This window comes from Lytechinus variegatus, chromosome 16, assembly GCF_018143015.1.
Source record: "Lytechinus variegatus isolate NC3 chromosome 16, Lvar_3.0, whole genome shotgun sequence".
Lineage (NCBI taxonomy): Eukaryota > Metazoa > Echinodermata > Echinoidea > Temnopleuroida > Toxopneustidae > Lytechinus > Lytechinus variegatus.
This window is the reverse complement of record NC_054755.1, coordinates 30522126-30594214: the sequence shown is the minus strand read 5'-3', so window position 1 is coordinate 30594214 and position 72089 is coordinate 30522126. Positions and strand designations below refer to the sequence as shown.

Genomic DNA, 72089 nt, shown 5'->3' with positions numbered 1-72089 from the left:
GCTTTTGTATGTAAAATAACGCGGGGAGTGCAACGCGAAAAAGGAATCGTCAGTCCTAGTCGGAATAATCAGTAAAGATAAAAACTGACCTAGGTCCTCTGAACCCACTGGCCAAGGGCTTTATTGTGACTTTTAGTTCAGTCCTCAAACTATGCAATGTAAACATTATCTTTTCCAAAAATATTTGTCATTTTTGTGAAACCGATCCTAGTATTAAAGTGAAATGTGACTGATTTAATTTGTATTTACCGAGTGTGTGAAATGACACGAAAGTCAGAGTAATTTGCATGCATTTTCATGCGGTATACATTTAAAACGATGATTTGCAATATCAAATTTATTTACAATACTCACATCATTATGACAATGGTTTCGACTGGTACTTCCAAAATAAATATTTCAACATCATGTGCAGACTGAACATTTGCCTGACACGTCGGGTCAGTCAATTGTAGAGCAATATACCGGATGATCTTCCTTTTCTTTTCGCGGGGTATCTTCACCAGAATCAATTACGGTGAGACGTGTCGATGGAAATGAAAACTAAATCGAATTGGATACCAACTTTTGTGTATTCGATAGGAAGAGGATTCAGCTGACAATATCCGGTTTCCTACGGCATCAAACAACGTATAGTTCAATATCATGTCCTTAAAAAAGGTTAAACCATACGAGTTTTACATTTCGGTTTGTTGTTGGAAAAAGTACCCGGTCACACTATAACGTCGATACTTGAGTGACCACATTATACTTGTTTTAACATTTGGGTTATCTATTGAATTGAATTAATTCATTTTCGATTGAAACTACATAAAATCAAGATAATGATAACAAAGTAACGAGGAAAGCAATGTCATTCAATAAAATATATAAATCTTATGAATGATAAAGCAGATGTCCATGAAAGCAGAATGTTTGTTATATTAGGGTCACTTGAGGAAGGTAGTTTAATTATTTTTCCTTTGGATTTTAACCACCGTTATGTTTCCTTTATTTTTTTTGTAGTGACACCGTGGGATAATAGCCATAGTCAACCCCCATCGAGTTTTGATGATTCAGTAACTGATTCATGCACTAGTTTATGCATCGATAAGTTATAAAATAGGATGGTGTCTGACCGGATCATTAACGGATGAGAACTGCATTGTTTTTCATCTTGTGCTTTTAACATGTTTAAGGCCTGGTCACACCGCCCGAGCGTTGTTGGAACGGTCGTGGAGCGGTAGGGAGAGAGGGTTGAATTTTGCTCACAAAATTGGGGAAAAATCGAAAAAACAAACAAAAAACAATCGAAATTGAAAATGGTGAACGGTAGCGAGTGGTGATGATTTTTATCTCTCCGCTCCACGACCGCTCCAACAACGCTCGGGCGGTGTGACCAGGCCTTTACACTTACCTTTACCAACAAGGTTGTAAAAGACCCGGAAAGCGTGCCATTTCCGTGCCAAACAGTAAATGGCATTTTGTGAACTCAATGTCCCATTTACTTTGTTTCGTATGTTGTAGGGTCCCGTCTCACAAACAGTTACGATTGATCCGATCAATCACAACTATGGACGGCCAGCACCGTCAACATGTCGTATGCATGTTTGTTCCAAATATTTTCTAACTATGATGCATTCATTGTTTTCGTTGAAAATTCATTGTGCTTCTTTTTGTTTACAAAGAACATTGTGCAAATTTCCTGTAGAAATTTTTTTGACGCTGATGGATTTCCATATAGAGTTACGATTGATTGATTGAATCAATGGTAACTCTTTGTAAAAACGAGGCCTTGGACGTGTCCAATATGCACTTCTCTTTAAGCTACATCCCTTATTGCAGCATGACCCCGGAATGATCTTTTTATAGTGGGGGTGCTGAGGTGAATTTGACAAGCAAAAAAAAACGGGTTTCACTAAGAAATTAAGGTACTTTCGGTCCCTAGAGATTTGATAAGCAAATAATAATAACAAATACATATAAAAAAGTTTATAATCTGAAAGGAAGGTTGTTTTGATCTAGATAAATTTGACAAGCCAAAAAAAAAGGCTTTCCTACAAAATGTTAATTTTCATTACATTTCTGCCATTGATCTTACCTACCAGATTTCCAGGGGGTGCTCCTTCTGGAAAATAACACACTCAACACCCCAAGGAAACTTTCGGGGGTAGTCCAGTACCCCCACTTCACAGGGCCATGTGTTGCAGGGTATTTTAAAACTATTTTGGAGGGGTTCTATGTCAGGTTCTGTGTCAAATTTGAGTATCTGAACTCCAATTTACACCTTTTTACACCGGCTTTGTTTATAGCTGCATGCAGCGCAGGTAAGCGTTTTAAGGAATAGTTCCTTGCCAGATACTCATATACCGTAACCATATCTGTGCCATGGCTGGATTTGAACACTGAAACGTCTGATTTGTAGACCGCAGAATATCCTTTAGACCACGACACATTCTACAAAATAGCAGTGCCGTATTGAGTCATCAGTTTTGAGGGGGCTAGATATGGCACATCCCGTAAAATTTGTTTTTTATTACAAAAATCCTATTTTGTGATAGATTTTGACATACATTCAGAAAAGAATATCATAATTCACCCTTTTCTTTATCCTTTTCTTTCCTTCTCCTTTTCTTGGTCGTGATTTTTTTTAGGAGGGGGGGGGGGGTCCCCAAGCCCCCCCAACCTGTACGCCACTGACAGTCATTCTCAACCGTTAATTGTAAATGCACTTTTGATCGAATCAAGATGTCACATTGAGCTATATTTTGCTTTATAATTATTCCAATGTTCTACTGCAGATGCGTTTACCTTTCGGACCACTCACTATAAAAGTTCAGTCACTTGAAAACAATAATAATATTGAGGTCCGCATTGGATCGATCTATCTCCTGTCTTTGAAAATCCCTGGCTCCGTCCTACAAAGAGTTACGATTGATCCGAACAATCACAGCTATGGAAAGCGAACAACCTCAACATCTAAAATGCAAATTTGTTCAAAATATTTTCTAGATAATAATGTTTATTCATACATTCATCATTCTCTTGAAGATTCAGTGTGATTTTCCTTATTTACTGATTGTGCGAATTTCCTGTAGAAAAAAATTATGGTATGGATGGATTTCCATACAGCTGAGTTTGATTGGATCAATCATAACTCTTTTGTGAGACGGGGCCCTGTTCTGTTCCATATGCACAAGCCTATGTATATTATTGTGGCAAATGGCAAACGGCGGTGATTTTTTTTGGTTGATTGCTATTAAAGAAAGCATGAACGCTTGGAAGCAAGCAACCAGAGGACCGACGCTCAGTGGGCGAGAATGACGAAGCTCGAAGTGCGCCAAAATGAAATTCCACGTTATTTTGCTCAGGGGATTGTTGGCGGAGAATCGACTGGACATAATTTCAAGCCCATTTGACGTCACCTAGATACTAATATTTGATTGGCTACTTAAACTAAACTATACACTAAACGATTATGGACTATATAAGATTTGTGTCAAGTGTTACTTTAAGATTGACCTGACAGAATTGGTTTATGCATGCATGTATGATATTGTTGGCGGAGAATCGACTGGACATAATTTCAAGCCCATTTGACGTCACCTAGATACTTATATTTGATTGGCTACTTAAACTAAACTATACACTAAACGATTATGGACTATATAAGATTTGTGTCAAGTGTTACTTTAAAATTGACCTGACAGAATTGGTTTATGCTCCTCACGCTGCTTCCAAGCGACGCACAGTGGGCGAGAATGACGGAGCTCGAAGTGCGCCAAAATTAAATTCCGCGTTATATTCATACTAAGAAATTTTGCTCAGGGATATTTGTGGGCGTAGAATCGACTGGACATAATTTCAAGCCCATCGGCGGAACTAGGATTTTCCAAAGGGGGGGGGGTGTTGCACCCACAAATGTAATAACGCCCACAAATGTAATAACGCCCACAAATGTAATAACACTTTACCCACAAATGTAATAACGCCCACAAATGTAATAACACTTTACCCACAAATGTAATGATTTCACCCACAAATGTAATAATGCACTTTACCCACAAATGTAATAATTTTTGATCGCCCACAAATGTAATAATGATTTTACCCACAAATGTAATAAATTTGAAGGGATTTTTGGCAAATCCGATCTGAACTAAAATCGTATAGTAATGCGTTCATATAGCACACAAGTGCAAAATCTCTTTTCCTGACCCGGGGAGCATTTCATGAAAGGACTTGTCGGACGTTTTATCCGACAAGTCCTGTTTTATCCGACAGTTACTATAGTAACAGTGCTTATCAACCAATCAGAATCCAGGAAAGTTGTCAGATCTGACAACTTGTCGGACGAAAATATTGATGAAACGCCCCCCCGTTAATCAACAAATTATAATATAAATCCAAAGTCTTTATTCCAGACCCGTTGTTTCAAAAATTATAATATAAATCCAAAGTCTTTATTCCAGACCCGGTTGTTTCAAAAATAATAATATAAGCCAAAAGTCTTTATTCCAGACCCGGTTGTTTAAAAAATTATGATATAAGTACAAAGTCTTTATGCCAGACCCGGTTGTTTAAAAAATAATCATATGAGCGTAAAGTCTTTATTCCAGACCCGATTGTTTTCAAAAATGATAATATAAGTCCAAAGTCTTTTCTCCAGACCCTGTTGTTTCAAAAATTATAATATAAATCCAAAGTCTTTATTCCAGACCCGAATGTTTAAAAAATAATAATATAAGTCCAAAGTCTTTATTCCAGACCCGGTTGTTTCAAAAATAATATGAGCCAAAAGTCTTTATTCCAGACCCGGTTGTTTCAAAAATTATCATATGAGCCTAAAGTCTTTATTCCAGACCCGATTGTTTCAAAAATGATAATATAAGTCCAAAGTCTTTTCTCCAGACCCTGTTGTTTCAAAAATTATAATATAAATCCAAAGTCTTTATTCCAGACCCGATTGTTTCAAAAATGATAATATAAGTCCAAAGTCTTTTCTCCAGACCCGGTTGTTTAAAAAATTATAATATAAATCCAAAGTCTTTTTCCAGACCTTGTTGTTTCAAAAATTATAATATAAGTACAAAGTCTTTATTCCAGACCCGGTTGTTTAAAAAATAATCATATGAGCCTAAAGTCTTTATTCCAGACCCGATCGTTTCAAAAATGATAATGTAAGTCCAAAGTCTTTTCACCAGACCCGGTTGTTTCAAAAATTATAATATAAATCCAAAGTCTTTTTCCAGACCCTGTTGTTTAAAAAATTATAACATAAATCCAAAGTCTTTATTCCAGACCTGATTGTTTCAACAATGATAATATAAGTCCAAAGTCTTTATTCCAGACCCGATTGTTTCAAATATTATGAAGTCCAAACTAAGATACGATAATGATATTCCGGTGGAATAAAAATGAGAATCGAGCCTAGTCTTCTCTCCAGACCCAGTTAATTAAAACTGGTGGAATCAAAGTCTTTGTTGTTGTTTTGAATTATACTGAACGTATTGTGAATATACGCGCTATGAGTAAATTGAGAATCAAGCATAGTCTTTTCTCCAGACTCGGTTATTTAAAACTAAAACCCTAGTAATGCCTTCATATAGCACAAAAGTCCAGTCTTTTTCCAGACGCAGTAGTTTCAAAAATTACAATGTAAGTCCAAAGTCTTTTTTCCAGACCTAGTTATTTCAAAAATTATAATATAAGTCCAAACTAAGATACCATAATGATATTCCAGTGGAAAAAAAGAAAATCGAGCTTAGCCTTTTCTCCAAACCCTGTTATTCAAAAATTGTAAATAACAATACAACAACAACAAAAACCGTATAAAGACCCCATAATCTTATTAATGCTTGATAACATGGACATATAGCGTAGTCTTTCAGCCAGACCCAGTTATTTGTTTTTCAAAATAAGGCTAAGAGTAAAAATATAAATAACTCCAAATCTAATACCAAGCAATCCTTGAACCTAAGAACATGTTTTTAAAAAGAGGTTTAGAATGTTGTCTTTATTCCAGACCTAATCATTACAAAAATTACGGGAAAAAAATCTTCTAACAAAAGACCCTATCATATTCTCTTGGAATAACATGAGTTGTAAAACGTACTCTTTCCTCCAGACCAGGTTATCTAAGAAATGAATTAAAAAAGAAAATCAAATCTAAAACCAATTTTTAAAATTTACACCCAGTAAAAAATATGTCTGTACCCCACACCCAGATTCTTTTGTATAATAATACTAAGACCCCTACAAAACATTGTAATTATGCATTTGCAAAGAAAACGTCCATTTTCCAGACTTGGTTATTATTTAAAAATAAAATTGTCTAAAACAAATACCCAATAATCTAACTACTGTGGAATAACATGGAGATCGATTGTAGACTTTCCTCCAGACACAATTATTTCAAGAATAAAAAAAAACAATAAAACCCAACCCCCAACAACGAATCTAAGAACCAACAATCCTCCAAATTAAGACCAAGTACAAAAGCACATGTTTAGAGCGTTGTCTCTATTCCAGACCCAGTCATTTACAAATTAATTCAAACAATCTTATAAACATAAGACTTTGTCATATTCTTATTCCTGTTGAATAACATTATTATTATGCTTAGACCTTCGTCTAGACCTAGCTATTTATAAGATAAACAAATATTGAAAAAAAATCAAAGCTGAGACCAATCTTTAGAATTAAACCCAGTTAAAATGCTTGGGTTTAGAGAGTTGTCTTTACCCCACATCCAGTTCTCTTAAAATACAAATTAAGCAAAAGATTAATCTAAAAACTTAGACACCAGCATCTCCCAAATTATAAAACCCTGTGATAAGGCATACCGTAAGTTGGTATACAACTTGTTTTTGTTTGATGGAAGTGAAATAAATGAAATTGAATTGAATTGAATACCACAAAAACGTCAAGCTAATAAAAAGTGTAAATATTCAGATCTGAATGGTACGCGCCTTAAAAACCCAAAATAACAACAACGTTATTCTACATCAATGATATTGTGGCGTCTTTGTTAATATAGTTTGTCTGTTTTTATCGTTTCTAATAATTTCCTATTTTGAAATAACTGCATGGGTCTAGAGCAAAGACTACACCATATTTAAAGACTGGGCGTTGTGCGCCTGTAATTTAAGCTATGTGGGGAAGTAACAAATTGATGCAGAGGTTCGAGGTTCGAGCCTTGGTCACGTCTTTCGGATGGTGAAGGTAAAGGTCGGTTCCAGACGTAAATAATCATATCTGATTGAGACACGTCTGACAAAACTCAAATACACACACACACCCTACTATAACTCGCACAAGATGTTAAGTGATACTTGGATACTCTTATTTCCACGTTTTATGAACTAGACCAATACACTTACAGAGATAGGATGGTAATTCAACAAATACCCCCAATGTGGCCAAAATTCATTGACCTCACATGACCTTTGACCTTGATCATGTGACCTGAAACTTGCACAGGATATTCAGTGATACTTTATTACTCTTATGTCCAAGTTTCAAAAGTCAGATAAATAAACTTGCAAAGTTATGATGGTAATTCAACAGATAAAGACTTTGGATTTATATTAAAAATTTTTAAACAACCGGGTCTGGAATAAAGACTTTGGACTTATATTATTATTTTCTAAACAACCGGGTCTGCAATAAAGACTTTTGATTTATATTATAATTTTTGAAAAAAGACTTTGGATTTATATTATAATTTTTGAAACAGCCGGGTCTGGAATAAAGACTTTGGGCTCATATTATTATTTTTGAAACAACTGGGTCTGGAATAAAGACTTTGGGCTCATATTATTATTTTCGAAACAACCGGGTCTGGAATAAAGACTTTTGATTTATATTATAATTTTTGAAAAAAGACTTTGGATTTATATTATAATTTTTGAAACAGCCGGGTCTGGAATAAAGACTTTGGGCTCATATTATTATTTTTGAAACAACTGGGTCTGGAATAAAGACTTTGGGCTCATATTATTATTTTCGAAACAACCGGGTCTGGAATAAAGACTTTGGATTTATATTATAATTTTTGAAACAACAGGGTCTGGAAAAAGACTTTGGATTTATATTATAATTTTTTAAACAACCGGGTCTGGAATAAAGACTTTGGGCTCATATTATTATTTTCGAAACATCCGGGTCTGGAATAAAGACTTTGGATTTATATTATAATTTTTGAAACAACCGGGTCTGGAATAAAGACTTTGGGCTCATATTATAATTTTGAAACAACCGGGTCTGGAATAAAGACTTTGGATTTATATTATAATTTTTGAAACAACCGGGTCTGGAATAAAGACTTTGGGCTCATATTATCATTTTGAAACAACCGGGTCTGGAATAAAGACTTTGGATTTATATTATAATTTTTGAAAAAACCGGGTTTGGAATAAAGACTTTGGACTTATATTATAATTTGTTAATTAACCGGGTCAGGAAATGAGACTTTGCACGTTTGTGCTAAATGAACGTATTACTATACGATTTTAGCTTAGAACGGATTTGCCAAAAATCCCTTCAAATTTATTACATTTGTGGGTAAAGTCATTATTACATTTGTGGGCGATCAAAAATTATTACATTTGTGGGTAAAGTGCATTATTACATTTGTGGGTGAAATTATTACATTTGTGGGTAAAGTGTTATTACATTTGTGGGCGTTATTACATTTGTGGGCGTTATTACATTTGTGGGTGTAACAGGGGGGGGTGCAAATTCGTCCGCCAAAAAATATTGACAAGCAAAAAAAAGGACTTCAACCACAAATAAAGGGTTTCGTACCAGAAAAAAATTGGACAAGCCCCCCCCCCCAAGAAAAAAAAGGTACGCTAATATTCAAGCCCATTTGACGTCACCTAGATACTAGCCTTTGATTGGCTACCTAAATTAAACTACATTAAACGATTATGGACTATGTAAGATTTGTGTTAAGTGTTACTTTAATTGACCTGACAGAACATCGGTTTTGCTCCTCACATGTTTAAAAAGTGTGTGTGAAATCCTGAAAATAATTATGACATCAAGAGGATCATTAAATGAAAAAAAATCTATAAATATTAAGCGGATTTTATCAAACTGTTGTAGACTGGGGTCGAAACCGCAGATAGTATTTCACACCAAGAATGTATCACTCAGGAGAGTTTTATGACTTAACTGATTCTCCCGGGGGGGCCACTTACATTGACGAGTGGATACCATGCGCGACCAAAAAAACACGTAAAAAGGATGTCTTTTTCACGATAGGGCACGTTACGTACGTAACGTGATAAGGGTGTCAAAAACACAAAAATAATGAAAAAAGGGTATCTATTTCGCTAGGAAAATTACGTGTTTAGGGTCGAATTTGCGGGGATGATAAAACAAAATTAAAATATTTTATTAAGGATGTCCTTTTTGCCCCAACACTTCGTGTTTAGAGTCCGATTTGCGCGAGGTGGAGAAGCTGGGGTCGTACTAAACCAAATATGGTAAAGCCGACGACCGAAGGACCCGTAACAATAAAACATTATTGTACTTATTTAGGGGTTCATTTCAGGGAATGTTTGCCAAGAGTATCGTTTTGTTTCCAATACTTGTTAAGGGTAGGGTTTCACACGCCAGTACTTGTTAAGGGGTGCATTTTCAGAATATGGAAATTACGTGTTTAGGGTGCTTTTCGAGACCCTATGGTCGCGCATGGTATCCACTCGTGAATGGAAGTGGCCCCCCCGGGCTGATTCTACAAGTGATTTATCTTTGGAAGAGGGGTGTTCGATCAGCGTATGGGCAATCAACCCTACATTGTATACATTATGCACAGAACTTCGTGTAATTTTCCTGTTTGCCGTCAAGTGAAAAAATGAATGGCTATGTACGCCCCCACACGGTGCGTTATAGTGACTGCGCAGTATAAAATGGCCGTGTTTTTCGGGTGATGTGTCAAGTAGAATCGGCTCAACATAAAAAAAAAGTTGCACAGAGTTGCAGCTAAATCTAGTATCAACTTAGAACTTAGACATTAGAAAAGATGGTGTGTGATACAATTTAGACGGAAATCCACGGAAATCTAAACTTTTCTCTGCAAATGTAGAATAAGTGGATAATCAGCCTATTATTTTATACCACATGTAGGCATTGGCGGCGGAAGCAAAAAATCTTAGGGGGGGGGGGGACACAGGAAACAAAATTAACAAGCAAAAAAAAACAGGTTATATAACAGGTTATAAACCAAAATTTAGGGGGGGGGGTCGTCCCCCGCCTCAAATTTAGGGGGGACACGTGTCCCCCCCCCCCGCTGCTTCTGCCGCCTATGCATGTAAGGTGTCTTTAATCTGCTTTTAACCCTTTCACACGAAAGAGAAGTATATCAGGATTATGTAGAAGCAATTTCAGATCCATACAGTCATGAAAAACCTTCAGTATAAACCTGTTTTCCAACTTGGCCATTACATGCGCGGAAATTCTCAAAATTTCACATTTTAATTAGGAAATTAACAACCTTGATGCTCGTTTCAAAATTAGAAAAAAAGGTATTCTTCAACGTGTTGTCTTTCAACTGAGCATGAAAAAAATTAAAAATCTGAAATTGCCCAAAGTTACTTTTGACGCACTTTGGTTTCGCACACAATGCGACGGCTTAAGGTCCCCTCCGAGGGACCTGGTAATGAGGATTAATGCCTTACCCAAAAGGCTATAGCGCACCAAGTGGGAATCGAACCCCGGTCACCGGGAACCGAAACCCCCCTCTCTACTGACTGAGCCACAGTGCCTCTTTATAGTGTTTTACCTGACAGAAAATCAACCAATAAAAATGAATCCAGTCGCACTTTCAACCAAAATTTTGAGGGGGTCAAACATGATGTATGGAGCTCATTTGGTTTTAAAAAAAAGTCGCGAGGGGGAAACAAAAAATGACAATTTTGATATATTGATAACAAATTTCATGATAGATTTTGGCAAAATTAGTTTTATTTCAACCTTCTTTTTTTCCTTACTTTCCCTTTTCATCCTTTTCCTTGGTGTTGAAATTTTTCGGGGGGGGGGGGAGGCAAAGCCCCCATACCACCCACTCACTTACTACCGTGAATGACTCAGTCATTGAAATAAATTTGTTTTCTGCAAGAATCGAGTATTAAAGGGGTACTTCTGGCTCAAAATGATATGATTTGAACAAAAAGGGAAACTTCAGTAAGTACAAATTTGATCAAAATTGGACAAGGAATAACAAATTAATGACATTTCGGTGAGACAGTTCTATGCATGTTTTTTCATGAATATTCAACGAGCAAATTGATGATGTCATATCCCTACTTGTTCTTATGTATTTTATTATTATGAAATTATTCTTGTTCATTTTTTCCTCTAAGAGCTAAAAAATGAACTAACCACTGATTTAATGCATCATCTTTTAATTTTGTTAAAACCTATATTGAATATTAATGAAAAAACATGCATAGAATCAGCTGGATAGTGCTACCCGTAGTGCAGGTTCGAGGCAATCCTTCGCTTGGAGAGCGAAACCTTTATTATCGCTTGAGGGCAAAGACATTAATCATAGTCATTAATCACCACAATCATATAATATGTACTTTATTATAGCACTGTGTGCTAATCATTACGAGTGACAATGGAGTGGAAAAACCCGGCGATCAGTACAAAATAGGTCTTTAAACATATGTTTATTTGTATGCAAACATGAATATAATATATATATATGTAATGCAAACATGAATATAATATGTATATATATACATGAAGACAATATTATTGTCTCCACGGGACCGAGGCATACAAGTACCCATCGTCAAGCGCGGTCGTTGGCCGGTAGCCAAGGGGGATCTTATTTTATGATGAACTAATTTGTTTACTCAAAGCATACCATGTCAACCTGTGGTATGCCCTGCTTCTTTCAGAAGTTAGGATGAAACTATTGTCTTATACCTCTTTTGTTGCCGTTTTTCTTTTGATATAGATAACCGACTTTGGACATTGGATTTGTTTTCCCTTTTTGCTCGCCATTTAGGCTCATTGCTTGTAAAATTATACTGATAAATCCACCCCCTCCTTCCCCTAGTCTGTGAAAACCATTCACTTAGGGAAAGTGGTCTGAAGATGCAGCCTGAAGCAACTGGCAGTGACTTGTTTGCATAGAAGATCGCTCTCGTTTTGAAAATCGAAGTTGGAAAAATCGAATTGAAAGTCTGGGTTTCGATTTCGACACTATAGGGCACACATGAGTATTACAGACCCCAATTCACTCACGTGTTATATCATAGCTCATCAAAAAATCATTAAAAATCAATCCCTCGATAGATTTTGCTTTAATTCACTGACATTAGTCACAATTAACAGTACATTAAGACTTGATATGTTAATCAGGTACTTGACCAGCTCAATCAAAAGTTAAATGGCCTGAAATAAGACTAACCATAATTTCGGCCAGTTCATCGCCAGAAAAACCAGAACTGCATTGTGGGTGATAATGATTAAAATGAAATACAAAAATGCAGTCTAGCCTTCCCAAACGCCTTGATTATAAAAGATTATGAACATAGCATTATGTCGATCGTTTTTCTTTTGATATACAAACATTTGATCTATTTTTAATGAATTATTTTAATCAATAAAGTCATGTGATCTTTACTTACGCCTGTCCGGCATGCTTTGCGCGCGGTTGAATTACTCTCATGTGCCAGTGTCCTTGAGCAAGACATCATTTTGATTCAACACTCCCATTTTCTCCTTTGAAAGAAATGAAAATGCTATATGCGATATTGGTAACGATATGTGTCGACTTGTAAAAACATATGCTAGCCTTCAAAATCACATAAAAAAAAACATATGCTAGCCTTGTGTAAAGACCCATCTATCAGAGTTTCAATGTGATTTTCCTCATTTCTTTCTCTTTCAATTCCTTCCTAGGTTTTACTTGCATACTAGTGGGCCTATATAACACAGTTTCAGTAAAAGCCCTGGTTTTGAATTGTGAGACACACCTACTCGACTTCAAATCCTAGTAGATATCCTATAAACAAAAAGACATAGAAAAGAAAAAGAAAAAAAAAGAAAAAAGGAATAAATATTTGAATTTTACTTTGTTCATTTCCTTTTTTTTTCAAAGACAACAAACGTCAATATATAATATCTATGATGGCGAGAATAGTCAAATTGACTGGTTGCCAAATAAAAAGAAGACCACCCCCAATCAGAGACTATGCCGGCAGACTACCCCCCCCCCCCCATTCTGAAATCTTGGATCTGTTCTTGCCTATTGTGTAAGAGAGAGCGGGGAATCCCAATGCTAGCATTTGCGTATAGAATCCACGACGTCACAACTATTCAATTTGGCTATTAAAGGGGAATCCAGCCTTGGCTATAAAATGTTGTGTTTGGAAGGAGAAAAATAAATTAAACAGAATGGTGAAAGTTTGAAAGTAATCGGACAAGCAATAAGAAAGTTATAGCTTCTTTAAAATTGAGATCACTAATACTATGTAAATTTCAAATTGGCAACTGGGTAAGTAAATTATGACAAGGGGCAAGGACAACTTTCCCACAGGCCATGTACTTTATTATCAGGGATTTGTGGTTTTCTCCTAAGTACTCATTCCCCTGGGGCAGTAATCTAAATATAACCCAGGTAGTATATTGTTTTATGTCCTCATGAAAGAAAAATATAATTTGAAATAAAACTTTTGGGAAAAATGACATTTTAGCCATAATATGTATTGGAGTACATGGAAGAGTAGTCCTTGCCTTACATCACTATGACATCCCATATGCGGCCAATTTGAAGTCTCCATGTGTATAGTGATTACCAATATTTACAACTTTTAAAAATTCATACATGTAACTTTCTTGTTGTTTGTCCAGTATTGTTCAAACTTTCACCTATCAACTTGTCTGATTTTTTCTTCCTTATAAAAGCAAGTTTTTATTTGGGTTGGATTCCCCTTTAACACGAATAATGAAACCGTTGGGTCATGGTACGTCCTCATTTCGCAACAGAGGGGAATTCCCAGTCCACACTTTTACCACACCAAACCATATAAATCTCCGTAAAGCACGATCTGATCGATCACTCTCCGGAAAACTTCACTGCAGCTAGCAGTTGTTTTTGGTGTGAGGGGGCAGAGCGAAATTGTGAGTTTTTACCTATATGTTTGATTAATTGGGGAACATTCATCATATTGTATACCAGCGTTGTTCTTCGTTGTCAGTTCATTTCTATTCATCAATTTGTATATGAAATAATGATCTCCACAAGATGCTATATTATATTGTAGCTTCCGTTAGTGTTACGATTTATAGTTTGCAAATTGGTTGGGGAGGGGTAGGTGCATGACGGTGGTGATGATGATAATGATGATGACAACGATGATGATGATGACGATGATGATGTGATGCCGATGATGATCCTCATCAGGTGCAGATGCCGGGGGCGGAAGGTCCGTACAAGTTGATCATGTTGATGGTGGCCCCGGATGGTGGCCTTTTTTCTCTCTCTCGTAAGCCTTTCATTCTTCTTGTATGCTTATCGAGTTTGTTCTGGAGAACCCCCCCCCCTCATTTTTAGTGATGATCTCTGTTATTTTCTTTGTTTGGCTTGTCAAATATGTGGGACAAAAACGCGCCCCTTTCAGAAAATCCTGGAACCGCGCCTGATGTGTGTTGACGTTGTTGTTGTTTTTTGTGGTGGCCATGAGGGTAGCGATGGTAGGGACGGACGATAGCGATTGCAGCAATGACGATGAGGTTTAAAGGTACCATGAATATTCTGCCATTTTCGCTACTTCATTAAAAACCCAAAATTAGATATCAGATCCCACGGGTGCCGTAACTCGATAAATTCTTCGACCTTTCTCTAACGTTACGCGTTCATGTCGTTGTACATTGTATCCCTTTCAGGACAGAAATGGCATCAAGGACCAATTTTGATGTTGTCATGGTGATTAAGAAATACCACATCAAGGGGAAGCAGATAAGAGATGTCTGTAATAACTCGGAGACCGTCGTCATGGTTACGTCGGAAGGGCGTGTCTATGCGTGTGATGTGTCAGATGTCAGCAAACAGCATAAATATGGTAACCATCAAAACAATAGGGATTATCGAAAAGAGTGATAATGAGACTAGAAATTTAGATTTTGGTTGTGGCTACATAGTATACTTAGAATTGCATCTAAATGCAGCAATTATGCGTTGTATGAGTAATACGATCTTCTTTATACATTCTTTTGATGATTTTCTTATCATTTTTGCCTGTACTGATATTGATAGCTACATCTTGATTTGTTGCCCTTTGAATTTCCCATAATAGCTATACTGACTCCCAAAAGGAACGGATCAAACTTTTACAAGGGCACTGCACAATTTTTACACAGGATAACTTAAGTTATAAGTACAAGTCAATTAAAGGGGAAGTTCACCCTGAAGAAAACTTTGCTGTAAAAATAGCAGAAAAAATAGTAAAAAATATTGGTGAAGGTTTGAGGAAAATCCGTTAAAGAGTAAGAAAGTTATTAGAGTTCAAATTTTTGGATTTGTGACGTCATAAACGAGCAGCTGTCCCATGTGTTATGTAATATAAAATGCATGAATTTCAAATTTTGTATGGTTCCTGATGACTTAATTTTGTTTTCTATTCATGATCGGGTGTGAAATGATTTGTCTATTGATATACAAAGGGTAGAGTGAAAACCATTTTCAATTTTTGAGAAAATGACATCTCATTGATTTTTTTACCATTCGCTTTGTAGGAATGCTGCTCGCATATGACGTCACAAATCAAATAATTGAAATTCTATTAACTTTTTAATTATTTCATGAATTTTTCTCAAAACTTCGGCAATATTTTTTATTATTTTTGTGCTATTTTTACAATAAACTTTTTGTCAGGGTGAACTTCCCCTTTAAGAGGTACGATAATACGCCAGTGGCGGACTGTACCAGACTGAAAGAAGAAGAATAGGTTGGTTACATCACAGAGAGGCTATTCCTAACATCGATCGGTTTCTGAATCCAAAGTCACAAAATGGCAAAAGAAAGACCAATGAAAATGAGATGGAATTAAACAAACTTCCCAGTTTATTACACCAGTCCTTCACATGCATGTTTTAGCGATTGGCTCAATCACAAAGAAGCTACATGAAGTTATAACGTCGACATTTTAAATATTACACAGCCACACAAGGATTCCCCTGGAACTGGGAATGTTATAGCTGGGTTAATCTGAGCACAGAAACCTTTTTCTGTGATCTTTTGAGGTCACAATTCAAATGTGAAAGGGGATTTTAATAGTATCGAATTTAGAACGATCGGTTACGTGGATCTTTTGTGCAAACGCACTGGGTCCCCTCTCAAAAAGAGTTGTTATTCATCCGATTAAAAAAAACCATGGAAATCCAGCAATGTTATAATTTTTACACAGCCAGAAATAATTTGCACAATGCCCCCCGTCCGAAAATAAAGAGTCGCACATATATAGTTGCATCAATATCCATCATAATAGAAAATGTTAAATGTTTGGATTGCGGGCTTTCCATAGTTGCGGTTGATCAGATAATTAGCAAGACATATGGTCTTGTGTTATTTAGTCCTCATTTAGCAATAAGAGAGTAAATCTTATGAAAACATTCATTTTGTCATATGATCATGGGCGGAAATCCCAGGAGGGGGGGGGGGACGTGTCCCCTCTACTCGACGGTAGGGGGGGGGCACAATATCAAATGCCCCCCCTACTGATTGTGGTCTTTTATGATGGTAAGAAATGCATCATTCAAATTCGAAATAAACTATGTATTTTAGGATGATGATAACCTTTTTTTTTTGCTTGTCAAATTTAGTTTCGTCGAAATGACCTTAAATTGGGGGTGATAACCTTTTTTTTTGCTTGTCAAAATTTTCAGCCCCTTGTCCCCCCTACCTTTTGGGAGAGATTTCCGCCCCTGCATATGATATCAGAACTCTTTCAATGAAGTTTCATGAAAACATTGATTTACACTTTTTGAACAGTCAGGGTGAATTTTCCGACATCCGGAGCGGCCGACGACGACGCAATCATGAACGTGAGCTGCGGCCGTTCTCACTTTCTCGCGCTCTCTGCCCGTGGTCGCGTTTACAGTTGGGGTAAGAATGATAACGGGCAACTCGGACGTTCTTATGACATGTATGAGAAACAAAGACCTAATCAGGTCCATCAAGGACAGAAGGAGGAGAAACACACTCCAAGGTGGGTTTGTATGGAATGCTCGCGGAGGGAAGGGGGGGGGGTGTCATCTGCCCCTCCCTTCACTCTTTTCTATATGTATTTATATCTCTCTATATATTTATCTATCTATATAATATCTATCTATCTATAAGTATGTATATAACAAAATAAGTGAGTCCCCCCTAAATCAAATTGCTGTAACTTTTAAAAGGAATATTTTTATTTTAAAATATGAAATTTCGTATTTGAAAGCGTATTTGCACCCATTATTTACTTAATTACCCCTCAAATTGCATTTTTTCCAATAACGTAAAAAGAGGGCTAATCACATTCCACATGTTCATTCAAGCGTGAATCTTTAATTAAACGCATTTGAATCATTTCAGTTACCAAAATGAAACAATACTTGCCTATGATATTTGAAATTCGTATTTTTACTTTCATGAAATGTTCATTGATCCGTGAAACGATGAATATTTTTAAAGATACTCTTCCCCAAAATAACTGTCATATTCGATCATATATATCGTAGAAATGTGCAAAAAAAATTTAAATTATAGTAAATGTTTATTCAACCGTGAAATGTAGCCAAAAATCTCGTATCGTCTTTTAGAAAGTACCTTTTACAAGCCATCTGACTATTTTTCATGATAAGAATGTGGAACTCGTTCCAATAAAGTGGAATCATGATCATGATATTTGGCTTGTGACTTTTGGAAAGTGACAATTTTGCCTTCAGGTGGTGCTTACTGAAGCAAGACATAAAATACGTCTATAACATTTACTCAGAGGGTAGCTTATACAATTACCTACACGCTCATGTAAAAATATATTAAAAACTCGCATTGGTTCGGAAATTATGGATGTTTGTTTAGGGGTGCATATATATATTCTTTCTCAACTTTATACAGTGGTGCTCAAATGTTAGTGAACTTCACCAGAAAATGAACATATTTATAAAACATTTTAAAGTGTTTAAAGCTTTTAAGTGAAGTTAGGTAATAAAATATAACATCAATACTTTTTTTCCCTCTGGCTTCGCCGAACATTGAGGTGTTGTTGTCTACATGAGTGTTGAATGTAGCCACCATTTTGTATGATATTATTTTTCACTCGTTTATTTAACAATTTTTTTTTCTTCAAATATGCAATTTAAACTGCGAATTTATGCAATGATTATGTCACACAATTGTACGATTTTGGCCCGTATTCTGAAGTCGGATTTAACTTAAACCCAGGTTTAAAGTTGTGGTTTAAGTATGGAAAGCCAAAAGTATCAAAAATTTTATAAGTTACATGTTTCTCATCTTTACTGTGCTCTTTCCTGATTCATCGATGGTGAAGACAATCATTAATTTTTACTTCCTACACAATTATAAATGATTTGAGAGCCGAATGAGCTGAAGTATGATGTCTTTATACTGTAAGTGATCATGTATCAATTGGCTGTCCATACTTAAACCACAACTTTAAACCTGAGTTTAAGCTAAACCCGACTTCAGAATACGGGCCTTTGGATTCAGCTGGATGGGTTACGATAAGGGCGGTTCCGAGGACTGCAGTTATTTGATTAACTTTGCCCAATGCCTGGCAGACCCAGGTGCATTCAGTGTCTAAATATTTTTGCGTTACTGCAACATTTATTTTTGACTTTGTATTTGAAGTTTATTTAATTGATTTGCTTTATATTGCATAGTGCGGTATTTGCGCCTACCGTGTAAGATATAATGATGATGATGGTAATAATAATAATAATGATTATAATGATAATAATAGGAATAATTATAATGATAATAATAATAATAATGATAATAATAATGATAATAACAATAATAATAATAACAAAAGGCAAAACAAATGATAATAACGTTAGAAATGATCGCCATTCTACAAACGGAAACTTATTTTGTGACAAAGAGAGTCTTCACTCCGAAAACGGACATTGCTATTTTCATCCTTACTTTCAAAAGGGGAGGGGTTCAATAAGGGGGTAATACCTACCCCTTGTACTATATTGTAAACAAAGATTGTTCTTAAAAGGTCGTGCCTGGTAGTCGGAGAGAATAAAGTAGATTGCATTTATGATCGGATGAGGTCATCGCGAATGCAATGTTTCTCCTTTGAAAATTGAAATACAAGTTCAATTAATATCATCTTTGTTCACTTGTTTCCTCTTTTCCAGGCTTATCACTGAACTTTCAAACCAAAAGGTCATCAAAATAGCATGTGGGCATGACCACTCCCTCGCCCTTACACAAGGTAAATATCTGTTATATCATATATATTATATACATCATATATATATATATATATATATATATATATATATATATATATATATATATATATATTAATATATATAATATATATTAATATATATATATATTAATAAATATCTATATATCAATATATATATATATATATATATATATATATATACACACACACAGCACACACGCCCTCACCACACACACACGCACACACACGTCTACCCATGATAAGTATAAAAAACAAAACGGTATACCCTTGACAAGCATTCCCTTAATTTGACCCCCCTTAACAAATACAGCAATAGTTGACCAGCCCAGCAATCCTTTGACCTGCACATTTACAACTAATGAAGTGATAATTTTGCAGTTAGCTTTATACAGTGCATATAAAAAAGTTTACACTTAGAACAAATCTTTTGAAATCATACATTTGTCATATCCTACAAAATTTTCCACGTTTTAACATTGGTACAGATCCATTTAAGCAAATGACGATATAAGTGTCGAAAAAAAAATTCCGTTTGAGTGAGCACCACTTACTTTTGAAAGTTAGTGAAAAATGTAAGAAGATGTAAAACCAAGATTTAGCCACAGCTTTAATTATATCACTTTCAGAATGCAGAAAATAAATAATATTCAATGCATAATATATATTCACAACGTTTATACCATAAAAACATTAAGGATATAATCAACCAAAAAATGATTGAATAAATAGCTGAATAAATAAATAAATGCTCAATAGCTATGCCAGCACAGTCATCTATTTTAATTCATGTATACATTACATTTATTTTATAACTCAGTACAATCACGATGATTATGTTCATGTTCATGTTATTATGTTACTGGTATGTTCATTGTTATGTTATTCTGTGAATTTTATGTTTGTTGTAAGAATTGTCAAGTTATACAATTATCCGTTTAGCGGAAAAAATAAATGAAATGAAAAATGATTTGTGTAGAACTAATAAAAGTAGACCGGAATCATGAAGAACACATGGATTTAGCTAGCAATATTGATTTGAAGATATTTTTTACCTTTTTAAACTTGTTTCCTTGCCTAAAACACTTTGGAGAGTGCATTGCGCCCCACCGCACTACCCCACACACCGAGGCAATCGACGATATTTGCTTTACACTGAGCTGTGATTTACATGAAATGGATTAGGCTTGATTTTCATTTTGTTAATCATTGTCAAGCTGGGAAAAAGTGTGGAGAAACTAGTATTAAATGAAAAATGAAATGTAACTTTAAATGATAAAAACATAGTGAAAAAATGCTGGAGATGTCTGATATAATCTTTTATTCAAATTTAGTTATGTCCTCAGATCCAGCTGGCACAAAAAGGGTGAAGGTTGTGCTTACTTAGTGTTGAAATTTCAATTTGGGTGGCAAAATATTAAAAATGCTAAAAGTGCAAGGGAAATGTATGAGATATGTTGTGCAGGGTAAGTTTGATTTCGCCCTTTCCCCTCGGCACAGCGTGAAAACGAGCATTTCTGCGCAAACAGATTTCTGCGAGATTTACAAAAACAGACAGTGCTCACCCAAGTGTTATATTCTGTCAAAACCTTTCCTTTCATTGGATAGATGAGACCCAAACCGAAGATAGTATGTTAACAAATTACCGACATGTAGTATATTTTTAATTCCCAGGGCTTTTTCAAAGTGTAAACTTTTTTTGATACGCGCTGTATAATTTGATTCCATGAAGATGGAATGAAATATCAAGTCAGAAGGTAAAATACAGTATAGTTGCAGCAAACAATTATTTCATGAGGAAGTCTTCAAAATCAAGGTTAATATGATATTCTCATAGATCTAGATCTGGTACATTGAAATAAACTTATCTTTGTGAATTCTTGATATTTAAGCTGAAACCGATAATTCTGATGATCGCTAACACAGGGTAGCATGTGTGGGACAGTATTAATTTTCCCCCAAAAAATGAATTCCGTGCTTATTCTGCTCATTTATCAGCAATCAAAGTGCATATAAACGGGTTCTCGTGTGCTGCATTTGATTTTCTTTTCTAAACGACTGTTTATAGCGTCAGTATCCCATTATGTTCTGATTAAGGGTTGAATATTTCTTTTAACACAGATAATGGACTCACATGTCATTATCGTCATCTTAAACAAATTTATAATAATGATGATAATAATATTAATTATCATACTTGTCATATAGGGCTGAACACTTACCTTGAAGAAAAACGAAGTGCTAATTTAGCACTTAAAGTGCTTGTATAGTGACTGCACTACGAGTGCTTATTTTCTAGTTTAAATTTTGAACTAGAAAAACAGCACTTGTAGTGCAGTCACTATACAAGCACTGTAAGTTCTAAATTTAATTAGCACTTCATTTTTTACAGTGTAGTACTGAACACTTACGTTACCCGAAATCGTTAAGCTCTAAAATAAAGCGGCATAATTACCCCTCGCTTTTAGCAGAGCAGCTGTTACGCGCACTGCGTTTCAACGAGTTCAAGGATCAAATTCCTGCTAGGTACCCATTAACCTCACCTGTGTTGAGTGCAGCACAATGTGGATCTATTTCTTGCCGAAGGAAAATTACGCCAGGGCTGGGATTCGAACCCAAGAATCTCTGTTTCAGGAGACTAATCCACTGTGCCACAACACTCATCATGAAAATCAATTATCATTGATATTTTCTATAATCATGTATTGTTTGAAATTATACTTTTGATAGTTTTACGTTGCTAATTTGTCGTTGCTATTTATAGGAGGGAGCTTGTATTCTTGGGGAAGAACTAAGGTGAAGCGACGTACCCGCTGTCCGTCTTTAGTCGAAGGTCTTCCGAGTGGTATGGTAATTCAACATATTGCCACTGGGGGCGATCACACCCTCGTTGTTTCCGATGCTGGTGATGCATATGTTTGGGGCTTTGACGCAGACGGACAACGCAAACAACTGAAGCAAAACGGTACCTAAAAAAAAAAAAAAATGTTCATCATTCTTGCTTCAAATTATGTAGCTGTGAAATGGTCTCAGATAAGAGTGGCTTGTTTTGTTTTCATTTATTCGTTCAGATAGTTGTAAAATACAAGTATGAAATAGTTTTGCTTATTACATGCCTACCATGATCATGCCTATAGAATATCATTCAAGCTTATAAGAAAACAGGCTTTTGAAATTCTGTGCTGTGATCGGTTCAGATATCATCGTATGACCGAACGCATTCTTATGGGCGGCCAAAAGGACTAAAGATTAATAGGATGAAAATAAACAGAATGATTTGACCCTTTCGGCCACCCATACATTCTCGCTAATACTGAACGATGTAGAAAACAAAGCATGAAGATGATGCTTAACGATGATGTTTAATACAATACACAGGCCAACAGTCGGAGCTGATCCCCAGTGACACCAGAAATCTCAAAATGGCTATGGTAGATCAGGTCCAGTCCTTGTCCTATTCCTCCATATGCATCAATGCTCGATTTTTGTGTATTATTGTTCTAGTTAGACTATGCTCAGTGGCGTACCGTGGGTCGTGGCATGGGGGGGGGGGCACCTGCAAACAAGTTTAGTCACTCAATTGCAAGGTATACTGACCTAATAGAGACATTTTAAAGACTGCCATGAAAAGGAAATGTATGTCATTGATTAAATAATGGGAGCGCGAAGCGTGAGATAACAATTTTGATATTCTGGCCTAATTATGAGCACACTTTTTAAATCATGATACGTATTTATCTCATTAAACATAACTGCAAGCGCGAAGCGCAAGCTAAAAGTTTTTTATATATTGACCCCAACTAGGGACATGTTAAGGACATAGGAATTCATGAAGAGCATAGCATACATATCTCATACACGACATAGTCATCTAATGCGAGCGCCAAGTGCTCGCTGATTTTGTTAGAATTACACCTAGACATAAGAAGCACTTTTTAAACGTTATAATTATGTACATGTTAAAATTCAGATCTGAAGAGGGGCATTCTATGATTTGGTGGTAGGATTCACTAGGACCATACGTATTTCACTAACCAAATGAGGAAAATATTAAGACCAAATATTCAGACCAGAAAAAGGGACATTTTAAGGACTGTGTTTAGGAATTCATGACGATCAGACATAGTATATCACCAATCTATTAAAGCGAACGTAAGCACGAACTTGAAATGTTTAATATTCAGAGCTTTAAAGGGGAGAATCATTCTAAGTACTAATGCAAAAGAAGCATATGCCATTTTATAAAAATAGAATAATAACACGAAGTGCAAGGAAATATATTTGGTGTATATTGACTTGAAAACGGGATAGTTTAGTACAAGATCATTAAACAGATATTGCGATCACCAGGGATGATAAACTCATAGGCCCTACGCAGATTATGTTTCATAAAAGTTATGAAAAAGATATTTCCTATGTAATATAATATGATGAGTATTATTGATACATTATAATAAAATATAATAAAACAATTTCTTCTCCCCCCACTACGTTTCTCTTTCTTTCTCCCTCTTTTTTTCCCACCCGATGGAGGGGGGGGGGGGGGCGTGCCCCCCCCGTAGTCACCCCCTGACTAATTTTACAGTCTAACATATCCCATCCTATTTTTCCTACGTAGATGAGGAATTTCCTGCGTTTGTTAAGAAGGGAGTGAAGAACGCTATCTGTACTAACAACTCTACGACTCTCCTGTACGAGGTAGGAATTAATGGACGACATCACTTAAAGTCAGTCGATCATGTCAATGGATCATTGCAGGACTGATGAGTGTATACAAGCTAGTATATCACAGTCTATTTCTTGAATTGACGTCATCGGGCCGCCATCTTAGAGGCTGAAGCCATTGCCGTGCATGCGTTAATGTAATGATCAGTGCATTGACGGATATAACTACAACGCTCTCTTTTGTGCCACCCCTCCCCCCCAAAAAGTGGGTAAATTGCCAATGCATCTACTGCCAACTTGTCTACTCACCATATGGTCTACTTTCATTTTGATAGTCTAATGCCTTTACGTCCATCGACATTTCGTCTAGCAACCATTTAGTCTAATAGGCCTAACCATTTGGCCCAATCATCACTTCGCCTCATCACCATTTCGTCTATGACCATTTCGTCTCCTAATCAGTTGATCTAATATCCTTTTCAATCACTGATCTGTGATTTCAACTTCATTCATTTTGCACTATTAACACCAGTCCAGTTATACCAAATGGTATATGGACTAAACGGCTATTGACCCAATTGGTTATTAGACGAAATGGTGAGTGGACGAATTGGCATTTAGACCATGTGGATAGTGGACGAACTGATGTTAGACCAAATGATGATATACGCGTTGGCAATTGGACGAATTAGCATCAGACGATTTGGAAATAAACAAAAACAGGTACTTCAAGAGGACAAAACGGTCAAGCTAGCACAAGGCCATTATCATTTGTTTTAATCCATTCTCAAGAAATTCTCTCTAAATGTTGAATGTATAAATGCAGGGGCGGCGATCCTGTGGGACCGGGGGCACAGTGCCCCCCACTTTTTGAAGCACTGAAAAAGTGCCCCTTTTACGAAAGAAAAATGCCCCCTCACGAACGTGTACTGTGCCCCTTTCATCGAAAGATTACCCTTTTTAGCTGTTACCAAGTGCCCTTTCTCGTATAAGTGATTTTTTTTCTCGTCTCTAAAAATGCCCCCTCACCGTCGTGTTCTGTGCCCCTTTCACCTGAGAAGGACCTATGTTGTGTGTTACCATATTTCGAATCAGTGAAGTGCCTCTCATGTACATGCCCTGTGCCCCTTTCACCTGAGAAGGACCTGTCTTATGTGCTAACGAGTGCCCCTTTGCCTTCTCATGCCTTCTTTATATCAGGATTTTTTTTTGAAAAAAGCGCCCGGGTTCTTTGCGCCGTTCTGCTTCCTTCTGCAAGTGCAATTAATAATGAAAAAACTTCTAAAAGTAATCTTACGTGCCTTAAGTTTCACAAGTCATGTGAGTGGGGTAGATTAGCCATTTTTTCTGTTTTAAGATCATGGCCGTATGCAGTGGGGGGGGGGGGGTGGCAGGGACAGTTGCCCCCCCCCCCCCGACATTTAAAAAATTGAAATTTATACTGCAGAATTTCACAATTCACCAAAAGTATGCACAAAATCTATCGATTTTACTTAACAAAATGCAAAAGCGCCTTAATGACTAGCTCGGCCGGTCGCTTCTCTCCCCCGCTTTCGAGTTTTTTTTTTCTTCAAAGTTTACACGTGCTGCCCCCATTGTCACTTTACACTCCGCCCCTGTATAAATGTTGAATCAAAGAAAAACGACAGACGGCATAAATTCACATTTTCCGCCATTTTCTTATTTGTATTGAACCCAGACCGGCGAACTGGAGGTATTTTGGAAGGGTGCGAAAATTCATTCAGTCCGACAGAGGTTTAAACCAGAGATGAGTCAGGAACGAACAGACAGTGATTGTTGCTTCTCATCTTTAACATCATCTGGGTATTGTATTAAACAAACCACCAAAACTGTAATGTGCCACTTTTATATAATTTATCTTGCAAAGTCGACACGCCCTAAAATTTTTGGCAAGATAATGTCCACACAACAATTGGTTCAAAAATGTATCTATCTCTGGGTAGTTCTCAACACATTCTGTGTAGCTTCCACCCAACGCATAACTACCATTTGTAGTGTGGACAGAATATTGACCAACATTTCAAGAGTGCATATTAAACATTTTATTTAACCGTCGAGATACGAAATGCAAAAGAGACCGTGTACAAAGGCAAAATAACCATCTAATTCTTCAAGAGTCCTCAAAATGGCTAATTTTCAGGTAAATTTTCAAGTTTCAGCTCGCAATATTGTTTTATCAATTACATGTATTATACCTAGTGTTATTGTAGCAGTAAAGCTAAATGTATACTTAAAATTTTAGTCTCGAGGACCACCCCTCCCCCTTACGAGAAGCCCCGAAAATATACCACGACCAAGAAAGTAGAAGAGAAAACAAAAAGAAAAAGTGGGAAATATGAAATTTTATAATCATCAAGTCAATCTAAAAGGGAGGGGGGAGGCAGGCACGGGCCGGATAAGTCTAGATCTGGACGTTTGTAGTTATTTGTTTGGAAAACACATACACCCCCACCCTCACACACACACCGTGGGGGTGTATGGGTCTGTGTGTGGTGTGCGCACGCGCAGTGAGTGCAGAGCTTTCCAAACAAATATTTACAAACGTCCAGATCTAGACTAGGGCCGGATGAGCCCCACCTGGACCCGCCATTGATAATCGTCCTTATGATATTAATATTGTTATTGCTCCTGTAGTCGGCATACGTTCCTGATCCATCAGTCAGGCGGAAAGCCGCTTCTTCTGGACACTAGCAAAGCTTCTGAATGCCCGCGACTTGATTCATTAGAGGAAACAACATTTGGGGATGCTTTCAGATCCAAAGCGCTTCCAGAATGGCCACCAGGACATGATGATATCGACATCAAACTGTTTAAGATTCCAAAAATCGGTAATTTAATATGTCTTTTACGCCCTTGTCTTAGCATGCTTAATAAGTGCTAAATATATAATTTTGGAGATTTTTTCCCCCACCCCAACAAAAACTTGATTTGAATAAAAAGAGAAAAAGTCAAAACGCATAACACAGACAATTTCATCAAAATCAGATGTAAAATAAGAAAGTTATGACATTTTAAAGTTTCACTTCATTTCACAAAACAGTTATATGCACATCTCGGTCAATATGCAAATGGGGAACTGATGACATCACTTCTCATTATTTCTTTTTTATTGTATTATATAAAATATTTTTATTTTCTCGTCAATGTCATGTGAAATGAAGTTTCATTCCTCCCTGAACACGTGGAATTCCATTATTTTAACATTTTGTGCTTCAGACAAGAAGGTCCTAATCATCAAATTTGTAAAAATTGAAATATTGTATAATTCAAACAATAAAAAACAAATAGTGTCATCATCGACTCTCTCATTTGGATGTAACTGGCTCGCTCATATAACTATTTCGTTAAAAATAAGCGAAACTTTGAAAGTCATAACTTTCTTATTTTACATCCGATTTTGATGAAATTTTCAGCATGGTGCTTGTCTGATTTTTTCTTTATCGATTCAAATCAACATTTTTCTGAGGTGGACTTGACCTTTAACGAAAGATTTTTTTTCATTTCTTGACTAGAGGCTATACACGAAGTAGCTTTCATCTCCACGTTTTTTCAAGTAACTTTGATATACACGTATATACATGTATATATATATATCTATATCTATCTATCTATCTATCTATATATATATATATATATATATATATATATATAACATATATGTATAAATTAGTGTAACTTCATGCACTACAGTTCTGTAGGAACAGCAAGAACGCTGGTCCCCCTCACTCTATTGCTCCAGTACATAATAGTGAACACTCTTTATATGGTGTTTTGCACTTGTCTTATTTGAGTTATAAATAAATAAATACACACACATATGTATATATATATATATATATATATATACACACACATATATATATATATATATATATATATAAAATGAGAATAAATTGAAATCATACATTTTGAAACGGAGCTCTTTTAAAAATGAAAGGCAAAGTCTTCGTCGGTGACAATGGTGTGACAAAAAAAAATATTTTTAACAATTATATGGCTATGAAGAAAAATGCATTCAGACATACTAACACTATTTCTTTCTAATATTCACCAATCAGGAAACAATAGTGAAAGGAGGCTACTCTACGTCATATTGCATGACAAAGCGTTGCGGTGTAGTGGTTCTGAATCTGGTTCCGTGGGTCGTTGGTTGACTTGGCTCATACCCCCGCTCCCTTCTTTCTTCACGCAATTCTTCCAAAACTACATGCTGACCTCAAGTTCAACGAAGGTAGGGGTGATGTATTTCTACCTTGAAATGCATCGAGCGAAAGGGCGCTAAGCAAATGTGACGAACGTTCATTAAGACCAGAAAATAAAGGCCAGGTTTCTCAATGAACTAATTTTATTGATGGATTTTTAAAGGGGTGGTCCGGGCTGAAAATGTTCATGGCCTAATAGATAGAGTAGAATTCACTAAGCAAAATACTGAAAAGTTCATCAAAATCGGTCAACAAATAATAAAGTTATTGAAGTTCAAAGTTTAGCAATATTTTGTGAAAACAGTCGTCATGAATATTCATTAGGTGGGCTGATGATGTCACATCTCCACTTTCCGTTTTCTTATGTTATTACATAAAATCATTATGTTGTCATTATTTCATACTTGTGTGAATAATATGTCTCCCTTATAATAAAATAAGTTGCAGCAATAAATATCTAATGCACTAAATCAGTTGTCAATCCAATTTTTCTAGTTCTTGGAGGAAAAAATTTGAATACACCTATTTTCATGTAATAAAATACAAAAGAACAAGTGGAGATGTGACATCATCAGCCCACCTAAAGAATATTCATGACAACTGTTTTCACAAAATATTGCTTAACTTCAAAATTCAATATCTTTGTTATTTGTTATCCGATTTTGATGAAATTTTCGGTATTTTGCTCAGTGAATTTTACTCTATCTACTAGACTATGAACATTTTCAGCCCAGACCACCCCTTTAAAGATCATCTCCCACCCTTTCATCACAATAAATACTTCCTGCTCTCAATCCTTAAAGGAGAATGAAACTTCTAGAACAAGATAGCTTGTGTGAAAAAAAAGAGAAATCAAAGAGACAGATCAACGAAAGTTTGAGAAAATTTTGGACAAATAATGAGAAAGTTATGAGCATTTGAATATTGCAATCACTAATGCTATGGAGATCCTCAATTCGGCAAGGATGTGTGATGTCACATGTGAACAACTTTCCCTTTGATGGACTATAAAATCCCCCCCAAATGTCTCTTTTTAGTTTTTCTTATGATGAACTCTTTATCCATGATGTATTCTTTAAATACCTGTATGTCATGCCCTCCTATAGAAAGAAAACATGATCTACTGATAGACTTAATAAAAGAGGCAATTTAAGTGAAATACATGCTAAAGTAATGGGTCGAGTTGTTTGCAAGTGACATAACACATCTTTGTCGTATTGCCAATTTGAGGATCTCTATAGCATTAGTGATCGCAATATTCAAATGCTCACAACTTTCTCATTACCATGATTACTTCAGGGACTCAGTTTTATAACTATGAGGGGAGCAATAAATAGCTCTAGATCATTTAAGGAGAGCGGTAGAGGAGCACTGCAAAAAGCTCTTCTTCATCATACAAGGGGAGCTTTTTGTCCAATTAACAAAACAGATGGAGGTAAGGATCATTGAGGAAATGTATGTACTATAAAGTTACAATCAACAACCAAAGGAAGTATTTGTAATCGTTTTACAATGTTTTGTAATTAGATTGTGTGTTATCAAAACCTGTTTGAGTTAGGTTTTGACTTTGGCTTAAAGTTAAGTAACTAACAATTTTTTTTTTCAGGGGCTCCATTTTAAATTTTTTTGGCAAATTTCGGGGGCTACTTTTGCATTTCGGGGGCTCTTTTTAAATGCTACTTTTTGTATTTTGAGGAATACCTGTTCACTTATTAATGAATTATTACTTTTTGTTCAATATTGTATGATTTTTAAAGTTATTTTTCATGCTTAGAATCTTGGATGTGGGTGTGTGTGGGTGAGTGCGTGTGTGTGTGACTGTGAGTTGGACTTGGATATACCTGTTCACTTATTAATGAATTATTACTTTTTGTTCAATATTGTATGATTTTTAAAGTTATTTTTCATGCTTAGAATCTTGGATGTGGGTGTGTGTGGGTGAGTGCGTGTGTGTGTGACTTGATACCTGTTCACTTATTAATGAATTATTACTTTTTGTTCAATATTGTATGATTTTAAAGTTATTTTTCATGCTTAGAATCTTGGATGTGGGTGTGTGTGGGTGAGTGCGTGTGTGTGTGACTTGATACCTGTTCACTTATTAATGAATTATTACTTTTTATTCAATATTGTATGATTTTTAAAGTTATTTTTCATGCTTAGAATCTTGGATGTGGGTGTGTGTGGGTGGATGTGGGTGAGTGCGTGTGTGTGTGTGTGACTGTGAGTTGGACTTGGATATAAATGAATTCAATATCTAATTTCTACTCCATCTATTCCAGTACAAATACCCTGTACTCAGCCATGTACATGTAATAAAGGCCCACATCCCCTAACTTTTCCTGAAGTTCTTTGAAAACGCAGATCTCCATGAAAATTTCATTTCTCTATTGGGGAGTCTAAATTCGGTGAGAATGTATTCATTAAGAACTTAAATATACATGACAATGAAGAAATCATCAAACTTTATTGGCAGTTTTGAATAATATTCATGAAATGTAAACTCTGTCTGAAACAGAAAATCACCATCATTGAGGCCTTTACTGAGTGAATTGTCCCCCAGAGCTCTGGCAGAGACAGAGCTCTAACTGGCGAGCTAGTAAAAGCGCCAATGCGTGAGCTGGGCCGCCAGCCTTGTAAAATAGATGGAGCTTTGTTTGATGATTTATTGTCTGATATAATACCTCATCCCTTAGAAAAAGAAAATAAATGATTTTTTAGTCATAATTAATAAATAAGGTAACTTATTTTGAAAGTTAATAGGCCTAAGCCGTTTTGAAAAGCAAAGCCGAATGACAACTCACCAATGCTAGGTTACAAGTCGCAGGGATTTATTTCCTGTGTAATTCGAATTATTTAATCACAGAATCGTGATATCTGTAGGGGAAACATGTGCATTCGAAATTGCACATGGTGGTAGTCATAATGGACCCCTATACATGCAACTGTTTCCCGACCGTTGCATTGATTTTTTTTTCCGTACTTGGTACCATGTGTATGGAAATACGTGGTACAGAAAAAATAACGCAACGTCGGCATTTGAAACTGCGCTACTCGCGCTATTTTTAAGGATTATTCATGACTTTGAGTGTTGGTTTTTGGATTATTTTAAATGGTAAGCAGAGCTCGAGCATATTGAGTTGTTATTCACTCGGCAATAAGCATGATTTGGGGTGATTTCAAGGGCGACTTTAGGCATTTCCGCGCAGGTCAACGATCGCGAGGCGCGCTATTAATCGCGCTACCAAAAATGGATTAAGGCGCGCATGTAGCGCGCGATCGCTCTCGCGCGCCTTAAAATCGAATCCCTGATTACTTGTCTGATTTTTCTCAAACTTGTGTTGATTGACCGGATTCTTCGATTTTTCTGTTTTCACACAAGCTATTTTGTTCCAAAGGTTTCATTTTCCTTTAAGACCAGAAAATAAAGGCCGGTTTTCTCAATGAACTAATTTTATTTATGGATTTTTGAAGATCATCTCCTACCCCTTCATTACAGTAAATACCTCCTGCTCCCAATCCTTGATTTATCCCTCCTGTAGGCGGAAATCTAACGAAGGAGAACAGAGTTTTAATTTTTTTTCTCACAGTGTTGACATTTTGATATTACATGGGAGCAGCAAATTATCCCATTTCTACATGACAAAAAAAGTTGAGTTGGTATTTCCCATAGTGTTTAGCACTATTTCACAGTGAAGTGCATTGAAAAGTAAAATCCACTCCTGAAATATAATAAAATACAAAAGAAGTATTGAGTTGGTGACGTCATCAGTCCCCTCATTGGCATACCGACCAGGATGTGCATATAGTTTTTTTTGTAAAATCAAGCGAAAATTCAAAATGTCATAACTTTCTTATTTTACATCCGATTTTGATGAAATTTTCAATGCTTGTTGGATTTTCCTCTTTCAATTCAAACCAAGTTTCTGTGAGGGTGAACTTGTCCTTTAAGTTTATCATGAAACACATTATCTCATACACGATTGAATGAAATGCATTTTAAGCCATCATGATCCATTGATCGCCACAATAATATGGACCTTGCTATGAGGAGATGCTTGCTTGGTACAGGAAAAAAAACCTTGCTATTCTTGGGGAAAAGTTCTTTAAGCTTTCGTAAATATGCCCCCTACTAATGTTATCTTGTTTATTTTAATCAAATGGACCCCTCGGTCAAAAAGTTGCGACTTAATAGCTTACAGTAGCTGCATGATCCAAGCAATCACTTCAATGTAATTTCATCATGTATATACTATGTTGTAATTTTATATGTATCTGTTTTAATATTGGTAAATAAAAAAAAAATCTTTGTTTAAATAAATCTCATATGTTTCAGGATCGTCAAAATGAGATGCCAATTCTCTCAAATGAGCTGCTCCAGAGTTTGAGTGAGGTTGACGAAACCATCCCCATGGAAACAAACAGCAGCGAGCCAATCAAAGAAGCGAGGGAGATATTCTCATCACCGGCATGTTTGAATGCATCTTTCCCAATGGCAGGGTAACATTAAATCTGATTCTAATTTACATAATATAATTGATTTATTCGAATGAAAATAATGACGAAAATGATAATAATACATCGAATTGATAAAGGTAAAGTACCGGGGGGGCTACTTTCATTCACAAGTCCACTGTTTGAAGAGTTGACTCCTGAATAAAATAGCGGGATAAACACGGCAAAAGGCGTCAAATTGGGGCACTGTGACAAAAGTGCGCATCTGAACATTTTTTTAAATACACACGGTAAAAAAATTGTAATTTATACAGGAAATTTGCATGAACCGTAGGTTCAACCGCTGGTTTTAAAAACCACCTTTGTGAATTCGGGCCATTGAATTTGATGGTACACTCTCCATCTAATTAAATGCTCAATGCGCTTTAGAGCAAATTAGAGTAAGAGAAGAACAAGGATTCATGACAATCTTTTGGTTGTTGGTCAAGAGGAATCAAGAGACACTGTTTTAGGTTGCCCCTGAATATGCTGGAGGTGGCCACTGGCGTCTGCCTTTCACTCCGTGGATAAGAATTAAACAGGGTCGGCCCTGTAAAGGTCCATGATGTCGTTGAAGTCGGAACTTAAATAAGTATAAAAACAACCAACATAATATTTTTTTTATTATATCAAGAATTAATAGAATATCAACCCTTCCCAGAAAAGTTATTACAATCAGAGATTTTATTTAGCCCAGAGTGACAAAAAATATTGGTTAAACTTCAAAACCCGCGTCCAGTCAAATAAATCTAATGATGCTAGTGAATAATAAATCAAGAGCTGAGGGTCAAACCTATAGCATTTATCAATTTTTCAATGTCATTATTTTAGGCCACATGCCGATAACGACTTGGATATTGATTTGAAGGCGGCAAGGAAGGCTTTCAAACTGATCGCCTCGAAGGAGATACTTCTTGAATGGGTAATATGTGAGGCTTTTGCTTTGTGACGTCGTATATAAGCAATTATCCCATAATTGTGCAATATCAAACGCGTAATTCTTTTTTCAATGGTTCATAATGACCAAAAGATTTTTTTTTCTTGCAAAAGTGAAACAATTTTCATTTGTATATAATATGAAATTTCATCTGGTATTTTAATAAACGACGTCTGGGAAGCTGCTCTCATATTGTGTCACGAATTAAAAAAAAATGATTTTAATACCTTTATTGTCTCACCTGCGAAGCAAAGTGAGACTATAGGCGCCGCTTTTCCGACGGCGGCGGCGACGGCGGCGGCGGCGGCGGCGGCGGCGGCGGCTGCGGCGGCGGCGTCAACATCAAATCTTAACCTGAGGTTAAGTTTTTGAAATGACATCATAACTTAGAAAGTATATGGACCTAGTTAATAAAACTTGGCCATAAGGTTAATCAAGTATTACTGAACATCCTATTAGAGTTTCATGTCACATGACCAAGGTCAAAGGTCATTTAGGGTCAATGAACTTAGACCATGTTGGAGGAATCAACATCGAAATCTTAACCTGAGGTTAAGTTTTTGAAATGTCATCATAACTTAGAAAATATATGGACCTAGTTCATGAAACTTGGAAATAAGGTTAATCAAGTATCACTGAACATCCTGCATGAGTTTCACGTCACATGACCAAGGTCAAAGGTCATTTAGGGTCAATGAACTTTGGCCGAATTGGGGATATCTGTTGAATTCCCATCATAACTTTGAAAGTTTATGGATCTGATTAATGAAACTTGGACATAATAGTAATCAAGCATCACTGAACATTTTGTGCAAGTTTCAGGTCTCATGATTAAGGTCAAAGGTCATTTAGGGTCAATGAACTTTGGCCGAATCGGGGGTATCTGTTGAATTACCATCATAACTTTGAAAGTTTATTGGTCTAGTTCATTAAACTTGGACATTAGAGTAATCAAGTATCACTGAACATCCTGTGCGCGTTTCAGGTCACATACCAAGGTCAAAGGTCAATGAACTTTGGCCGAATTGGGTGTATCTGTTGAATTACCATCCTAACTTTGAAAGTTTATGGATCTGATTCATGAAACTTGTACATAAGAGTAATCAAGTATCACTGAACATCCTGTTCGAGTTTCAGGTCACATAATCAAGGTCAAAGGTCATGTAAGGTCAATGAACTTTGGCCATGTTGGGTTTTTTTGTTGAATAACCATCATATCTCTGTAAGTTTATTGGTCTAGTTCATAAAAAGTGGACATAAGAGTAACCATGTATCACTGAACATCTTGTGCGAGTTAGAGTAGTATTCAAAGTCAGCACTGCTGCTATATTGAACTGCGTGATGCAGGTGAGACGGCCAGAGGCATTCCACTTGTTTTTATTTACAATGGCTTTTTCTTAAGCCTTCACCAATATCTTTTTTATCATTATTTTTCTGCTTTTTTACAAGAACATTCGTTAAGGTGAACTTTCTCTTTAACCGTTTGGAGAACTTAATAAATGGTTTGTTAATTTCGCATTATATATATATATATATATATAAACAGTCCCGTAGCAAGGATTTTTTTCAACGGGGGCTGTATTTTGTAAATATTGAACCACTTACGATTTGTTCTTATCCCCTCCCCCCTCCCCGGTTATTACCTCTCCCACCCTCTCTCTTTCTTTCCAATGCTTTTCGGGTTTTTTTTTTTCTTCTGTAACTCCTTTCTCTCTCTCTAATTCTCTCTTTTATGTTACAGATAGCTGAAGTCGTAACCAATGACATGTGCAGAACCATCCAACTTGAACAGCTGACCGATATGGACCTTCAATTTTTCTTCATTCTTCTCGAGTGCCCTATTTTTCACTATCCTCAATTTCCGTGGTGCCGGAAGGTTTTGACCGCTCTAGGAAAATTGTTGATATCTGGTAATAATAATTAGAATTACGGTAATGGTATGAAGTAGGGAGGGATTATACGAACCTTTTGAAGCATTTTGATAACACCTCTCGACTGAGCTATATTCTTCGGCAATATACTGGCTGAAAGGAGACCAGCGGTTGAAGAAGAGAGCCTGACGAACCGTCCGGTGCCTTGACGAAATGCGGGTGAATGCAAAATCGAGCGACTTGAGCTGCAATTCAGGTTCCCAAAGGCACAGTGAATGGCTCTTTCACCTGGGTTTGTTCAATATCATATTAGTCTTTTCTTTACTAGTCGCTCGGTTTCTGATGAACGCGTCATATCTGACAAGGGGCCTTGTCTATTAATGCAACGGCTTCTGGAGATCTCGTTTGACATGTTTGAAGACAAAGTGCAACATTCCCCACACGAATTTAAACCTTTTTAAATAAAAAGATGAATGAATAATTTATGCGACAATTCTGTATAGACCCCTGTTCAGTTGGGCTTCAAAGTGCAATTAGGGCCTATAAGCAATCATAATAGGCAATTTGCCGATTATTACCGTGTTTACACAGTGACTCGGCGCGCGGAGGTTCGACACGCAGCCCGTGCTCAACACGGCAATTTATTGCTGTGTAAACGCGATCAGTATGACCCGCGAGCCGAGTCAGACTCGCCCATTTCTTGTGTGTAAACAGAGAACATTGTCGAACTTCCAAGACCATGATGACCTATAGGTAAAAAACACAGCATATTTCCCGCATCTGCGACGTCTATTCTATCTACTCCCGTTTGTGATCCACGGGCCGTGTCGAATTCCCCATTTTTTGTCTCACCTGCGAAGCAAAGTGAGACTATAGGCGCCGCTTTTCCGACGGTGGCGGCGGCGGCGGCGACGGCGACGGCGGCGGCGGCGTCAACATCAAATCTTAACCTGAGGTTAAGTTTTTGAAATGATGTCATAACTTAGAAAGTATATGGACCTAGTTCATAAAACTTGGCCATAAGGTTAATCAAGTATTACTGAACATCCTATTAGAGTTTCATGTCACATGACCAAGGTCAAAGGTCATTTAGGGTCAATGAACTTAGACCATGTTGGAGGAATCAACATCGAAATCTTAACCTGAGGTTAAGTTTTTGAAATGTCATCATAACTTAGAAAATATATGGACCTAGTTCATGAAACTTGGACATAAGGTTAATCAAGTATCACTGAACATCCTGCATGAGTTTCACGTCACATGACCAAGGTCAAAGGTCATTTAGGGTCAATGAACTTTGGCCGAATTGGGGATATCTGTTGAATTACCATCATAACTTTGAAAGTTTATTGGTCTAGTTCATTGAACTTGGACATTAGAGTAATCAAGTATCACTGAACATCCTGTGCTCATTTCAGGTCACATGACCAAGGTCAAAGGTCAATGAACTTTGGCCGAATTGGGTGTATCTGTTGAATTACCATCATAACTTTGAAAGTTTATGGATCTGATTCATGAGACTTGTACATAAGAGTAATCAAGTATCACTGAACATCCTGTGCGAGTTTCAGGTCACATGATCAAGGTCAAAGGTCATGTAAGGTCAATGAACTTTGGCCATGTTGGGGTTTTTTGTTGAATAACCATCATATCTCTGTAAGTTTATTGGTCTAGTTCATAAAAAGTGGTCTAGTTCATTAAACTTGGACATAAGAGTAACCATGTATCACTGAACATCTTGTGCGAGTTAGAGTAGTATTCATAGTCAGCACTGCTGCTATATTGAACTGCGTGACGCAGGTGAGACGGCCAGAGGCATTCCACTTGTTGTTTCAATTTAAGCGCGATCACAGTTGCCCTCTTCGCAGCGTTCGACCCTGCTTGCGGATTCAACACTCAAGCAGAGTAGTGTGTATCGACAATTGACCCACATCCCAGATTACATTGTAGATCAAGAATTGATGAAGAAGTGATTTTATTTGTATTTCATGCGAAGGTCACGGCAAACGGAACGTCTTAAGTCGATTGGAAAGGTGGTGGGCATACGAACCCGCGTCCTTTCACGGAACAGTGGCTACCTATCGGGGAGCTATCAGCATGCTCGCAGAAAACAGTGTTCTCCAAGCGGATGAACAGGACAACTTCAAGACGTACCTCAACGTTCTACAATGCCTTCACGAGGTAAAGTTGTAAATTATTTCAGGGTCAATGAACTTTGAAAATTTAGGGGTACTTTTTTCAAATGTACTAATAATTTTAAAAGTTAATTAAAAGAACGCTAATCTTGAAAAAATACCATAACACTAAAACATCAGAGAAAAAGAATCAGAAAGGCGTAAATTTTTAATGAACGCCCTTAAACTTAAGCAGCAACAACAATAACGACATCGTCATTTCCCTTCACGAGTCTCAGGTCACATGATTAGGTCAAAGGTTATTTAGGTCGGTAAATGTTTACCATGTTGGGGGTATCAACATTGAAATCTCAACCAAGGCAAAGTTTTTGAAGTGCCATAATAACTTTAAAACTACATTTATCTGTTTCATGAAACTTGAGTTTCAAGTAACATGATCAAGGTCAAAGACCATTTAGGGTCAATGAGTTTTGACCTTGTTGTGGTATTAGCATTAGAACTTAACTAAGATTAAGTTTTTGAAATATTGTAACTTAGAAAGTAAATGGAATTGTCTTACGAAACTAGGGCATAAGGGTATATCATGTATCACTGGTCATTATGCATGAGTTTCATGCAGGTCACATGGCCAAGGTCTTAGGTCATTTAAGGTCAATTAACTTTGACCATGCTTTGGGTATTGACGTTTGAATTTTAAGTGACTTTCTTGAATGGGTTTCCGGTCACATGATTAAGGTCAAATGTTATCTATGTCAATTAGAATTTAGATTACGTAAGGGATACTTTTTTTTAAATGTCACCATAACATTAAAAAGTTGGATCCAATTCTTGAAACTTGGACTTACGGCTAATCAACTATCACTGATCATCCTGCACGAGCTTCAGGTCACATGATTAAGGCCATTGGTCATTTGTTAACCAATTCTTGAAACTTGAACATAAGGCTAATCAGGTATTACTGATCATCCTGCACGAGCTTCAACGCACATGATTAAGGCCAGTGGCCGTTAACCAAGGTGAAACATAACCTTGAAAGTAAATGGGTCTATTGCATGACACATAGACAAGAGGGTTGTCCGAATTTCGGGTCATATGATCAAGATCATAGGTCATTTAGGGTCAATGAACTTAGTATTTTATTGGTGTTTTTACGAATAAGTATTTTACTACCACATGAATGTTATTTTATGAATAAATATTTATCTTTGCTGTTTCCTAACTCAGCGCTGATACTATATTGAATCGTGTAAAGCAGACGCGACTCTCAGGGCCATCCCACTCTTGATTGTTTCCTTAACTTATTAATATAATTATATGATATTCTTTATATATATATATATATATATATATATATATATATATAGAAATATATTTGAGATCAGTAGTATGGAGAGGGCCGTAGCAAGGTCAATACCCGTCTTCATCAAGCTTTCGGGCACATGCCCTTCATCAGGATCTAAACCAATATATGAAATACAAAATATAGGCCTACTAATAACAATGGTAAATACAATGCAATGTAATCTATTACGGAGATAAGTTATTATAGTCCATAAAAAATAATCAATTATACATGCAAGGTAAATAGTAAGTCAATATGCAACGAAGTATATAGTATATAGTTACCGTAGGGTCCGTAAGTATAGCGTATTGTTGACAGTAAAGTTAAGTGTGAAGTGAGGTCAGGTGTGGAGGGTGAGTTCATTAAAGGGTGACGGGGGTCACCCTTTAATGAACTCAACATATATTTATATACATATATGTATATATATATATATATATATATAGGATAATTCATTTTTTTTTCTATAATTGAATAGATCAATATCAATGTTTTAACATCATTGATGTTAAAACATTCTACCTGACTCAACCGTGACATATATATATATATATATATATACATATATACATATATATATAGCATAATTCATTATTTTTCTATTTGTAATTTAATAGATCAATATCAAGCACGACATCATTAATTTTAAAACATTCTACCTGACTCACCTGAACGCAAGCGGTCTGGAAGAGGATTTGGAACGCTCCATGCAACATCAACCTCGATGGAGAGTCTCGAAGTACTTTCTCTCGGTAAATCAGTTGGAGTGTTCGCACTGCGACGCAGAACGCTTTCAAGAACTAAAGGCCACCGCACACCTTACGACCCGACTGGTCGGCGACTGGCTTGCGACTGAGTGAGGGGAGATGAATCGCAAGGCAGTCATAAGCCTCGACACCGCACACCTTGCTTTTTAGCTTAGCATCTGAGTAATTGCACTTACTGCTGCGTATGCGCGTTTTTATCATAGTACGCGTAATGCAACTCTGCTGTCTGATTGGCTGGAGGTGGATTGAGCTTGCGATCCAGTCATAAAGATTCGACATGTCAAATTCTTCCGATTTTCCTTGTGACTTGTCTCTGACGGGTCTGCGACGCTCAAGCTGACAAGAGCTGTGACGTCACATCTCCCCTCACCCAGTCGCAAGCCAGTCGGCGACCGGTCGGGTCGGAAGGTGTGCGGTGGACTTAAGACAATGTCAAATACCTTTCCTGACAAGAAGCAACCAAGACACCTTTGTCGAAAATTGTTGAATCAAAATAGCAGATTCGTCCGGACCTGGAATCTGGGCAAAAGGCATATTTGCAATTTGTCGTCAGCTCCCAAACTTAGGACGAAACTGTTGTCGCGGTTCACCGATTTTCGACAATGACCTCCCACTCTCTCAGCTTTTCATGGTGATTTAAGGACGTTCCACAGTTAAAGTGAAATCCATGTCATTTTCACCAAACTTTGCACATAGATACTTTAGAACCTTAATATTCGAAACATGCAAAAAAATAACATAGGTCCATGTGCTTGATTTTTTGCTATAGAGCTTCAAAGTTCACCCAAATTGATGTTCCTAAGAATTGCGCATTCAAAATTTTTTGGCATTTTTAGACCGCCCAAGATTACTACAATGAGTTTAAACCTCTGCTACTCAGTCAAAATACATGAAAAAGTCATCAGATTTCGCAAGAGAGTGCTATTTGCTTGCAATTTTAAGTTTAACAGCACTGTCAGTTCTTAAAAATGGCGTAAAAGATAACAAAATCCCAATCTGAAAAATGTAAAATTTCAGTAACAAATTACAAACATACAATAAATGCTGCACTTTATTCAAAATCCATGTCATTTTCACCAAAATTTGCAGAGTTGTAGAGGAAGGTATACTTAAGAGGTACAAACATTAAAAGATAGGGGTTCATGTGCTTGTTTTTAAACTATCAGCATTTTTATGAGAGCAAATGTGCTTTTTAAAACACCAAAATTTCGCCGAATGCTTAGTATCTATGTGAAGAAAAAATCAAAACCACTTTACCATTTATTCAAACTCGGGGTAATATTCGTGATTCTTGGCAGCACTGCAGAGTAAAGTATTTTGAAATTGTAGAGAATATTTTTTGAATGGTCCACGGAATAATTCCATTTTTAGCTTCATGAAATAGCGCATCGGATCTGCAGTTAAAGTGCAGAAGATGAGAAAAATCAGCTCATACCCGCAGCTAATTAATCACCTGTTCATCAATTGTGACGTCAGCGCGCAGAGTGTAAACTATGCTCAGATCATAATGCGCACAAACATAACTGTGGAACGTCCTTAACTTGCATTCTCAATACATTTACTTTGTCATTGAATTCGTTCTGCGGTGCGGTGCGAAATCTAAGGAAAAGTTCATCACTTAATATTTAAAAGACCAGTGCTCTTTTTAACACAAGATCAAACACGTCATGCACTCATAATGCGAAACCGGGGACATTAATGGTAATGGTATACTCTTCGCAACACTCAAAACATACATGACATAATCATGGTAATGATTTATCAATTCAAAGGAAGACGATTGGGCCTATTAAATACCCCTTGTTTTGTGCTGCATTCTAGTATATCCGATAAGCGACTCTTATTGTGATAAGAAATGAAGTGGGAATGCTGGTTATTGTAATTTTCTCAACCTTTTGTTTTCTCCGTTTCAGTTGGCACATTCCATTCAACTTCGATTTAACAATATCATTAATGCAGTCATGTAAAAAAAAAAATCCGTTCGATTATTAACAGTAGCATGAATTTAAATAATTCTGTTCGATTATTAACAGCAACATGGATATGACGTCATACAAAAATTGTGGAATATTTTTCATGTTGCATCAAAAGAATGTAAGTTTTATTTGCATTATTAATACCAACGTGTGCTCGTGTTAAAAAATCTGAATGCAGCATCATTTGTAACTAGCATAATCTTGATAGTTGTGAAGACAAACTTTTTATTTTATAAAATCCTGCTGATATTGCTTGTTCTTTTGAAGTTCATTCAAGCTGAGAGATTTTCTTGGTTGTCCTATCCATTCCTTATTGATCTGAAAACCAAGGCATACCTGTTGGAATCACAATGCAAGAGAGAGCAAAATGTACGTATAGCAATCAACAAAATTATTATTTTTTATGAACATTCATTGTGTCATTGCGTTTACATATAAATTTTGCTAATTCGCTGAATAATAAATACTATGTAAACAAGTGTGTAGAGCGAGCTCAAATGTTTGTTTGCCATTCAGTCCTTTAAAGGAGGCGGGGGGGGGGGGGCGTCGTTGTGTGCAAACTTCCTAAACCTCGATATATTATAATTTCAGAATAAAATTGATTCCGTTTTGAATGGTAATGATGAAATTTATAGCATCACTACGAAGAATGATAATATGGGAAAATATGAAACAAGATAATTGTCCCTTCAGTGACTAAAAGAAAAATTAGGGTTAAGAACCCTATACCAATCAGTACTATTTTTAACTGTTATTTTTTTTGTATGATATTTATCACTATTTTTGCTAAAATTATTTTCGTCTGTAATAATATGAATAGTTCCTTATAAACATCAATATCACCATTATTTCCATCATTTTATTATTATTATTATTCATTATTATTATCCTTCTTATTGTTATCATTATTATAATTTTTATCATTATTTACGGGAGGAGGAGGAAAAAAGAATACATAGATAAAGGACAAAAAAAAACAACCTCGGCTTAAGTGTTGAAACTTTTTTTTTACAACTTTTTATCTAAAAAAAAAACATCCAGAATGCCGTGGAAACTAAAATAGATACTATTCGACGTGATTTAAAGCAACACATTCCACAGATATTCCCCGGAATTACCCTGAATTCCCGGGAGTTCTCAATCCTCTTTGAATATCCGTGTGATAATATGCCTCCTCCACGCCTTTACCTTGTTGTGAATCGGGATCACATCTTCGGAGGAAGGGTACGGCAACAACTCTTAGAGATGCTGACGAGACCCAGGACTGATCGTCAGATGCCGCTCATGGTCGTCTTTGAAGGGGAAAGAGGTATTGACGAAGGAGCGTTGAGTCTGGTGAGTAGCGATCACATCTAGAAAAGTAAAGTAATAGTGAGGTAACACCCACAAGATAGTGGTCTTGGAAGTGTATTTATGAAAAGTTATTGACATGGCGCCATCGATCTCGCTATATATGATGCCACAACGACATACTTTTCTAAATCGACATGAAATGTCTCGTCAAGTCGATTGCACTTCAAAGCATCGATAGTGAGGTCTTAAAATGTAAAAAAAACAAGGATTATATGACAATATCTTCAGTATTCTTTCATTTCAATTCATTTTATTCAATCATTTATAAATCAATATATGGATACAAATCATACATGAATGCACAATTACAGAAAATGATATTCTGAATGTCTAATTTTGCTAAGCTGGCTGTGGAGTGGGCTAAATAAAATGATTATATCCTTGTTTAACTCGGCGAAAATGCACCGTGTCTCGTGTGCCTCTGTTGTTGAATATACAGGAATTCTTCAGGCTTGTTTTCCATGACCTCCTGGATCCGGAAAAGCACGATATTTTCCGATATATTAACGAAGAGGACCCGACTCAGTCAAAAGTCTGGTTTCGAGAGGTACGTACAGTATCTTTATCATTACAAAAAATATTCATATGCCTAGATCTAGATATGCTTGTCTGAACTTAATAATTATATAGCGCTCATACCTTTGGCCGACATTGAAAGGAATCTTATGTGGGCAACAATAGCAAAAGTCATTTCTCAAACAGGACGTCATGATTGTCATTAGTAGTACACAGTAGTAGAAGTAGTAGCAGTAGCAGGCCCCTCAGTGATGGCAGTTTGTCAACTGAAGAGGCTACCGTTCTGAAATAAGAGTGGAAAGAAATGAATAAATAGTAGTTGTAGTAGGAGTAGTAGAAGTCGGAGTAGTATGGGTAGTAATAATAGTAATAGTAGTAGTAGAAGTAGTAGAAGTAGTAGTAGAAGAAGTAAAAAAAGTAATATAGCAGAAGTAGTATTAAAATTAACAGTAGTAAAATAGTAGTAGTAGTAGTAGAAGTAGTATTAGTTGCAGTAGCAGCAATAGTAGTAGCAATAGTAGTAGTAGTAGTAGTAGAGTATTAGTATTAGTATTAGTAGTAGTAGTAGTAGTATAGTTATTACTATCATTATTATTATTATTGATATCACTTTAATCTTTATTATTTTTATTATAACTATCTTTACTATTGCCATATCCTCATGATCATCAATAGTTGTTAGCCAATGTACATTGTTACAAAACAAATTAGTAATGTAGACATGATTATTTCTAATATACAACTCTGAAAGCACAAAGCTATTTAATAAGACGGATAGTTTGAAGAATTAATTATCGCTTGAAATTTTCGTTTCTTTTCAATTTTTCTGTGTAAGTGATGTAATTGTTCTTATTTGAATGAAATGACAGGAATGCTCGAGCATTGATAATGCGAAGATATGTGGTCTTCTACTTGGATTATCACTGTACAACAAGGCATTTGTACCCATACCGGCTTTTCCACAAGTCCTCTATGCAAAGCTGCTCGGAAAGGGGTATAAATCAGTCGTTTGCTACTTTTCATTGAACTCTCAATACATTCATATAGATTGACTGACAGATACAGGGGTCAAACATGCCAACATGTAGGAATGAAGTAAATTATGCATCGTAAAATAAAAAGTGAGCTCACAGGTCTTTTGAAAGGAGCCGTTTCATAAATTTGGTTGTAAATTGCGCAAGACATTACGATTGACGTCATATTCTTGTGCTAATACATCTAAACGATGCTTATTTTAAAATTCAAGACTTTTTATCACCAATGTATTAACCCTTGTACTTGTTTAAGTTTACTCACTTTATCTAAAAAGAAGAAATTATTTTTAACCTGAAGTCATGGTCCTGAAGCACCCAACACCGGTACGCAGCACCCCTGAAAATTAGTTTTTTTGTGGTGAAAACTTTTTTTGTCTTTGTGTTGATAAACCAGCACCCTCTCTTTAAAAACTTGGGGCCTGGCCCCTGCCTCGCGTACTTCTTTTTAATAATGCAAGTTCTGTCTTATATTTCTATAATCATCTATATGTAGTCCTGGTAGTGAGATGGAGGAATTAGAAAAGCTGGATAAGGAATTCGCGGATCAAATGAAGAAACTCCTCGATAGCTCGGAGGAAGAGGTACAGGGGATTTGCTACGGTGAGGAGATAGAGCTCGATGATGGACGACTCGTGGACGTCACTAAAGAAAATGTGTAAGAACGAATTAAGCAGTCATGTTTTAAATGTTAAATAAAAGCATGTAGTTGGAAAAAATTGTTTTTTTTAATTCACTAAGAGTTAGAACTGGAATCATTTGCAGGGACGTGATATAATAGTAAAAGAGATGGGAGTAGAAGAAGAAGTAGTAGAACTTATAAACGTATCAGCAGCAGCAGCAGCAATAGTATCAGCAGAAGCAACTGCTGTAGTAGTAGTAGTAGTGGTGATGGTATATCACTACTACTACTACCGCCGCGGCGTTAGTAGTAGTAGTAGTAGTGATATGTAGTACAAGTAGTAGTTGTAAAAGAAGCAGTAATAGTAGTACAGTAGTAGTAGTAGTAGCAGTAGTAGTAGTAGTAGTAGTAGTAGTAGTAGTAGTAGTAGTAGTAGTGGTAGCAGTAGTATTAGTAGAATGAGTAGTAGTAGTAGTAGTAGCGGAGTAACAGTAGCAGAAGTAGAAGAAGTATAGTAGAGAGAGTAGCAGTAGCAGAAGTAGTAGAAGTAGTAGTAGTAGTAGTACTACTACTACTACTACTGCTGCTGCTGCTACGACTACTACAACTACTACTACAACTACTACGAGTCCTACTACTACTACTATTCATCTATTTCTTTATTTTCTTAATTTGATGAATCTGACAATAGACGCCTGTATGTCGAGAAGAAGATACGGCATTATCTCGCTCCGTCACAGTTTGCGGCATTCAAAGACGGGTTCTATTCTTTGTGGGATGCCAAAATCCTGGGTATCTTCAGACCTGTCGAGTTCGAAGCTCTTATCAATGGCGAGAACTACTTCGATTGGAAGGATCTAGAGATGGTAGGTTGCCAACACTCGAAGATTGCCTTCCTTGATATAATAATTAGACCAGGGGCCTGTTGCATACATGTAAAACTTTTTACCTGAGAAAACTCTGGTAAAAACTGAAAACAAAACTGAAAAAGGTTAGTCTGATTTCTGCCACTAACTTTAACACAGGGCAAAAACTCCGGTGAAAACAACCTGCTGAGTTTTCTCAGGTAAAAAGTTTTATGCAACGTGCCCCAGGGGAGCGTTTGAAAGGAGTTGCCCCGTTTTATCCGACAGTTACCATAGTAGCAGTGCTTCTCAGTCAATCAGAATCACAGAAAATTGTCAGATCTGACAACCTGTCGGACAATACTGTTGATGAAACGGTCCCCTGGAAATTTCCCACTGGAAGGTTCTGTAGTGTACGATACCTTATTAGATCATAAAGGGCTTGGTGAGAGGCCGTCACCCTAAATTAATTCTCCCGGAAAGACCTATAAATAAATGTTGAATAGGTTATTATTTCCAACCATAATACATTAATGAGGTTGGCATCGAGTCATGTTCAAATTGCTTAACCTACAGCATGTCCAGGAATTCCGTACTTGAGCAGTTTGGGTTTAGAGTGTATTCTGCTCCTAATGAACGGAAGTACAAGCCCGTCCACGAAACGATTGTTGATGGTCCTTCGATAATTTTACACAAGTGACAGTTTAAGCCAGATTTTGGTGACTTAAAAAACAACAACAAATGCACCCCTAGTTACCAAGAATGCGTTTAGCATTTCCTATTATTTGAATGCAGGAAAAAAAGAGCATCATCAATCAAATGCTCTGCTCACGGGCATACTAGGTGCCGCGGCCGGGGATCGAACCAGCGACTTTTAATGTGTAGCCAGGCGACTTAGACCCCTCGGCCACGGCATCTCCATGGCCGATGGCTCAAATGAATGAACAAAAAAGAGGGAATGCCCCCCACGCCCACTCAGGTGGGCAGCCATAGGCTTTATGTTTCTATATTTTTAAAGGCACCCCCTTGAAGGATAAATGTCAGACCCCACCGTGATTTTGGAAAGGAAGCCAGGAAAATGTTACACATCGAACTTAAACATCTCCATGGAAGCAAAGCTTATAACAAACTCTCTCAACTTAAAGATGGTTTGGGGATAATTATTTAGTAAAATACTCTTCTTAATGCTTTTGGAACGATGGAAAAAGACCCTTTATACAATGATTTTCAGGATTTTTCCTCCCGAGGAATTCTAAAACATACATCTTTCCCAGAATAATCAAGGATCCTAATGTGGTACAATGAGTGAACTTATAAGATGGATATTCAACTGCTTTACCTTTTTTCTATCCTTGCAATTTGTCTTTTTTTTACCAGTCCACACGTTACTTAGAGCCCTACACTGACTCGCATCTGACGATCAAGATGTTCTGGGAATGCTTCCACGCTCTAGATGACGGCCAGAAGAGAAAGTTCCTCGGTAAGAAAAAAAAATCCATTTACAAGTAAACATCATTTCATATCATAGCATTTTCGGGATGGTGATGTTGAGACACGAGGATGTTAACTTTGACGAATGCATTGGTACAACGGAGCTAGTGCGGGTTCAAAATGATTATTCTGCATTTGGGGTATTGCGGAGGCTAGCCCATTCTGAGGGCCTCACAAATAGACACAACAAACACTGCTTGCATGGTATGAGAATATTGGCATTTAGACTGAATCCAACAGTTTTAATAGGTCGAACCATTTAAGTGGTAAATGCGGCATTTACAAAAGGTCACTCGTTCCAAGCTTTCTAAAGTTGACTTAACATTTCATTTTTTTAGAGTGTTCAAGCCCAACAAAATATTTAGCAAACTATTTTCACTGATAGAGTAAGACAAATCGTACAGGAATTCATGCCCAAAAAGTTGTTCATTGTTATGATAATAGAATTCGTATGAAATCCCTGATCAATAAACACAACGAAGTAAAAAAAAATATTATTTTACGTTTCATGCAGTTTTTGTGGCGGGGACTGATCGTGTACCGGTCGGTGGATTAAGAGACTTCCATCTCACGATCGCTGAACTTCCGATCCCAGAAGATGCAGAGGAGACTCCTGAAGAGAGATTGTCCTTGCTGTGCCCGATGGCCCACTGCTGCGATAACAACCAGTATAACCGAACACTCAAACTTCCCATGTACACTAGTAGAGAGATGATTGAGGATCGCTTGGGGACAGCACTGTCCATGTACAACATCCCATTTCATATTGCTTAGGGCTCAGTGAATATACAGAAATAGAGGTAGGCCTAGCAGTGTTAATTGATGAACCTTCAAAAAGCAGAACCTGCTGATGGAGCTTCGCAAAGCAAAAGCTAGGCCTAATTGCCACTGGCATACAATACTGAACCTTGTACGTATACGACACCCATTTCATATAGTGATCAGTGAATACATGCAGAAAATAATTGAAGAGCCTTCAAAAACGGAATCTGATTGTCAATAAAGCTACGTATAGTGGTAACTGATAGGCCTTACCTTAGAACGCCAAAAAGCAAAAGCTCACTGCCACTGGTCTAGAACATTGTCTCCCAACACCCCCATTCCATATTGTTTAGTGATCAGTGCATAATTTATATACGGACAGAGGAAGAAGTTTTGTTGAACCTTCAAAAGCGAATCGAACCTGCTGATCCAAAACTGATGTTGGAGCGTCGAACAGCAAAAGCTACTCAGTTGTTTCGAATACTGCCCCTCGTACAATTGACTCGTTCCATGTTGCTCAGTGAGCACATACAGCTAGAGGAAGTAGCAGTGTCGTTAAGGTGGGTTGATGATGTCACATCCTCACTTGTTCTGTTGTATTACATGAAATTAGGTTTATTCATTTTCTTTCCTCCAAGAACAAGGAAAATGGATTGGCAACTGATTTAGTGCATTAGATATTTATTGTTGCAACTTATTTTATTTCAAGGAGACATATTGTCTATACAAGCATGAAATAATGAAAAAAATATGATTTTATGTAATGACATAAGAAAACTTAAAGTAGGAATGTGACATCATCAGCCCACCTAATGAATATTCATGACGACTGTTTTCAGAAAATATTACTAAACTTTACAATTCAATAACTTTGTTATTTGTTATCCGATTTCGATGAAATTTTCGTCATTTTGCTCAGTAAATTCTACTCTATCAGTTTATCAAACTATGAATACTTTTATCCCGGACCATCCCTTTAAAGATGGTGACCCGACATTTTTCTCTTGCTAGATTTGTTCCGGTCTTGATATCTCAGAGGAGATACAATTTATTGTAATAGACTTTTTGGTTTAGAATAATGTGAATATAAGGATTAGGATTTATTCAGTGTTGGCGGTTAGATTTTACATTTGGCTTTACTTACAAGTTTTTCATCGGATAAATTGTCGCCGGAGCAATTGTCATGGAACCATCAAAGTTATACAATATGTTCTAAGAGTCTGATATGAAGAGAAATTTTCGGCATTTTGCTCAGTGAATTCTACTCTATCATGTCTATGTATTAAGATATAAACATTTTCAGCCCGGACTATCCCATTAATATGTTTTATCAGACCTGTTGATTCCACATTTGTGTCGTTTGCAGATACTGGTTTCATGATGTGATATCAACTAAACATAATATGTTACGTTACGCAGAGTACTTTTGAATTCCTTTCAATATATTTTATAACTTTCTGCCTGCAATGCCCTTTTCTGTTTAGTTCTAAAATGTTCTATTTTAACGAAGGACGTTATAATTTGTGTGTGTTGTAAGGTCTTCATTAGGTCCATGTATTACGATGAGTCGCGAAGAGCTTCCATTTATTCAACTTCAGGACCCCGTCTTACAAAGAGTTACGATTGATCCAATCAGTCTCAACTGTATGAAAATCCATCCATACTATGATTGTTTCTACACTCTAAAAAATGAAGTGCTAATTCAGCTCTTAAAGAGCGTGTATAGTGACTGCACTTCGGAGTGCTGATTTTTCTCGTTCAAATTTGAACTAGACAAGTCAGCACTTTGAAGTGCAGTCACTATACACGCTCTTTAAGAGTTGAATTAGCACTTCATTTTTTAGAGTGTACAGGAAATTTGCACAATATCCTTAATAAACAAACTAGGAGAATCACCCTGGAATTTCAAGAGAATTGTGAATGTATGCAGATACATCAAATCTAGAAAATATTTTTGAACAAACATGTATTTTATCTGATATGGCTAGCCGTCCATAGCTGTGGTTGATCTGATCAATCGCAACTCTTTGTAAGACGGGGCCAAGATCTTTACCTCACAGATGAGGATACACACATGTATAGTAGATACCAGAACCAATCCATGAAAGTGTTCAGCAGTGATAAGTTGTAAATATCAGGCATTTGTCATATAGCAGTCAGCAGTAGCGTACAGATGGAGGCTTGGCAAAAGCCCTTGCCCCCCCCCCCCCTCAAACAAAAAAATACAACCAAGAAAAAAGTCAATAAAAGAAAAGAATGAAGGGTAAAATGTGACAATCAAAATTAACATTTGTGATAGCTTTTGAATATTATGTCCAAATCTATCACAAATTTATATTGCTGTGTTGTACGTAGAGATGTCGAAAGTTTTGCTTGATCGCCTCGCTTTCTCGTAACTTTTTAAAAAGTTTATCATACGCCATATCTGACCACCTTTATCTATTTGGCTTACTATTTCCACTTGCAGCCATACACCCTTGTTTCTCAACCAGACAATACCAAGAAAAGTTTTTAAATTTTAAATCTCGACAGACGACAAATAGTCTTGATGAAACACCTCGATCACGTCCATTGATATTTACGAGTAATAGTATTGCGAAAATACAAGGCATTTTTTAAATTTGACCCGACTAAATGTGCTGATGTGTAAATCTATCATTATTCAGAAACATATCCCAAATAAAATACAATGAAAAAGTTTCAATGCTCCGAAGGGGAATCGTTCAGAAACATGTAACATTTATATAGCGCTGTATAAATAAAAAAATTATCTGAGTGCTGCATACTATTACCCCAGCTTTAGCACGGCTACCCTGATCGGACGCTAGAGCATCTAAGGAATTCCTTCCTACCGGGTACCCATTTACTACAATTGGGTGGAGAGTGGCAAATGTAGATAAACCCCTTGTCAAAGTACGCGAGTGCTGTGGTGGGGCTTTAACCCCGGACCTTGTGGTTCAAAGCCCGGAGACTTATCCAGTATGTATGATATAATGACAAAAATGATATTACAGTACTTAAATATCATGATAATGTAAAACTGTTAATTTTGACTTTAGTTCCAATTCTATCTTAAGTAGCTTTGTTTACATTCTTGATGCTTCTGTTATCATCCAGTTCCATTTGACTTTCAACCTGCTTGACATTCTTCTATTCAAATGTGTTCATTCATTACATTCCCTCATGTGATTCTTGCGTTCAACAATTGACATTTTCATGATGTCACCATCCTTCAAGTTATTCATCTCCATCCTCTTATCGCTTATTGGTTAGTTTTATGAACTAGACTCTCACATTTTTAGTAGGCTGTTCCATTTTCTTTTATGTGTTGGTTGATATTGCTTAATTTGAATATATGTTAATTCTGTAATATGGTTTGAGTTTAAATGAGGCAAATAAGCCATCTTAAAAAATAAAATCAGTGCACTGCAAGACTTCATTGAGTCAAGTTCTATTTTGTTCCTGTGTCTCCCAACTTAAGTTCTTCTTCATCTCCGTTTGCTGTAGTGTTTGATGTATGTTTAAGCTTGTGGAATTCCGTTTCTCAGTTGATCATTTATTTGCCACAGACTTCTATCATTTTCAAACCACACAATAATTATGATAGTAACAACAACAATAATAATAATAGCCTCTTATAAGTACGCGGGTATCGACTTCAGTTCCGAAAACTGTTCTACATATATCGGACTTTGCATGCGAACCTGATTTGGGCGCTCAAGCATTCTTCTATTTTTCCTATCGGGTACACATTTACTACACCTGGGAGGAGAGTGGCAAATGTAGATAAACACCTTGACGATCAGGACACGAGTACTGCGGTGGAACTTGAACCCCGAATCGCCTGACGTGCGTAGCAGTTTATATTTTACCAAAAATGATTCTGATGATCACACGCCTTACAGTGACAGTCTAGAATTTATGAATGCATTCAAACATTCCAGGATATTGTTTTTTTAATAAAAAAAAAGAATGGGGCTTTTACAATTTGCAAAGTCCTTGTAAGCTGAAAGAAAGGGTTTAGTCTTAAAAAAAGGTTTGGTCAGAAAATGGATACTAATTTTTGTTACTGAAACATTTATTGTCTTATTTATCATTTATTACTTGGGTGGTATTAAAGTTAGGTTAACCCTATACTCTAAACTAAAATTTTCGAACACGCCTCTACGGAATGGTGGGTTTCATAACAGTTATTCCATTTTCGTGGCTTAGGTAATATACAAATTAATTCCTTCAAAATGTATATTTTTGTGTTTCCCTATTCTCATTTCAAGACACAGTTAATATCAACTTACATTTAGAAAAAATCTGCGGGTCTTCATTAAAAACAAAATCTTTATAATTTTCCTTTTTTGACGTAATCCCATATGGAAATTAAATGTTGAGAATCCTTGAAATATTGTCATTCTTAAATGTCGGAACGCGATGCCAGAAGTGATTCCCCACAAGCAAATATAAACAGACATATGCAGTTGCGCGCACACACATTCTCAGTCACACTCACACACCCACACACACAAACGTGCGCACGTATAAGAGGCTAGATTTCGTTTATTACGAAAAGGGTTTAAAAATGAAAATTAAAAAATGAATAAAAACATAAAGACCAGCAGATTGTTTTTAAAGGTGATTTTGCAGTCCCATGATGGGGTATTATGTTCAATTTATTACAATTGCAAACACTACATTATATGCTAAATTGAAACACGTTATTTTTTTCAGAATGGCCAAAAGTGGATCTAACCTCTTTTGGTATTAAACACTTTATATGCTTACACTGTTACAAAAACCCCTGATTTTACAGGGGGAAAAGATTTTGCAGAAAGCAATAACAGAATCATTCTGTAAATTCATAAAACAAGAACTTTTCTGCAAAAGAATAGGTCTGTTTGAAAGGGGAAAAGAGTGTTTTATTAAATGAAATTTGTAACGTTCCAAACACCAAATACCAATTTTCTGTGAGATTACAGGTGATCTCGAGACTCTGCTGCAGGAACTTCTTTTATTTCAAGGATGAATTTTCTAATAGTGTATGACAGAACTTTTTTTTTTACCATTTCAATAAACGTGGCAAACCTGATAGTGATATTCACAAGGAGACATGGTATTATAAGCGTGTAGAGTACAATAAGTATAGGCATATAACTTCCGATTCATTTTTCTTCTGCAATTGCAGGTATACATTTAAAACAAATATATTTTTTTAAAGAAAAAAAAAACACATACATAATAATTCAAACATGTAGTCTTTTTGTCGAATCATATATAACACTAAAATTTATTCTAGAAGCTAATGCATTTCGAAATTTTATTTTTTTACACATTTTTTAAACCGACATGACCGATGGTTAAATCTGTTTTAGTTTGTGTGCTCATATCCTATTTTATGTGCATGAGTTTCTGTAAATTATTAAATTTGATCCAATGGAACACAAATTTATGCACTGCGGGTACAAATGAATTCAATTCAATGACTGATTAGTCTACACGTGCTTTGTCTCACCTCAATGGTCTAATCCTAGTAAGTATATTAACACTTTGTCTACTACGCATTTCGTCTGTATACTTGCTATGAAATTCATCTACAAATTTTGTCGGATTTCTAGTTGGGCTGCTTTTTGGTCTCATTAGGTGAACTGTTAATAAAGAAATATATGAATAGGTAGACGGAATGAAAATTAGACCAACTGGATATTAGATTAAAATATACAACTAATTGTAAATACTGGACAAAGTGGCGTGTACTATATAGTGAACCAGAAGTAGAATAACTGCTACTAGACCAAGTAAAAATAAAACTTAACTAAAGAAACTACAACTGCACTACTAGTATTTTCGTTTGATGTCAAACGTTCAAATACACCATATCTTGGCTGCAAACTAAATTTTGGAAAAAAATTCTTTATCTCTCTTTATCCTATCTTCAAGCCTAAAATCTTACTTTACTTTCAATAGATTTTTGATAAAAATACAAAAATCAACATTCTCACAGGTTTCAGAAATCCTATTTCTAGCGGGATAATCGTATTTAGCGTTATTTTCCCCTTAGAACATCCTACTAAATAGGAAAAAATCCAACTTATAGGCAGCTCTGCCATATTCATATGGAAATCAAAAAGCGAATTTGTCCAGCAAATGTATTTCTGTAAACATAATTTTTCATTAGAATAAATAATCTGGAATTGTAGCACACGATGAAAGGTCGGTAACGGAGCCATTATTCGCAAAGTAATACGGATATTCGTATTTCATCCGTTTCAGCTTTAAAAAATAAACAATAACACAATTCTTAAATCAATGTCTACACTGATCTGATCAGTTGCAGACAACAAATACCAAAGGAAGCAAGTGACACATCAGTCAAATTTGAGTTGTTTCTGAAACATTTTTGTATGTTGCGCGGTCAGGCAAAATCTAAGGAAGAAATGATCGTTCTATGGAAAGTATGGAAGAAAATAAATCATGCTGTTAAATTGCATAGACGCCCATGTAAATGACGAACACACATTGCTAATTTGCAACGAATGAATAATACTTTTGTAACTTGCTTCCTTTTTGCGAAAGTACGGCAACATTGCTTGAATGTCTTTGATGAGAGTGACTTTTCGCTCGGGGTTCACGAATCCACTATATGCTTTTCACACTGCATTTCCATAATCTCCTTAACCCCGGACTTTCCTTAACCCCATACTATCTTTTTTTTCGATTCCTGTCTTTCTTAACCCCAAACTATTTGCTAATAGTCCAGTCAATATAGGGTTTGACCCACCACTAATTGCAACACTTGATATTCCACTGCAGTGCTTTCCAGGAAGGTCCCCTGAACAACATATTAAAAGTCCCAAAAAATCCAAGGTGTGGAAATTTATGAAATTTGCATATTATGCAAATTAGCCATAAAAAGTTAGAAAAATAAGGAAAATAATCCAAAAATTACAAATTAAGTGTCCAAAACAAATTTATTTGAGCGGAAATTTATGATAAATAACTTTAATCAATGTTTTTAATCAAAAATGCAAACAAATCTACCTCATTTGCATAATATGCAAATAAGCATCCATATATGGAAAAAAATGTCAAGATATTGTGATTTTTCTCTCATTGACTGCTTGAAAATTTGAATAATGTTGAAATTACTATGCTGCTATCACTAAGGACGTTGAAAACATTAATATTAAGCTCAGTGTCTGTAGTGTCATTTGCATATTATGCAAATAAGTATCTAACATGTAATAAATATTCAAGAAAACACACTGGTGACATATTCCTCAAACATTGCAAGTAGATTATCTATTGAAATTGGAATATGGAAATGCCTTACAGGAAACTAATACCATATTAAAAGTCATTAAATAGACAATCATATGAAAATCACAAAATTTGCATTTTATGCAAATTAGCCATAATAATTTGCAAATGAGGAAAATAATCAAAAATTTGGAAATCAAGTGCGGAAAACAATATAAATTGAACGGAAGCTCATGGTAATCTTTACAAATTCAATAATTCTTCAAATAAAAAAATTGTAAATAAATCTACATCATTTGCATATATAATTATGAGCATCCCTGTATGAACCCCCCCCCCCAGAAATTTTGATTTTTCTCACACAAACAGTTAAACCCCCATTCAACAGAGAACAAGACCTCTGAAAGACTGCTATAAGACGATAAAACTTGCTTGATCTTTCAAGGGTCTTTCAATGAACTTTCAAAGATCTCCGATGTCTTTCACGATTCATGATAGATCTTTCAATGGTCTTTATGTTCCTCGTGAGTCCCAAAACTTTTGAAACGCCAAAACAGTCTTTCAGTGGTCTTACAGTAAAATTATTTTTTGATGATTTTTCAATGGTCTTTCAATGAACTTCCAAAGTTCTTATTAGTCTTTCTATGATCTTTCGGCAGTCTCTCAAGCTTTTTACGGAGATTACTGTAAGACTCATGAGAGATCATTGAAATATCATCGAAAGATAAATGAAAGATCAGTGAAAGATCAGGCAAAGTCTATGGAAAGAATTCTGAAAGATCACTTAAAGCATAAACATCTCTGAAAGACCATTGAAAGATCTCTATAGGACAGGTGTCTTTCAGAGTTCTTTGAGGGGTCTTTCTGAGTCATTCCACAACAGAGATGACAAATTTCAGTGATATTGGAGACTGCTGTATAAATTAAGACCTTGCCAATTTTTGGTCTTTGAAAGGTCCTTCTAAGGTCTCCCCTCTGTGGATCTATATCTGAAGTGGAATGTACATGTTATGCAAATAAGCATCCGGCATGTTATAAATAATAAAGGAAACTTGTGATATTTTCCTCTAAAATTCCACGTAGATTATGTGTAACCTTGATGACCTTGCTTGGTTGATATTGACTTTTTTCATGAGCAGTTACCACCGGAGCAGATACCCCACTCATGTTGTGCAATGATGAGTCAGTTCTACATGGGTCCCACTGTTTGAATGCTTGAATGCTTCATCCAAGTCTTGCTCTCTCCTTGACTTGGTAGAGTCTTTGCATTTCTTGCTAGTATAGTCCACGCTAGCATTCTCCTTGATTGCCAAGTGATCAGCACAAGATGTCACACCAAGTACAAATAAAAGCTTGTTAGCTTCGAATATTTGGTCCTTGTAGCACACCACTTGTGGTTGTGAATATGAGTACTTGCTCGAATCACGAGATCTCTGGGCATGGTTTATAAGAGTACCAATGAGCATTTGCCCATACGAGCAACATGAAAGCCATTCATAAAGTCATGATAAAGGATTAAAGTGTATATAGACATCTTTCCCAGATACAGGAATCATGATTAGACGTTCTTGCTGAATCCAGTTGCTGCTTCAGGATGAAGCATCCATTTTCTGTTCTTTCCTCTTTGATGAATGTCTTAAGAATGGCAACTATCTCCAAATATTGTAGCTGTAGTTTCTAAGCAAATCGTATGCAAATAATATCAATTTCCTGATATTTATGGCAAATGGAAATTCCTCAGTGAGACAATGAACAACCAAGTAGACGTTAACAGATGAAGGACTAAACCAGATGATTGCCTTTCCAACAAGAGGGCACAACATAACGAAACACCCTTAACATCCCCATCAAATACCATCCAACAATGATTAAACAGTGTGTACCCATTCCAGGATTTGTTTGCCACTTTGTGTTACTCATTGGTATACTGTGAGTATACAGAGAAATAAACCTGTCAGAAATTATGGTACGACTGAGGATGTTAGTCTGGAGGAATGCTGACATTCATAGTGTCATGCACATTTACTTTGGACAATCATACAACTCTCTGTACTGAAATCCGACAAGTCGAGCATAGGAGATTGAATGTTAATCAAGAGGACTTTGGCAAGAACCAAACCATTACCCATGTCTTCTTCCGACACAAGATGCCTCAATTTAATAGACGCTGGACATAAGTTGTGTCGGAAGAAGAGTTTTATAGGAAGGCTTGCGCATGTTGAGCTCCTAAAGCATCTGGTGAAGCTCAGAATTGCTACACTAGGACCATAGAATGGTTTTAGACAAGCCTATAATACACCATTTGTTGACCGGATTGGCAATGATCCAGGCTGTAACAACTAGCATGTTGGAAGCCCTTAATATCATGTTATCATGCTATGACTACATTGGAAGACAACTGATTATTAGTCTTAGTATTTACCACTGATCATGATGATGATGACGCTGCTCTGCAAGTCCTGGAACCCTGTTCTGACCCAGACATGGCCAGAAAACATATTTTTTTAGTCAAGCGGGTGTAGCCAAACTACTGAAGAAATTGTTAAAGAAAACAACCTGCATGAAGCTACTAGGCCAGATGGAATCTCTGCTACACTTCTTAATGAGACTACTCATCAGATCTCACCTGCCATAAGTTTGCTTTTCTTGGCCTTCCTTCTGTCGTTCCCATCCATATAAGAAACGGACGTCAGCTCTAACAAACTACTCACCAATTTCAAATACTGTGCTTTGTTCTTGCCAATCCCATCATCTTGTCAGACTAACAACATGGCTTTAGGACGTGAAGAACACATTTGCAGTATTTTACCTTAAATACAAATTACATTAGGATAAATATGCATGCTTAGTGATAGCAGCATATTGATTTGAACAACAGTCAATGTGAGAAAATCAAATTTTCTTGACATTTTCCATATATGGATACTGATTTGCATAATATGCAAATGAGGCAGATTGGCTAGCTTTTTAAAATAAAAACACTGTACTTATTTATTCATCGTGAAAGTTTGTTCAAATTGCTTCCTTTTGACATTTAATTTATAATATTTGTGTTATTTTCCCTATCTGCTATTTTTAATGGCTAATTTGCATAATATGCAAATTAATTTTCAGGCATTGTGATGAATTGTAGTGATAGTAGCAAGTGTCCAAAACAAAAAAATGTCTACATAAATGAAATGTTTTCGAGCAGTCTATATGAGAACAAGCACAATATCTTGACATTTTTTCCATACAAGGATGCTTATTTGCATAATATGCAAATTAGGTAGATTCGCTGGCGCATTTTAATAAAAACATTGAATACAATTATTTATCATTACTTTTCGCTCAAATTAAATTGTTTTGGACACTTAATTTGTAATTTTTGGACTATTTTCCTTATTTTTCTAAATTTTTATGGCTAATTTGCATAATATGCAAATTTCATAAATTTCCACTGCTTGGATTTTTTGGGACTTTTAGTATGTTGTTAAGGGGACCTTGATGGAAAGCATTGCAGTGGAAAATCAAGTGTTGCAATTAGTGGCGGGTCACCCCCCTATTCTGGCTAGATTGACTGGACTATAAGCCGTGGTTTACGCCTTAACCACGGACTATCATACAGCCAATGAATATTGATGATTTTACCATACAGAGCGCGATTAACTTGCAATTTTGACTTCTGTGATTGGCTAATGCTTAGCCCCACTTTTCCTTAGCCCTGTTTCGTTTCACACTGCATCTCTTAGCACCGCCATTGTGGAGCTAGCAGCCGGCTAACCCTGCTTTTCTGCAGGGCCAGATAGTACCGTACTATTTACCGTGCTAGCACACTTTACTAAAACGTAGTGTGAAAACGAAGTGGGCTGAGCTTAACCCCGGGAAATTGGTGGGGCTTAGCCCCCCCCCCCCCCTAGCCCCACCAATTTCCTGGGGTTAAGGAAAAAAGTGCAGTATGAAAAGCCTGTATTTAAATGCATGTCATGTGACAATAAATAGCTTTTAGGTCTTTGTAAAAATCTGATGAACCAGAACGGCAGTTTCGTCGTAGGTTTTGGAGCTGGCGAAAGTTTTGCAATAATATTTTCGTATTACATCATTTGCCCAGAGTCGGGGACGAAACTGTTCTTCTAATTCACCAACTTTAAAAAAAAAATGTCATTAACGGCGTTGACAATATGTTTTCTGTATTAATGAACCGTCCTTACGTCATGGAGCGAAAATGACTTCAAAGAGTCAGATGATATCGATCCGGTCAGTCGCATAAATTTGATTTGATTTGATTTTATTGTTTACTTCTGCAATTACATCATTCGTATAATACATTTTCCATAACATAACAAACATAGTATATTGAGAACTTTTTTGGCATGAATCATAACTAAATGTACTAAAATTATTATTACAAACAAAACTGGTCTCGTACCAAATTAGTTAACATTTACAATTTGCAGGAGAAGGATTGTTATCATAAGCAGATTGCTTGAAAAAATTACAACCCCAGGGTAAAACTCATTAATATAATACATTAATACAGCAGAATCGATATACAGTATACATTTTATGAAAAACAGCAGTAATGTAATTTGATTCATATTTCAAAAATATTGCACCAGAGATTGGCAGCATGCGCTCTCCATGCGCAAACACAATTGATGAAGAAATAAAGAAATGAGAGCAATCAAAACAAAATGACCCTTTGACCCCGAGATTGCCTCTGACGCAATCATCTTCATAGACTATTACACAAGGATCGTATGAATCAAGTATAAACAATCAATGCAGAAATAAGAGATGAGAGCGATTTGAACAAAAACTTGACCATTGAAGCTTATATGACCCAATCACCCTAGACAACACAAGTGTGAACATAATTGATAAAGAAATGAGACCTAGTTGAACAAAAAAATCCCAAAAGGATGGACATGACCTCATAAATTTCGTTCATGCGAGACAAAAAAAGCGAGATGAAAGAAGCGAACGATTACTGTCACTTTATCTCAGAAAACTGTATATATATCCAACCATACAAATATTTAGTTGAATCCGAGAAAAAGGGGAAAAAATAGGGATATGGTCATTTCCAATATTACGACATATATCTTTAGTAATCATTAATGGTCAGAGGGGATGGAATGTTTTGCTTGTAATTTCAACAGTTTTTGCATTCTTAGATCTCTTTGTACATAGGGTACAGTCTGTGCAAGTACAGTATGATAAAAAAAAATTATCGAAATGAACATGAGGAAAGGAAAGTCTAAAAAAATACCTCACTATATAAGACTTTATTCAATTAGAGAAGTAATACTGCACTGAATGTCTATCATCGCCTTTGCGGGAGAGGGGTTGGTAATACTTAAAATGCTAGTTCCTACTGATGAACGAAAATTTATTGGCAATGAAGTAAATGCGGTGTCTCTTTGCTCTGGGAGGTGTTCAAGACTTAAATGAGAACACACTTGAAGGAACTATTTCGGTTTAAAAAAGAGAAAAGTTTCTTGTAAGATTTGAAATAATCAGTCGCTAAAAATTGATTTGCTTGTTGCTTATTTCCTTTTGCAGGGCAAAATGGTAAACAGATCTTTAGAGTCATTGCTGAGGGATACATATATCTAAATTGAATTATAATTGCTAAAGCAATGGTTTAGTGGTTAAACCATTGGACTCATTATCGCAAGGTTGTGAGTTCGAAACCCCACTCTGCCGTTGTCCCCACTTTGATAAAAAGGCCCAAGAGTATATCTGTCGTCTATAACGGCAACTAGAAGTAGAATATTTCCTAGGTACAATGGTACATGTAATCAGTTGTTTATCTGATCAGCCAGGCGATAGCCAGCAAGAAGCTGCCCTGCCGAGTTCCTACGGGAGTTACCATGAAGAGAAACAGAAACAGAATCTTATTTACTTTCTGGAATGAAGATTGATATCAATGGATTACATGTAGCATTCTTCCAAAGGAGGTGGCAGAATTCAATCTGGGTTAGGGTCTGTCTGGGTTCCAACCTCCTTTGGTTTAGGGCTGTTATGCTGCTTCATCTTGTACCTCACAGCGCCCACGACAACCTCCCCTGTTGCCACCAAACCCGTGATAGCGGCCGCACCCCCGATTCCTATGCCAGCGCAGGTGGTAGCAGCTATTCCACCCGCCGCTCCTGCGGATTGAAGTAAGGCAACGGCACTTCCTGCAGCGACCCCACCTCCATTTGCAATTGCAGATGCTGACATCAGGTATGCACCAATAGAACCGGCTTGTATACCAGCTGCAGTGAAGCCCATTCCGGTGAGTACCACAGGTGCTGCTATGAAGGATCCAATACCAAGGACCGCTGCTCCTGCGGCGAATTTGAGAGCATACGAAGCAAAGTTCCCGGATTTTTTGTCTTCATCTTTGTCTGGACTTCCTCCTGTCCCTGGACCACCGGGATCTGGACCACCTGGATCTGGACAAGGTGTCGCACAGTCTTTAGGCCGAGTTAATGCACTTTGTGGCGTCACCTTCTTGAGCTGTTCTGTTCTGGTGCAACTCATCAATGGCTGATCCTCAAACGCACCATCTTCTCCTCCTGTAGGAGACCTTGTCACGGACGCCTCCGGCTCTTTCTGGTGGTTTTTCTCATTCTCTTCAACTGCCTGGTCCAAATCGGTCTGAGTATATGTCTGGGTCTGGCAATCGCGAATACTCACACGTTTGTCTCCTCTGACCGCATTCGACATAGTTTGCAGGCCTATTTTCTTTCACAATTTACCGCTCAATCGATACAGAAATGTTCACTTGAGTTGGGTTAAACTGAAATGAAAAAAATAGGGATAAAGACAAAAAAAACATTTATAATTATGATGATTATTATAATACAAGACTTTTTCTATATATTTCTCACTACTTTAACAGCTATATTAAATATACTACCACCATCACCACCACCACTACTACTACTACTACTACTACCACCACTACTACTCTTATACCACTACTACTACTATACTACTACTACTACTACTTCCTCCACTATTACAACCATCACTAATGATAATGATTGATTGAATGATTTATTTATTGCAAATATTCACTGAAAATAGCAGCCAAAGGCTGCATTACATTGATGATGATGATGATAATCTTGATAATAATTAAAATAATCATAATAATAATAATGATAATAATAATGGATTACCACAATTACAATAATATCAGGTTCGTTATTTTGACAATTTCATCGTCCAAATATTAAATGAGTTTCTTTTGTGAAAGCAAGCAGACATTTTAACGACTGATTGCAAACAAATCAAAATTTGTAAAAAAATAAAAATAAAAACGGAAGAAAACATTTCCAAGTACATTAAATCATGTAATAGGTCCATGATCAAATGCAAGAGAGAAAGAGAAAGAAAATATTAGTCTATCTCTATATCTGTGACTGTCTGTCGGACTTTGTCCCATGATATTGTGCCACCTGGCAAGAGTTCCATATGCACCCCGGGGGGGGGGGGGTAGGGCCTACTCACGTAATAAGACATACGGGATGACTGGAATGGGTCGCTTTTTTGAAGAAATCCGTAAACATGGGGCATGGTTTTACGCCGGCTGGGAAAATTCCTAAACATGACCCAAATTTTTCATATTTCAATGTCTTTAGGTGCAATTATTTTCGCAAATCCGGGATGAAAATGCCCGGGTGAAAATAATCCATCCGCCGTTTCGTCGAAGTATAAATCCTGTACAATACGACAATTCGTTGCCTACTAAATCCCCCGTCGGCTCCCCCTTGAAAAACGAACTGGAACCATGCAGAACAGCGTACGCATGAACATCACACGGAATCACATGGATGATCGCAACTTAGGACAAAAGATATACCATAGTACAAGGGGGGGAATTTGTTGACTTAATTAAGTTAATCCCCACCCTCAAACATAGGCCCCTTTCTGGATGAAACTCCCTAATAGGTACCCTTTTAGCCAAAATATAGGTATGGGATTTGAGCCTTCACTTCAGCCCCACACCCCCGTCCAAACCAAATCTAAGTACCCCCCCCCTCCCCCATCCCAATAATTATGACGCTTTGGTACGTACGGTTATGCCCTTTTTACACAGGATTTTCTTAACCCCGGACTATCGCTAACCCCGGACTATCCTTAACCCCGTACTATTTTTTTTCCTTTTCACACATGCCAAATTGTTATTGCTAACCCCGGATAAGGAATGCTTGCTTTTTACACACGAAACTCGCTAACCCCGGACTAGTGGTTTTTGTCGATCATTCGTAGTACAAGTGCTTCACTCGCAATTTCCTTAACCCCGTACTATTTAAACTTAGCCCACTTTCGTTTTACACATGCGATCTTAACCCCGTACTATTGCTCTTAGCACCGCAATTGGTGGGATAACCCTGCTTTTTTGCAGGGCCAAATAATCCCGTACTATAGGTGGGGTTAGCCCACTTTGCAAAAACGCTGTGTAAAACGAAAGTGGGCTAAGCTTAACCCCGTACTATAGGTGGGGCTAAATTGCCATTTAGCCCCACCAATAGTACGGGGTTAAGGAAATTTTAGCCTGTCTAAAAAGGGTATTACTATATGATGGTATACTTACACCACGCATAGAGGTGACATGTCTACTATTTTCTGGGCTATTTTTGTCAATGGTCCGCAATTGTCTTCAGGCCGCGCGAAGGCAATCTCCGTAAAAAAAGCTAAAAAGCGACTAGTGAAGAGTCTACACAAGTCGCTGGTTTGATATGCACATAAATTAACAGTGCCACTGCACCGCAAGCAATCTACACAGCCGCTGATTATAGCACAGAGTTCAGTTGCTACAGGGCCATGGCACTTCATGTACAGAGAACAGTCATACACTGTAAAAACTGTGGTGCTAAAAATGACACCAATTATTTATATATTATTTATTTACCATATTTATATTTTGATATACATGTACTCTTCTTAATTTAATTCAGAATTACATCTGTGCACTACTACTCTCATACTCATCTCTTCTGTCTTCATCTTCCCCCACCCTCTTTCCCTACTCTATATCCCTTTCCTACACTGTAAAACTGTGGTGTTAAAACTGACACCAATTGGTGTTAATAGAGTACCACACCCTGGGGTATTAAAATTACACCCTAGATATTGAACATAACACCAAAGAGTGTAAATGTAACAACCAAAGGTGTGGTAATAACCGCATACATTCGTAATTCCGAAGCTTCGTAATTCCGAAGGTTCGGTTATTCCGAAGGTTCGTATTTCCGAAGGTTCGTAATTCCGAAGGTTCGTCAATCCGAAAACGAAATAAGGTTCGTAATTCCGAAGGTTCGTTAATCCGAAAACGAAATAAGGTTCGTTAATCCGAAAACGAAATAAGGTTCGTTAATCCGAAAATTAAATAAGGTTCGTATTTCCGAAAATGAAAATTATTCATTTTGGTAACAAAAAACGGTGTTGTCATTACAAGATTACACGATATCATGCAATGATAGTAATAACGATCGATGATACATGCGTGTGTTGTGGCCAAAAGCATGTATTTCATTAATAGGCGCCCTGATCAAGCATAGGCTAATTTCGATTTTATCTGAGCAATTGCTGCCTAAGCAAATGGTTTAAAGATGCAGGGGATCAAGTGTGTTGGTCGCGTGCGAGTAACCTCTAGATCAGCGCTTCTCAACCTTTTTTTACTCGAGGACCACTTTGACTCCCTCATTTTTTCAAGGCCCACCTACCAAAATTTTAAGGAAGCGATATGACTACTTGTCTCGACTCAAAGATAGAAAATCATTATCATTTAAAATTTCTGTCTGCACTTCTTGTTCGCAGTTATTATCTAAATTTATTTACATAGGCATCTCTTTTTGAAGATCACAAACATAATTGCCCATCATATTAAAAAAAATATAGCTCGCGCTCGCATTATTTAAAAAGGGTTTATCATGTTGTTACATATTTACTTTAGTTTATAAGTATAAAGCTAATTATTGACTGTAAGGATTACCCTTTCAAAGAAACAAACAAAAATCAACTTTAAGCTGCCGATCGAGGAAAATATGGCTGAAAAAAATTCCCCCCTCCCCCCCCCCCCCCCATTTGACGAAAGTTGGATCCGCCGGGAGGGAGGGAGGCAGGGGGCACATGCACCCCAAAAATGAAATAAAAAACAGGAAAATTAATATTTTCCAAAATAGGAACGTTCCTTTTTCTTAAATAAATATGCCGTTTTTCGTGTTTTTTCGAAATAAAATACTCTTTTTAAAGTATACAAGTTAAGTTTTCATGAAGGCTGGAATATTGCAAATCTTCAGCTTGCGCTTCGCACTCTCATTCGATTGGTGAAATATGCATCCTAAAGAGGAAACTAAATGCTTTCTTTAACAGGTTCCATTTCTGGTCAGTATGTTAAAGCTCGCGTTTTGCGCTCGTGTTAATTTTTTTTTAGTAAGATGTACATCTTTTTAATGACAGCAGAAATCTGCTCGGATTTTAAAAAACTTATTTTCATTTTTTATTGAAATACCCTAAAGTTTTAGCTTGTGATTCACGCTCGCAACACCTCGCAATAATGCCATTTAAATAATAATTCACCCCCAAAAAACGTTTTACAACTTGTCCTTTGAATTTGTTTTACCAAGCCGCTCGCTCATATACTCTCTCCCGAAAAATAAAACCTAAATATACGTTTTGCCATAATCACTTCAAAAAAGGTTTTTCTCTACTTAATCACTATTAAACACGCAATGACTTCAAGCAGATGATAATCTTCAGAATATCACCAAAGTGTCCATTTTGACGTATGAGTTTCATTTTTTGGCTTTACCCCCCAAACAAAAATTCGTTCGGCCGCCCTTGCCTTCCCATCCTCATAACAATTGAATGGCAACAGTGTCCCCCGCCCCCTCCCCCTTGCCTCTGCTTTCCCGGTTTTCATTTTTCGGATTAACGAACCTTATTTTGTTTTCGGATTAACGAACCTTATTTCGTTTTCGGATTAACGAACCTTCTGAAAAACGAACCTTATTTCGTTTTCGGATTAACGAACCTTCGGAAAAACGAACCTTATTTCGTTTTCGGATTAACGAACCTTATTTCGTTTTCGGATTAACGAACCTTCGGAAAAACGAACCTTATTTCGTTTTCGGATTAACGAACCTTCGGAACAACGAACCTTATTTCGTTTTCGGATTAACGAACCTTCGGAACGAACCTTGTTTCGTTTTCGGATTATCGAACCTTCGGAACAACGAACCTTATTTCGTTTTCGGATTATCGAACCTTCGGAATAACGCCACAAATACTCGGATTAACGAACCCTTTTTCGTTCTCGGATTAACGAACATCGAGGTATAGGCAATTTACGTGTTTCGGAATAAAGAACCTTCGGAATTTCGAAGTGTAACCAAAATTTTACTGGTTCAGTTAAACATTAAACTGGTCTTGAAGTACTGGAATTTTATACTGGTCTTGTTTCTGGTGGTTGTTACTGGTCTCACTGGTCTTCATACTGGTGTAACTGGTTCTCAAACTGGTCGAACTGGTCCTCGTACTGGTCTTGCTGGATCAGTTTATTACATGCATTTGGTTTGTTATATACCATATACCATGGCCAGTGAAATGTGATGGAAAAGATAGTTGGTCGCATGTCATAAGGTGGTCCAATTTCGCGAACAGGATAAAAATGGTCAAAAATTTTATTTTTTGATATGTTATAGCTATTACCATTCTCTAAATAATGAAAAAGTTTTAAGTCTCGAATACCTTTATTTTTCCTTAAAATGACTAATTAACAGCTAATTATTACATAGACGTCAATGTAAATGTGAATTTTGAAATGTGTTTTTCTCAAATTGGACCTGCTGCACATAAAATGGTGCTAAAAGTTAATGCAACGTTGGATTACCCTAGTATTTTGCAGTTATAATCTTTAAACATCAATAATTAAATCTGTACCAAAAATCAAATAATTATCTATTATTGTATGCATATTAATTATACTAATTAATTAACAGTATTTAATTTCACATTTTTGCCCACAAAATACCTGTCACTGTATTTATATGCTTGGCAAAATGACAATATCATGGGTAGAAGTGTTTGTTGCAATGATACACAACATTTGTACTAAAAATTAAGATTACAAATTAGATAATTAACCAAATATCTCCGGTTTACTAACTGATTAGGTTGCAGATCAGAGCTGACATACACATGTATTCCATTGCTGGATATTTTCAAAATTGCCAAATTTTTATGACATTTAGTTGTTCCCTGCTTTAAAATGCCCAGAAATATGAGGATAACAGTCATATTACATATTATAGTAAGTTGTTAATTAGGTTTAATTAATATTTTATCATTTACCACATCCACCGGCTCCGCATCCACCGGCTCCGCCACCCCTGTTACTTCAAACTTAATGTGCTATAGTTTTTGTTCCTGATATTGTATTGATTTAATTCATAGTAATATATTTAGCCTATATAGCCCCAAAATGAGATATTACTCAATAAATTTGGTGAAGATGCTGTGATGTAGCAACAATTTATCCATGGCACCGTGTGGAAAATTGTTCATACGCCACCCTTTTTGCATACCCAACTTATGAAATGCGACCACTTAGTAAATTAATCTTTTTGCTGTTATTTTGAATGTGATGTATGAAATTACACATTTTCATTGTGAATTAGTTCACACAAAAAAAAACAGGAAATATGCAAATGAGGTAAACCATGTGATCAGCATCATCAGAATTACTGGTATAACTGGTCTTGACCAGTTTAATTTCAAACATTGAATTACTCTAGACCAGTTGACTATATATCAGAGGAATACATCTTGCTTTGATCTTAATCATCATTAGAGGAAATAATTATTTTAATGTTAATATCAATACTTGATAATTATGATATTAATAATAATTACAATATCAATAACAATAATAACAGTAATAAGAATGATTACAACAATGATCATAATAATCATAATAATAATAATTGTGATAATCATAAGAGCAATGATGATAACAATGATAAATGATAACGATAAGTTTCTCTGAATTGCAAGATTCATTTTTCATAATATGATCTGACTTGAAAGTCATTATTTATTGGACCAGTAACCAGAATGCAATTGTTTGAACTGGTCTCCACTGAGTTCATTTTTACTGGTCCAGTTAAAAATCAATTGGTCCAGTAAACATATACTGGAAACCAGTAAAAATCTACTGGAAACCATTTATTGGACCAGTAACACCAGTTTAATGAAAAACAATTTAACTGGTATTACTAATTGCTTCAACTGGAATGCAATTGTTGGAACTGGTCTCCAGTTGATTTTTACTGGCCCAGTTAAAAATCAACTGGCCCAGTAAAAAATATACTGGAAACCAGTAAAATTATACTGGAAACCAGTAAAAAAAAAATACCGGTCTAACTGGTTTTTCCTTCTGGGATATTTGCACATGTTCTGTAGACATCTTCGGTGCGGACTTTCACATCGCACGCCCAGCTGATACTAGTGTACACAAACGTAGACTCTTCACTAGTCGCTTTGTAGCTATTTTTGCGGAGATTGCCTTCGTCAGGCCGGCCGGGTGTAAAACGGAAACGCGCCTGCAGGCCATCACGCACGAATCCCGGGCGCGCGTTTCCGTTTTACACCCTGGCGAAGGCATTTTCCGGAAAAGTAGCCAAAAAGCGACTAGTGAAGAGTCTACACACGTCGCTGGTTGCATGCAGCGTGCGACACAGGCGAGTCCACCACCGCATGCAATTTGCACAGTTACTGATCAGAGCACAGAGTTCCTCGGCATTTCATGTGGCAGTCAGGAGTGAAATCCGAACATGCTTTTGCAGTCGCGTAGTCGATACATAGATAGATATATAGATAGAGAGAAATAGAGAAAGACAGACAGATGGATAGATAGATGGATAGAGAGATAGATAGAGAATTTGAGAGATAGATGTTAAATAGATTTAAAAGTGAGAGAGACAGAGAAGATTATTAACAAATTAACAGATAGATACTGAAGTTATAAAAATAGATAGATAAATAGATAGAGAGAAATAGAGAAAGACAGACAGATGGATAGATAGAGGGAGGGAGAGAGATAGAGAATTTGAGAGATAAATAGATGTTAGATAGATAAAGAATGAGAGAAACAGAGAAGATACACAAATTAACCGATACTGTAGTTTCATAGATAGATAGATAAATAGATAGAAGAAAGACAGACAGATGGATAGAGAGAGAGCTGGAGAATTTGAGAGATAGATAGATGTCAGATCGAGAATGAGAGAGAAGAGCGACAAATTAACAGATAGATACTGTAGTTACATAGGTAGGTAGAGAGAGAGAAATAGAGAAAGACAGACAGATGGATGGATAGAGAGAGATAGAGAATTTGAGATAGATAGATGTTAGATAAAGAATGAGAGAGACAGAGAAGATTATTAGATAGATAGATAGATAGATACTGCAGTTACATAGATAGATAGAGATAGAATTTGAGAGATAGATATATAGACAGATAGAGAGAAAGACAGACATCAGCAAATCGGCAAGGCAAATGATCAAGGATTCGTATTGAACTTGGAAAGTATAAGCTCAAGATCAGCTGCATTTGCAATTCTGCGGATAACTTCGGTGCGGACTTTGGATCGCGCGCCCAGCTGATAACGTAAACAAACGTAGACGTAGACTCTTCACTGGTCGCTTTTTGGCTCCTTTTCCGGAAAATGCCTTCGCCAGGGTGTAAAACGGAAACGCGCATCCCGGGCACGAAGAAGACGAAGGTATATCGAAGACGAATGATATAATCAGGTATTTGTTATAGAGACTAATACATTCCCTGTTATCATAGACCTATAAATAAGCTTAAGATAACGCAATCGATGTCTGTCAAAGAAATGACCAATTATTTTCCTACCTACCTATAGCGCGTCCACGGCTCAGTTTTGTGTAGGGTCCAATCTAAACTACGTTACAAATGTTAGTAAATTTGTCGGTTTACACGTACACGTATTGTATACAGCATGCAGCCATCTGTACTGTACTGTCTGACGAGCTTGAGCTATAGGCTCCCCACGCACGCGCAGTTAAGTTGACCGAGATCATGACGCATGCGTACTTCATCAGAGCAGGGACGTATGGAAGCTTATAAGTGCCACCCAGATGTTGAGATAATTATCTTTAAGTCGACATCTTGCGAGCGATAAGATCAGATGACGAGAATAGAGGAATTTAACACATCAGATGAAGTCATTCCATCATTAAATTGGAACCAAGGCTGAACATGGCCGACTATAAAATTACATACATTGGCGTGATCCATTTTTCCTTGTACCCTCACTGATCGATAAATCATGATTCCTAAACTGACAAACACATGCATAGTAGTAAGAACCTTAATTATACCTGAGGTATTCTACCTTCAACCTTGAGTTATAATTACTATAGATTACCGTGTACAATCATAAGTGGTACACAACTCCAACTTGAAACCTCTAGCGATAAAACAATGAACTTTATAACACAATCCAAAACTTCACAATTAACATTCTAAATCCTGTTGAAAACGATTAAGTTAAGGCCTTGGCCGACTTTGATTCCATATAATACAAACATGACAAAGGTTTTTTTCTACACCGCTATCTTTGCACCTTTTCACTAAGTTACATATCTCTTTATACACACTATGTGTGACAATCCAAGAAGTACATGTACCAAGAATTCTCTTCAAATGAAACTGTTCAAGCATAAAATGATATCTATAACAATGAGCATACTGTAAACGTTTGATGCAATCTACAAAATACAAGTAAAACAAAATTTCTTTGACTAAACCTGTTCAAGCATGTAGTAAGCTAATAATAAACATAAACATGAAACTTATTCTATAAAGCAACTGCACAAATTGTCTCGTTTTCTGTATATATACCTTCATCAATATCAGTTTAACATGTTTAACATAAGGCAATTGCGCACCTTGTTCTATTTTCTGTTTATGTACCTTCATCAATATTAGTTTAACATGTTGAACATAAAGCAATTGCGCAGCTTGTTTCATTTTCTGTTAGCATGGTTAGTATACATTCACCAATATAAGTACAAATTCAACTGAATTAAACGGTAATACAACATGTTAATTTTTCTCTGCGCAAAGTCATTAAAATAAAAAAGACTCAAAAGGGCAATCACATAGTATGCTAACATTTCTCTGCGCAAATAACAGTCATCGAAAGTAGTCCAAATTTAAACAACAAATTAAAGGCATGGCTCCTTTACCACACAACAACACACATTATTATATGGCATACATTTAACTTTTTGTAATTCTTTCTGCCATATTAACCCCTTTGTCTTTAATTTCTGGACATATGTAAGATATATG

At 36.5% G+C, this 72089-nt stretch overlaps 2 protein-coding genes across 2 annotated transcripts; one reads left to right on the top strand and one right to left on the bottom strand.

Moving 5' to 3' along the window:
• The first annotated feature begins 14060 nt into the window (after positions 1–14060).
• LOC121430034 (probable E3 ubiquitin-protein ligase HERC3) lies at positions 14061–49111 on the top strand. Its single transcript, XM_041627304.1, has 22 exons — positions 14061–14127; positions 14893–15068; positions 16997–17213; positions 19375–19451; positions 22213–22413; positions 24067–24146; positions 25813–25937; positions 26769–26962; positions 28193–28365; positions 32673–32836; positions 33662–33752; positions 35509–35677; positions 37635–37819; positions 39733–39867; positions 42126–42227; positions 42900–43193; positions 43651–43758; positions 44597–44721; positions 45255–45416; positions 46072–46246; positions 47603–47705; positions 48231–49111. The coding sequence occupies exons 2-22, from the start codon at positions 14900–14902 to the stop codon at positions 48488–48490; spliced, it is 3309 nt and encodes a 1102-aa protein (XP_041483238.1). The 5' UTR covers positions 14061–14127; positions 14893–14899; the 3' UTR covers positions 48491–49111.
• Positions 49112–60126: 11015 nt separating this feature from the next.
• Positions 60127–70744, bottom strand: LOC121430321 (interferon alpha-inducible protein 27-like protein 2B). The gene is made up of 2 exons (XM_041627599.1): positions 70630–70744; positions 60127–62495 (listed from the first exon to the last, which is right to left on the bottom strand). Exon 2 carries the CDS (start codon positions 62420–62422, stop codon positions 61679–61681), a length of 744 nt encoding a protein of 247 aa, XP_041483533.1. The 5' UTR covers positions 62423–62495; positions 70630–70744; the 3' UTR covers positions 60127–61678.
• Positions 70745–72089: the final 1345 nt, after the last annotated feature.

Bases quoted from the DNA above. Each gene is read 5' to 3' on its own strand.
- LOC121430034 (XM_041627304.1), top strand. From the start codon at position 14,900: ATGGCATCAAGGACCAATTTTGATGTTGTCATGGTGATTAAGAAATAC. The intron at 28,366-32,672 runs GTAGGGGTGATG...CATATGTTTCAG, and splicing joins TGACCTCAAGTTCAACGAAG to GATCGTCAAAATGAGATGCC. The intron at 44,722-45,254 runs GTATAAATCAGT...ATCTATATGTAG, and splicing joins GCAAAGCTGCTCGGAAAGGG to TCCTGGTAGTGAGATGGAGG.
- LOC121430321 (XM_041627599.1), bottom strand. From the start codon at position 62,422: ATGTCGAATGCGGTCAGAGGAGACAAACGTGTGAGTATTCGCGATTGC.